Raw genomic sequence first — 63436 nt, forward strand, 5'->3', positions numbered from 1 at the left:
GTGAAAAGTAGATCCAGAAGTTAAGCTTCATTTCTGGTTCATCTGATGTATAAAGCTTCATTTCTGGCTCATCTGGGTGGGAAAGTCCCAATTCAGTGGATATGAGGAACTTGACGAGTTCGTGAAAGAACTCGACGAGTTGGATCGCGATTTCAAGGTTTTATGATTTATGGAACTCGGCGAGTTGATGGGCCAACTCGGCGAGTTGAGTCAGAATGTTGACTTTGACTTTGACTTTGACTTTGATCACAGTTGACCCGTAAGGGGTTATGAATATGAAAGGGTACTTAAAGGAAATATTTTATGTTTAGGAGCTTGAGTTGGGTGAGATCCGGAGCCGAGGATTTTTCAGCTACTTTCCAGTGTTCGAGGTGAGGTACCTTCTAGTAGAAGTGGGTCGAAGGCACCAATACCGACTCACTAGTAGTTGATTACAGTAGAGATGATTGTCTTTGTGATAATTGTCTGGTATGCCACTATTTGATATGATTTATGTGCCAGTATGCTATGATATTATGTGATGGTGGTAGGAGGGGTGAAATAGTCCCCATAATCGGTTGAAATAAACTGAAGGGTAGGTCGGGCACCCAAATATGTCTGACAGTATGTTTATGCTATGTATTATGTGGTAGTGGTAGGAGTGAAATAGTCCCTGTAACCGGTTGAGATAAACCGGATGGTAGATCGGGCACCCAGATATGCCTGACATGGTAGGTCGAGCACCCAGATATGCTTGACAGGGTAGGTCGAGCACCCATATATGCTTGACAGGGTAGGTCGGGCACCCATATATGCCTGACAGGGTAGGCCGGGCACCCAGATATGTCTGGCAGTATGTTATTATGCGGTTTGATGTGGAAACTCACTAAGCTTCGTGCTTACAGTTTTCAGTTTTGGTTTCAGGTACTTCCTTTTTGAAGGAAAAGAAACCGGCATGATCGCAACGCATCATACTACATTTTCCGCACATGAGATCTCTAGGAGTTTTACTCTGATATTGTTTTATCATGACATGTTTTGATTATGGATGCATTGGTTTTGATATGAGTTGATTCTATGATGTTTTCAGACAATGGTTTTATAATTATTAAATTAAAAATAAAATTTTTGGCCTTTAATTTTGGGATGTTACAAATTTAATAAATCTCTTTAGTATTATTATAATAATGTACACATGGAAGAAATTAAAAAAAAAGTTTAAAAAATAGCAAAAGTTTGAGACAACGAACTATTTTATCTACATTAAGAAAGCAAAATAAGAAAATATATATTTTACGACTGATAAAGGTGAAAAAAATTAAATACAAACTGATTTGTTCTATTTTTTATATTTTTTTTTGTAGTTTAGATATATAAATAATAAAGTATGTTTATTTTATATTATATAAACTAACGAGATATATATATATTTATATATATATATATATATATATATATATATATATATATATATATATATATATAATTAAAAAAACAATAGAATGTAATTTGAAATTATTTTAATAAATGATATGTGTATACAATTAAAAAAAAGGCTAAAAATCATATAATTTAAAACTATTTATATAAAATAAAACATGGATATATTTTGGAATATTTATATAAATTAAAGGGCTAAAAGACGATATTAAAATAAAACATGGATATAACTTGGAACATCTATACTACTTAGGGGGCTAATAAGAGATATTAAAATAAAACGTGGAAATATAACTTGGATATGAATCCGATCTCAACAACAAAATATATTATAAATCACATCAAATATGTAATCATTACAATTTTGGGTGCGAATAAAACCCCCCTTGAGTGACTAAATAGTCAATTCTTTCTCCATTCTTAATGGTTTTGCCCCATGGGAACAAGTTTCTGACTTCAAATCTTTGGGGATTCAGAATGGTTTTGCCCCATATGAACAAGTTTCTGACTTCAAATCTTTGGGGATGCAATCGTATCTCATTTCTAGGAAGTGTTTGTTTAAAAAACCACATGAACGAAATACTCGTAGTGGAATCTTTTTTGAATGCTTGGTCCATTTTGGTCAATTGAGACAAAAAAGGACGAAAAAGGAATCAAATGATTTTGTTGCGATTTGATGATTTATGTCTTCGGTGATGAATAATTGATGATGTATGCATAAGAGTTGGATTGAAGCCTTGAAAGGATCATGTGCTTGTTTCCAGCATACGAGTCATCATTCAGGAGCATTGCCACAAAAAAGCTCAAAGCAGTCAACAGGATGTTCAAGCACTGCATCACGAGTCATCATTTTGAAGAGGCCTGTCTGGCGGACAATTTTTTTGGTCATTTGCCAAAATACCCGCCGACTTATTCGAGCTCACATCCAACACCCGTAATTTGTAAAGAAATCCCACCTCCATCGGCAAACACCCCGATATATTTGTGTTAGTAAGCAACAGTTCTTCCATGGTGTTTGTGAAGTTTGCTATGTTTGGCGTGATAAATCCTCCTAAGTTGTTGTTCGCGAAAACCACCATAGAAGTTGTGCTGGACCCCAAATTCGAAGGAATCACAAACGTTAAACGGTTGTTGTTAATGAAAATCGCGTCTAGGTTTTTTTGTTAAAGAGTTCAGGCAGCAATGGCCCTTCGATTCATTGAAACGAAGTGATAAATTTGAGTAGGGGTGAGCACAAACCGAACCGACTAAAGAAAAACCGACAAAACCGCAATAAACCGCAACCGAAAAACCGAAACCGATGCAAAAACCAATGGTGCGGATTTAATTTTGCAAAAACCGAAGGTCCAAATAACCGGTCCACCAAAACCGAACCGCACCGCAAGCGTGTATAGTAATAAATCAATCAATGTATATTATATACATGTTATTTAAAATACTTATAAACGATAATATATTTATTATATGTTTATTTTGTGTTTTTGTAAGACTATATGGGATGCAAAAGAAATGTTCTATTGTTAGCTAAACGTACTAATCGATTACATGTAATAAGCTTGTAACAAATTATGTCAAAATCAACCAACATTCAGTTATTAATTAGTTTCTGAGTAGTCACAAGTTATATTTTAAGCGACTTACAATTTTTGTTTATGTATTTTTGTTTTGAGTTGAAAATGAATGATTTAAAAAAAAAAAAAAACAGCACAATAAAAACTTACATGCACATGGTTTTCAGTTCTTACAATTTTAAAAAACCACACCAAAAAACATAAAAAATTGCACCAAATTTTAAACACGGTTTAAAACCGAAACCGCACCGATACAAACCGAAACCACATTTAAAAACCGAAAAACCGAACCATTGCAAAACCGTACCCAACGGTTTTAAGAATACAAAAACCGCACCATGCGGTTTGCGGTTCGGTTTGGCCTTAAAACCGCACCAAACCGCACCATGCTCACCCCTAAATTTGAGGCTATAGGAGGGACATGATGATGGAAGGGAAGGGACCCACGAACCGATTGTTACTTAGGTCAAGCTCGACCAATAATTAACCTACATGGCAATACAACCTATGGTAACATGTAAAATTGGATTAACTTAACAGGTAAAATTGGACTTTAGGCAGCTAAACTATTAGAAAAAAATAAGGGCCCTTAAAAGTCAAGATTTTTTAGGGCTAGAGTGTCATTTTCCGTCAAACTCTATAGAAATTATTATAGAGGTTTATTTTCTGATATTTACTTCTTTTATAGATTTGATTGAACCCAAAGAGAAAGAGAACTTCTGGTTTTCATCAAGAGACATCCTATGAAGCTTATGTTTGAAAGTTAGATTGACAACACAAAAAACAAATAACTTTATCTGTTTGAAGAAGTTGAAAACAGAGTCCATGTAACTTTTGACTTACATTGTATGATGTATAAATTTATTAACTCATCTTGCTTTTGCCAGCAAACAAAATGCACACTGAATTGTGATTTTTAATTTCGACTAGCCTTCAATTGTTGGTCTTTCACCACTCTATGTCTATTGTAGGCATGACCAGATTGCTATTTAATTGGGAGTGAAGTCCTTTCAGACTTCCTCCTGTAATCCCTTTTAGGTGTATAAAAGACTAAATAAATTAATACTAAAAGACACCGAATGAAAGTTTTTTTAAATCATAAAAAACGCATAAAATTTGACAGCTGTGGGATTTGAACCCACGCCCTTTCGGACCAGAGCCTAAATCTGGCGCCTTAGACCACTCGGCCAAACTGTCTAATTGTTAATTATCTTCTAAAAAGGACCCAATTTTAGTATAATAAAATATAATAAACTTTGAAGCCACATCACGCAACTTGATTGGATAGACTTTAAAAACAAAATAGATCATATAAACATAAAGCAAAAATACAAGCTTATATCAAACATTTGTTTTAACTTAGTCTGGTTGGATTCATCATCAATCAATTTTGCTCTCAGTTCTCCTAAATACCTTATGCGAATATAAGTATACGGAGACATATAGATATAAAGCAAACTTAAAGATTTCAAATATTTACAAAATCTTGTATTGCCTAGATACAGTTCCAAACACCAAACGTCTTGGCTTCGCAACATCAAGTTTCGTGAAAAAAATCATCTGAAACTCATGTCGAATAGTTTAGAATCAATGAGAGACGTGTTGGATTTGAGAGATGCAAAGAGAAGCTGTTTAATTTTCTCAGGATTGAACGTCTCAACATATGATTTGAGGATCTCAAATTGTGGTTTGAGTTAGAAATCTCATTTGAAAGATCCTTCTCAGAGAGCTTTAATTCTTCGAGGGCTTTCTCAAAAGAGTTGAGATTTGTGCTCATCAGCAAGATTGGATAGGATAGAAGCTTTAATTTTCGCAGATTCACCTGTAATGGTTTTGTCAAGATCAGTGAGATCAACTTCCCATCTGTGTGAAAGAGTGTGCGGAATCTTCAAATTGATAAAGTTGCGAATTTTAAGCTGAACTTTACAAATGTCAGCCTTTGTCGCAAGAGAGTTAATGGGATTATCATCCTCTTCATTCTCTGAGGGGTGACTATCTTCAAATTCCTCGGTAGTGGATGATTAAGGAAGTGGAATATCAATGGGACCAAGGAGAGATGTTGATGAGGTGGTTAAGAGGGTACTGATATCAAATGTACCAAAAAATGGCTTAGTGGATGAAGAAGCGATATTCGTAGTTGGAATCAGAGTTGGGTCTCGAACAAGTGATGTGGAACTGGTTTTTTCATGATGAGTTTGCGAAGAATCTTCGGGAGAGTTTCGAACGCCAGATGGCTGAGAAGAAAATTTAACGTTTTTCTTTGGCTTCTTCGTCTTTGTTGTGGTGGTGGAGGTGCAGGTATATTGGGACAGGACCCATGCCATTGAACATTTTGATGACTTCATTATCACCAGGAAGTTGAGGATTTCTAGAGGGGTTGGGACTTGGGAGATGAATAATTTCACGAAAAATCTCTTTTGATAACTCGAATTCTTCTCCAGATTTATGAGTGAACAGAATTAGGTCTGACCCAGTTGAAATCGTGGCAAAAAAAATATGCAGATTGCATAAGATCTAATGGAATTGTTGGGGCAACTGTAAGCGCATGGTAGATGAGAAGACACTTGATGACTTCAGCCATAATTTGAACGTCTGTAAGAAACTTGGAGAAGACTTCTGGATCGAATGATACTTGAAAGTTGCTATCATGGATGATCAAGACAACGAATTCTTCACGAGAGGACGGAGAAGTAGAAACATTTTCAAAGGTGGCAGCCATTTGAGATACTCGAAGTCTGATTTTGAATGAAGCTATGATTTAGGGTTTTTGGTTCACAGCGAAAGTATGAACAAGGAAGATGACGAAGGCGTAAATAATTTATTGAGTAAATTACACGAATGATCCTATGGTTTAGGGTAATTTGCACGTTTGGTCCCTAACTTATTTTTTAACTCGGAAGGTCCCTACTGTTTGTTTTTGTTACACGCTTGGTCCCTGTCTTGCCTAAAAAGACTATTTTGCCATTGATTTTTTAATTTATTTAAATAAACACACCCCCAACCCCATCTCCTCACCGTACCTTACCTACCCCACCATTTTTTCTCTATTTAAATAATAGTTTTTTAGGTAAGATAGGGACCAAGCGCGTAACAAAAACAAGCAGTAGGGACCAAACGCGTAACAAAAACAAACAATATGGATCTTCCAAGCTAAAAAATAAGTTAGGGACCAAACGTGCAAATTACTCTAAACCATAGGGACCATTCGTGTAATTTACTCTAATTTATAAGAAAATGACGGAGAAGTTAGTCACGGGTAAGGATGTGGGGAGTGGTCAGTGGTCACACCCATTCCATCCAAAAAGTGTTTATTTCTGGGTCACAGTCACTTTACTACCAACACACTAAACATTGGAAATGGTTACCACTCTATAAAAATTGGAAATGATTACCACTCTATAACTTTTTTTATTTTTTTATTTTTTTAACATTATATTAAATAAAAAACATAATTTATAACATAAATTAATTTTTTGAAAACATAAAAAAAATAAAAACACATTTCATTAATTAAAAATATATAAATTTAAAAATTAAATTACTAAAATTAAATATTACATTGTCTAAATAAAATAAAAATTAAAAAACATAAAAAAAACATAGAAAAATTCTAATCGTCGTCGTTGTTGTCACTGGCATCATCCGTCTCGTCGTCACCGTCCTCATCCTCCTCGTCGTCACCATCGTCATCCACCTCGTCTTCATCGTCATTTTGCCCTTGGAATTGTCTTTCCCATATGTATTCTGTCAAATCATGTCGTAGATTGTGATGTGTTTCACGGTTTTGTATTTCCAAAACCTTTGAGAAGTATGTCGGGCTGCCAACTTGTATTACTGCAGGTGGATTAAGTATATCGTTTGTGGTATATGAACAAATAGTCCTACCCTCTTCTTCTATTATCATGTTATATAAAAGAACACAAGCAGTCAACACCGTCGTCAAATTTTCCCTGTCCCATGTTCGTGTCAGATGTTTAATTATGTGTCACTTTTGTTTGAGGACTCCAAACGCCCGTTCTACATCATTCCTTGCAGATTCTTGTGCTAACTTGAACATTTTTCGTTTATCGTCGGCCGGAAATGTGTATGACTTGACAAATGTAGCGTATTCTGGATATATCCCGTCACCTAGGTAATACCCATACTTATATTCATTTCCATTGACAACGTATGGCATGTCCAGTGTTTTACCCTGTAAAATATCGTTAAATATCGGAGACGCTTGGAGCACATTCAGGTCATTGTGTGACCCCGCCATACCACAGGATGCATGCCAAAACCATAGGTCATTTGAAACAACCGACTCCAATATAACAGTCGGCACCCCATGATCACCTCGCGTGAACTGACCACGCCACGCGTTGGGACAGTTTGCCCACTCCCAATGTGTACAATCAATGCCACCAAGCATCCCTGGAAAACCATGTTTAGCTTGATGCACGACATACAACTGCTTGACGTCGCTTTTAGTCGGATGTCGCAAGTATATGTCACGGTAAAGCTCTATAACATACTCACAAAATAGATATGTACACTCTCGACTCGTCCTTTCAGACATTTTCAGATACTCATCTGATGCGTCTGCGGCGATGCCGTATGCCAATTGTCTAAGAGCAGCCGTACATTTCTGTATTGTAGTAAAATCGCGTTTACCTCTAGCATCCCATCATAATTGGAAAAATTCATAATTACGTGCCAAATCTCTAGCTATACGTAAAAATAAATTTCTACTAATACGAAAACGTTCTTTGAATTTCGATAGATCATATAAACTACCAACGGCAAAATAATCACGTACCAAAAGTTCATGTGCCGCTTCTCGATCCCGGTTGATCCATTTTCTATGTTTCTTCTCGACGTTTGAACTTTCGCCTCTCTCACGTACCATGTCTCGTGCCGCAGGAAACAGCGTATACAAAATCAAATCCTCACCAGAATAGTTATCATCGGATGACGAAGAAATCGGAGGTGGAAAATTATCAATTTTTTGGTTGAATGTGTGTGTTTGTTTTGAAGTAATATGGGTGTGTTTTAGTGGAAATTATGTGTAAAATGAATGTATATATAGAGAAAATTTGAAAATATAATAAAAAGATTTTTTTTAATTGACAAACAGCCGAAACAATCAAAGCAACGGTCCAAAATTGAATTGACCAATCAAAGGCTCCGTCTTCATCCGTCTTCCGCTTCACGTGACATGCACCCTACCGGAGTTTGGGGCGGTGTTCACACGTCTTGGGCCGTGCCATGTCAGCCTTCACGCATCTTCTTCTTCCCCATACCGGATAGCCTAAGCGTGACCATTTTCGTGCTTTGTACGATCCAATGAAAAAATAGAGATATTGGATACATGGGTAAGCGTAATAGTTGTAACTTGGAAAGCTGGGGATTGGTCACATCAAGTCATCGGAAAAAAGGCTGTCAAATCAGCGACACGTCAGTTCCACCACCAACTCACTAGACATTGAAATTGATTATCACTCCACAATATATATATATATATATATATATATATATATATATATATATATATACTTTTATTTTTTTATGATTAAATTAAATAAAAAACATAATATAAAACATAATAAAATATTTTACATTACTTAAAAGCTCATTACATAACTTAAATTCAAAATCTAAATTAATAAAAAAACATAAAAATTTAATCCTAAATTACTAAAAAAACATAAAAAACATAAATAATAATAATAATAATAATAATAATAATAATAAAGTCTAGGGTGGAATTTGCAAATTTTAAAAACATTTTTGAGAAGAAAATTAGGAACGTGGTTTATTTTGCTTTTGACCTAAACTTAAGGGACCATATTTTGATAATTGTTTAAAGATGTGTTGTCTCCTTCGATTAAACAACGCCTTTCATCTTCTTCGCTTGAAGACCTGCATATTTTAAATCTTCAATGATGGTTTTTTTTTTTTTTTTTTTTTTTTTTTTTAATTGCTTCCAAGGGCTGTAAACCGTAAAAAAAGAAGCAAGCCAATAGCAAGCTTCGTCTTCTTCCGTCTTTGTAGAGACGTCTAGGGTTGTTCATTATTTAGATAAACCAAATTATCCAATTGGACAATTTGGATTACATTATTTGGTTCGGATATTCGGATTTTTGGATTGAATTTCACCAAAACCGAATTATTATTTTGGATTTTGGAATGATTTTGGTTTATAAAATAAGAATCGAATAACAATTTATTATTTATTTATTTTTAATATATCTATAATTATTTAATAATTTTATAAATTTATTTTTTTTTTCAAAAAAGTCGAAAATGTTTCACCTAATTAAAAAAATTAATATGTATTTTCTCTCAAAAGTGTTTTATCTATTAAATATTAAATTATAATATATCATCTTATTAGTTGTTTATAAATTATAAATTATAAATAAATAAATTGTTTTTGCTTCTTCTATAAAAATTAGTTAATATTATAATTATATATCGTCTTAAAATGTTATGCCTTTTGAAAACCGAATAATAAAAACCGATCCAATCAAATTGTAATTGGATTGAATTTAAACTTAGTTTGGACAATTCGGATCCATCTAATCGAACACACCCAGAGACGCCCAGCCAGAGCACCGGCCCTTGATGCGGTGTTCACGCTAGGGATGAACATAAACGAGTACCCGACCAATCTTACTAGAACCGGAACCGGAACTTACGGTTTGTAGGATATTAAAACCGAAACCGGAACCGATATTCGAGTACCCGGGTAATTTTACTAGAACCGGAAATGGAACTTGCGGTTACTAAGATATTAAAACCGAAACAGGTAATATCGTTTCTTGCAATTTTGGAACCGCTCCCGAAACCGCCAGGACCGATTCCGGTTCTGAATACCCGCTTGCTAAAAATATTCAAACTAATTTTAACCCAAATTCACAAAAATCTTAGCAAATTTCTACTTCGGGACCTTATAGTTTATATTTAGTTCACTACAATATATATGCTCACCAAACAATTTGGGATTTGATGCAAACATAGCTACAGCACGCTAATCATTTATATATCTTACTTCGTCCACATTCATTTATGCAATTGTCGATGTGGGATGGTGTTTGTGGTGCAAAAATGCATCTTATTAGTTGTGTATTACAAAAATGTTTTACATAGTATAATTTAAAACAAGAATTCCTGCTAAAGTGTTCATTATAATTCTTTTTAAAGTGAAACTCGCTGGAAGTTAAGAAAAGAAAGATAACGGAAATATACAATTCAATATTTTAATAAATGTTCTCAATCCCACATACAGATCAAACATTTTGTAGGTTACATTTGCTTAAAGATATTGCTTATTATTTTTCATAGATACCTATTCATTCCATGAAGTTTGTGATGTAAACAGAATATACAATTATCATTTTGCTATACAATTCTAATGATTTTTTAATAGATACTTAATTCGATGGAGTTTATAGATGTAACTGTACTCATGAATTTACTCTTCACCTTTTATATATATATATATATATATATATATATATATATATATATATATATATATATATATATATATATATATATATGAGGATAAAGAATATACGTTACAACTCCACCTAAGCTTAGATACTAAACCTATAAAATATGTTGTTTTAACTTAGTAAATATACCCGATTTGGTTTCACTTGGTAAATATATCATCCCCGATAACATTTCTTTCCTCAATTATTGTTTTACCATCTCTATTTTCTTTCCTCCATTATCGTTTATTACTTCACCCCGGTAAACATTACTTTTTTCCACTGTCACAAAGATCTAAGATAATCAATATTTTGGCTTCCTTATCAAAACTATTGCGTTGATCTTGAATCTTCATCTCCAATTGTTAATCGTGAATTCCTAACCGCAATCTTTATATAGTAAAACAACATATTTAATGAGGTTTAGTACCTAAGTTTAGGTGAGACTGTAATGTATATTCATGGGAAAAGTGAATATATATAACAGCCTCATACAAGTTTAGGTGTGGAATTTGTTAAGCGCCATCGTTTTTGCTTGAAAATAAATGTCACGCTTAAAAACTAATACTCATTTGAAAGGTAATACCGTAATACACCCATTCTCCGATCTCGAAATTCTTTCTTTCTTCCTAAAGTTTCTGATTTTTCACAAGAAATAAAATAATGTGGTTCACAATTTGGTTTGTACATTATACGAGACGTAAGACATTTTCGATTTTGGTTATTTGCACTTTCATCCAAGATCGCTATGGGCATATTTTAAAACCCAATTACGAATTTGATTTTCCTATTTGATCTTACAACATAGACAATTGGATTTTGTAAAATCCGATTACGAATTTCCATTTATTTGAAAAAGAAATTTTCACATTTGCAGGTGATCCACAAATTCATTTTAGCCATGTGGTAGAGAAATGTGCTTTGATTGAGTTAAGTACTATTGTCTATTTACTTCTCATGAAATTTAATGCTTCCAATTTCTATAATTATTGGTTTACATCAAATGGCTTATATTTGTCATTGGTAAGTTACATTCACTGTGCTACTTGATGAATTGGTGTTAAATGGCATGCATATGAGGTGTTTGACAAAATGCCTTGGTGAAAATTTTATTTGAAATCTTGAACAAATTAACATTTAGTTCACTTTTTTATGAAAAACTAGTTCATGAATTATCTTACATCATCATTTCAAACCCATAAATTTATACAAACAAATCCTTTTATAGTGGTAAAAAAACACCATAGAAACTGGTAGTTTGTCCCATATACCAAAAGGTAAACAATTTTACTATCTTCTAATTGCTTTTAATTTACTATTTATTAATCTTGCATTATAATTTACAGATTATAAAATATAATAGTGCAGATTTTTTTTTATATTTTCATTTGCAGTGATAAATACTATGTTGCCTAGTTGTTTTCTTAACTTCAAACCATGGATAAGCACCATTCTTTTTATGAAATGTACTTGCATAAAGTAGCTTGAAGAAGGGTTTAGCCCAATGTATTCGTTGGTTATACATTTCACTTATCCAACAGTTATGTTCCAGGTTATACTTACTACGGATAACTTCAAACTTTTTTTCAAATTCTTCAATGGTGTCACTGTTTACCCAATCTCTATAAGATTCCTGAAAATCACTATAACGGGCAACAAATGGGCGAAGGTGTTCCGATTCATTCTTTTTAATATGCCATTCGCAAAAGCGGTGTCGAGTGTTTGGAAACACTTTTTTGATCGCATTATCCATAGCTTTGTCTTGATCAGTAATAATTGTCTTTGGATACTTGTTAAACATACACATTAGGAAATTCTCGAATAACCATACAAATGTTTCTTCTTTTCCGTTTTCTAGCAATGCTCCACCAAAAAGTATAGATTGCCCATGATGATTTACCCCTACAAAGGGAGCAAATGGCATCTTGTATTTGTTTGTCATATAAGTGACATCAAACACAACAACATCTCCAAACTTAGTATAAGCGTCTCTTGATCTTCCATCAGCCCAAAATATATTCCGAGGAGACCCATCATCACATAAGTCCACAACAAAATACTGTTCATTATCCACTAATGCTTTATCTTGGAAATGCTTTATAAGTTCATAAAACTCCTTTCCCCTATATTGTTTTCGTTGCTCGGATAAGACATCAACACATTGCTTTGAAGTAACATTGGCTTCATCTGAAGTTTTCATTGCATTAATAGCCTTTTTAATTTGACAAGGCTTCAAACCTGCTTGACCAAATTGCACCATAAGAGATTTGCATTCCATAGTACGGTGGAACTTCCCATGAGATCTATGCTTCATGACCTTTGTTGGTGTCATGCTCAAGTCATGATTGTGTGTGTCATTAAACTTGTCCACAATCCATTTCTCATCCTTCTGTTTTGAAATTCGAATCATTGCTTTGCATCCGGTTCTTACTTCTCTACGACGTTTTATCACTTTTCCACTTGAATTATTAACTTTCAAGCGTTTGAAACCTTCTTTGTTACAAACATATATCTTTCTATAATGCTCATTTGTTGTCTTATTCTTAAATTTCCAATGAATACGTATACCAAATCCATGTAAGAATGCGTAATCATTATAAAATGTATATGCATCATTGGGTATATCGAAAACCTTTCCAATAATACTTTGACCATTACCTTCATCATCGTCACATCCAAGATTGACACCATCTTCATTTATTTTCTTCGATTCAGATGTTGATCCTGAACAACCATTATTTGCATCAATATCTTCATTTATCTGCATTTCAAAGGACTGGTCTGCTACTTGTATTTCTAAATCCATAACCTGAAATGTGTCCTCCTGTACCAAGAAAACCACACATCAATCTCATTCTACAGTTAAAAAAAACGAACAATTTTGGATAAAATCGATTTGAGATATATGTTTTTTTTTTTTTTTGGAAAGAGCGATTTGAGATATATGTTATGTATATTCAACCGTAGAAGTATGTTAATTTATTTGTTTATGAAAATAAAATATAAAACTGCACATGTGCCATCAACTACACAATTAATATTAATTTATTCATAAGGATTCTATAAAGCATAAATATGTAGGCAATCAAAGAAACCATGATTACGTGATTTCTTCCACTGAAAAATAAAAACCAAAAACCCAATATATGTTTATTAAAAATTATGATTACAAGTGATTGACCCCACTTTCAGGGGCTGTTTGGCAGGATCTGAATTTTTAAGATCTGGATTTTTAAGAGATCTGAATTTCTAAGAGGGTCTGAAATTTTAAGAGCTGAATGTTTAACATGCTGTTTGGTTGGTATATCTGAATTGTTGTGTTGAATTATAAAAATGACCATTTTACCCTTCTGTTTTATTTTTTATTGAATTCAAGTGTTTGTTTATAAAATAACCTAATCAATTTCTAGCATAAATCAAGTGATCATACAATATAACCAAATTAAACATAAATTCTTTCAAATTCACTCCTTTCAATCCATTGTAACATAAAAATCATACAATATAACCAAATTAAACATAAATTCTTCCAAATTCAATTCACTTCTTTCAATCCATGGAAACATAAACATCATACAATAGCCACATAAAAATACTTCTTTCAATCCATGTTGCAACTAGTGAACTAAAGACTTTCTATCTCCTGCACACTTAAGAAACAACCATAAAATTTATCACTTTTTTATCCACAAAAAATTAATCAATAGAAATCATCCATTTAAGCAAGAAATTGCCAATTAGCAACAGGTATACAAGTTAATAATCAAAGTTCTTAACAAAAATTTCAGAATCCAAGTTTATAATTGTTTCAAGTATCAAAATTTCAGCATCAGATTTTCAAACAGATCAAATTTTCAAGAATCACCCACATTAACCATTTTAAGAGACTGAAATCGAAGCTCCTAATAACAGCTTTATCAAAATTTATACATACATCAACACTTAAAACCTAATACAAATCTGTTAGAAGCAAAACATTCAAGAAAAAACAAATTCAGCTCTCTTATCATCAGCAACATCAACTGTTAATATCAGATTTCAAACCTTTATAATTAGATTGCTGATTTCACCATTTCAATAGTTTGAAACCAAACTCATAAAAAAAAACAAAAGAAAATCACGAATTTAACATCAGATTACAAACCACACATGAGTTCAGAAAAAAAAAACAAGTTTTCTATAAAAACAGAAAAAAAATTGAGCTCCGGGGGAAAGAAGGAAGAAACTCACCTGGAACGTCGGAGACGGAGGCGGCAGCATCGTTCGAGGAGGCGGCGGTGACGTTGGGGTGTGACGGCGTCGTTGCAGGCGACGTCGTCGGAGAGCCTGGTGAAGGGAAGAACCTCGCACACAGACTGAAGAGGAAGAGGGGGCGCTGGTTTGGTGAAGGTGACGTCGCTGCAACCATCACCGGCGTAGCTTGTGGAGGCGGGGATGGCGCAGCTGGTGGAGGTGGCGACATTGTTGCAGATCGGAGAGAGGCAGATGGATTGTTTTAAGATCGGAGAGGGAGGAGAAATGGGCTACTGTCTCGATGAGTAGAAAAAAAAAGAAGCGCCTCCTTGTTTGGTATGTAGGGCATAAATGTCTTTCATTTAATTCAGATATGCCTTCAAATCTGAATTTTTAAGAGCCTACTTAAAAATTAAGAGCCTTTTTTTTCATATGCTACCAAACACCCAATATCTTAAAAATTAAGAGCCCTCCTCTTAAATTTTCAATTAAGAGGTAAACAAACAGGGCCTAAATCGGTTAGATATGTTATTATATAGTCTTTGCCAGCTTGATTTGGAATTTTAATAAGTGAATCGACGAAATTAGTTTAGCAATTCTAAAAACAAGTAAAACGTACATGTGTTTATCCATAATCCGTCGTGTAAAAGACGATTGGTTGTGATGTATATAAACTACATATAATGAAATTAGGCATGTAAACTGATTGCTAATTGGTTGAATATGCACATACGTATTACGTACCTATAGGACGACGGAAAAATGATGTTTTCTTCGATTAACGTACGTAGGTTTAAGAGGCGAGAAGAAGATGATGTTTTTTTTAATTAACCTACGTGATCATGTAAGATACTAGATATCCTTCGGCCATAAAAACGACGTGGTTTAATGGGTTCCACACCTAAGCTTGTATGGGGCTGTTATATATATTCATTTTTCCATATATATATATATATATATATATATATATATATATATATATATATATATATATATATATATATATATCTTTACTATCTTATAAAAGAAATCTCACTATTTCTATAAATAGATCCAATATAATAATAATATTTTTTTAAGACGTTTAAATCTCTAAGCTTAAAGTACAACTAACCATCAATAAAATAATAATATATTCTTAAATATCCGACTGTTTAAACTAAAAGTACAATTATCCTATGCATGTACCTCTTTACCCGGTCTTTGCATACTTTGAGCTCCGTTATATATCCGATGCATAAGGTAACTGTGAGATTCAAATTTGAAATCCCAAACTTTTAGGCCCCTGTATCGGTTTCCATCCCGTATATCTCCCTTCCTCCTCTCTGCTTCATCTATTTTGTGGTAAACCCTACTACTCCCCATACCAGAGGAATAATAGACGTAAAACACAGGGATCGCTAGAATCAAGAGTCCTCAACCCTACTACTTTGTGGTAAGCCCTACTCTCTGCTTCATCTATTTTGTGGTAAACCCTATTACTCCCCATACCAGAGGAATAATAGACGTAAAACACAGGGATCGCTAGAATCAAGAGTCCTCAACCACACTGTTAACCTCTTTCACACATAAATCTCCAATCTTGCATCTTTTCTATAATTTTCCAGGCAACAACCTCAAATATCTCTCCTCTCTTCTACTATTTCCCCCCAATTCAAATATTTTGATTTTTACTCAAAATATAACTTGATTCTATTTTAAAGGAAGGTTTCGTTTTGGTTTTTGTTTCTTGAATCTATGACAACAATCTCTATGAAGGTAGAAAGAGGCACGAGGTAAAGTTTTCTTAGGTGGAGATATTACAGTAATAGGTAAATCTATCCCCTCTACTTTATCTGTTTTCCACCAGGTTCATAGATTCTCTAAATCCCCTAATCCTTCAAAACCCTCTTGTAATTATCTACTCACTGAAGGTTCTCTAAATCCCTCATCACGACCGAAAGAAACCACCCTGCTCCTCCTTCCTTCGTTCATCACCACAAACAACCACACTATACCACCAAACGACGACCACTACACCCCTGGTTTTTTCCTATGCTCACTAACCTCCACCCCCGTTTTTTTCTACTGCAATCGAATGAGCGAAAGATGTATTCCATTTTATCCTAGCCATATAAAATCTCAGTTTGTTCATCATTTTGTTTGAAAAATGTTTGTTCTCTTTTGTTGATTTTTATATTCTCTTTGTAGAAGATGATACAAATCTGGTCATCTGGAATAAATTTAGTTCAAAATTCAGAAGATGAAGCACATCGGGTTCTTTTCCCTTATCTATCTATTTTTTGGTTTTGATATGTTTCGTTTTGATGTAGATATAATCTGAGTTCATGTGTGTTTTTTGAAGTTGCTTGTATAGGCTCATGAACTCATAGATAAGCACACGAAAGTTTCATCTCTTTATCTGTTTTGTGAAGAATATTAGAGAAGTTAGAAGAGATTTTGAAAGAAGTTCAACATTTAAGTGTGAATTGAGGAATTCTTCATACGACACCAAAAAACCAGACTCTGAAATCATCTTTTCACTCTGTTAGGTTCGTAAACCTAATTTTGAACCTAACCCTAATCTTAATTGTTTTAGTTTCTCAAATTATCAATTTTAACCAAACCTCAAGTGTTAGATTCAATTTCGTTGTATTTTGAGATTAATTAGATATTTATGGGTTTTTAATGTTTTATTCGGGTGTTTTTGTGGAAATGATCATCAAGAAGTAACTTTTCTTCCTTCTTCTTTCTTTAGGTTATGACCTCTAATTTTAATAACAAAATGATTGTTGGTAAGACTTTGATTATGGTGTATACAGTTCAATTATGCAAATATATCTATATATACATATGTCAGAATGAAGAAATGATGTGCTCTGCTCATGATGTTTCTTCCCATATTACCATATAACAATATGTTGACAGGTGGAGTAAGGCTTAGATGTTGCATTTGATTTCTTTTTTACAATTCTACAGAGAAACAAAATGGCCTAGATCCAAGCAGCACTCCAATGGCCTATCATGGTAAGTTAATAAGATGTAGTTGTATTTATGGGTTTCCTGGCTTAGTTGTTGATTCATGAAGTTTTATATTTCTAAAAATCATTTGATTCTTTTCTTGTACACAATAGGTTTTAGTTGATGTTTTGTGCATATAAAACCCAATGACCAGATGTAATTCAAATGACACGATGTAAATTCCATCAACGTGGTGTGGTATGTATCCAATTAATAAGACAAATACCAGTAATAATGTCTTTTTTGTTTTATGGGGCTAAAATTCAATTTTCATAATCACTCTTTTTATGATTTACCAATTATATTCTTTACCCTACAGTTGTGTGATTTTTTGTTATCTTAATGCACTAATCAAACACATATTTGTGGGGTTTTGTCATAACACATGTGATCAAAAGGTTGATGTCCAGTCTTGTTGCTGCCCCAAGAAGAAGAAAGAGGATGGTTTGGCTGATAAGGTGGAAATTAAGTTAATCGAGATGAGGACCTGAGAGATTCAGGTCAAATCTTTTTCTTGGACAATTCCAAATGAAGCATCAAGCAATTATGTAGTTTTTACTTATCCAAAATCAGCTACTCTTACCCCAAGCAGGCTAAAACTAGCACGATGGATAGAGGTATTTGTGTCTTTCGTTCTTCTCATAAATATAAAATATCACAATTATGTATTTATTTAGGTATTGTAAACATGTTATACCATTTTTAAATTTTTTTTAAATATAGATTCCTTCAGCTCAGTAATGGATGGAAGTTATATATTTTTTTTTAAACTTTGGATTTGGTATTGTATTTTGGAGCTGATTTTGTTTCATGATTGAATGAGTTTTGAACAGATGGAATATCTGGAATTTCTTTTCTTGCAACATAAACAAGTTTCTAATTAAAGTAGCAGCAGGTCGATTTTGGTTTTCATTTGTGTAAAGGGACTTGTGATTTTGATTTTTTGAGAATTAGATCGAGACTTTGGGCTTATGTGTAGCCCCTATCCAAACTTATCTCAAACCCCTCGATTATAAATTAGTTTTCATTATGTAGATTAAGTTTTTTTTTTTTTTTTCGGTTAATCATTTTAGGAGTAAGTGGTGTTTTTGAATTATATAAGAAACTTACATAACACTTGCGGCAATCGAAAGACAAATTAAGTAAATCTAGGCGACAAAAATTGACTAATTTCAAGACACTTGCCATATTGTACAAGATGTTATCATTTTGTACGGTAATTATAAAAAGAGTAAATTACACGAATGGTCCTTATGGTTTGGGGTAATTTGCATGCTTGGTCCCTAATTTTGTTTTTTTTAACTCAGAAGGTCCCTACTATTTGTTTTTGTTATGCATTTGGTCCCTACTATTTGTTTTTGTTACGCGTTTGGTCCCTGTCTTATATAAAAAGACTATTTTTTAAATAGGGAAAAATGGTAGGGTAGGTAAGGTAAGGTGAGAGGGTGGGGTTGAGGGTGTATTTATTTAAATAAATTAAAAAATCAAGGGCAAAATAGTCTTTTTAGGTAAGACAGGGACCAAACGCGTAACGAAAACAAACAGTAGAGAACTTTCGAGTTAAAAAAATAAATTAAGGACCAAACACGCAAGTTACCCTAAACCATAGTGACCATTCGTGTAATTTACTCTTATAAAAAATTTATAAAATTTTACTTGTCACATTTAAACTTCAGCCATAAATACATGCATTAGCCCAATAAAAAAACAAGTACATAGATAAATAAATTCTAAGTTTGAAATCTAACTACTTGAAGTTCTTAATCGGAAGTTTCATTTAACATTAATATCTTTCAAAAATATCTTTCAAAATAACAATTTAACATTAATATCTTTCAAAAAGTTTCATTTTTAAGATTCTAAAATTATAAATAGATAATAAATTATAAAAGGCAATTATAAAACTTACTACTTTGGTAATTATAGAAGTTCTTAATCGGAAGTTTCAAGTGTTTGAAAAGTAAATCCGTTTCAACTCTTTACGTGTATCATTTAGTTGATGTTGTGGTATTATGTATTGACGCTAAGGATGAGCGTTTGGACGGTAAATACATTTCATATTTTGTTTGAACGACTAAAATATTTCATATTTGTGTCGTTTTGAACCGTTTCTTTTTTACTGATTATCTGATGTATCATGTTGCAAATAACACCAAAGTTGGATTCTATTGACTTAGATATGTATTATCTTTGGAACATGATATTTTTGTAAAAAAAACATATAGTCTAAATAGATTATTCATTGTCGCCGCTTTGCGCGGGTCCACCACTAGTATATATATATATATATATATATATATATATATATATATATATATATATATATATATATATATATATATATATATATATATATATATATATATATATATATACTATTAAATATTTAAAATCTTAAAAACAAGTTGTCGTTATAAAATGTCGGTCACGTTAATAAACTCAACTTAAGATTCTGTATATCTACTCAATAATCTTATATGTGTCATGCATTTTCATGGATTATTTGAACTTAAGAAAAATTAACAAATAATAGTTAAAATGGTTTTAACACGAGGTTGTAACTTAAGAAAATAGTTATTCAATATTATAAATTTAAGTTTATTCAAAAAAATAAAAAGGGGACGTCACATCGTTTTTTATCAAAACAAAAAGGGTATAAGTAAAACAAATGGCCCCACCACTAGTACTCATCAAAATTTTGACCAATGAAGAATCATGGGGCAGTTCAGAAATTTCCGTCTCCGCCATGGAATCGCTGCTGAGCATTGGCTTTGACTCCTCACAGTAAACATAAATTGGTGGAAGAGGAGACCAGATGATGGAGGATTCTGGTCGGCAATGTTTATCTCTGTCGAAATGTAACAACAATTGATGGCTGGCGGAGTTGGTAACGTTGGAGAAACGGTGGATGTAGTAAGAGAAGAAGGCAATGAAGAAAACTCGAAGATTTTTAAATAGTTGATTCTTGTCCACTGAGGAGTGGGGTTCAGCTGTTCATCATTTTTCTTTGATACAAAGAATTATGGGTCCATGGGATTTTTACATCGTCAAGTTTCAGTTTGCAATGTTTGGTAAACAATTTTCAATCTATCATCTTTTCGTTGAAACTTCTCAAGCAACTTGCAACTTTAGGGGCCACGGGCATTAATTTAATCCACATCTTTTTACTGTAAACAATAATTGAAATTCCAATTCATCAACATCTCTTAATAATTGAAATCATTCTCTCGTTGCATCCTTTCATCCACATCTCTACTATATTCTCTGCTCTTACCATAAACAATGGCCGAAAGCATTCTTTCTGCCTTCTTGACAGTGGTCTTTGAAAAGCTGGCCTCTGAACCCTTGAAGAAGATCGCTCGTTCCAAGGGAATTGATTCTGAGCTCAAGAAATTGAAAAAGACATTAGACCAGATCCAAGATCTTCTTAATGATGCTTCTCAGAAGGAAATAAATAATGAAGCTATTAAAAGATGGCTGAATGGTCTCCAACATTTGGCGTACGACATTGACGACCTACTTGATGATTTGGCAACCGAAGCTATTCATCGTGAGTTGATCCGGGAATCTGGAGCCTCCACCAGCATGGTAAGAAAGCTAATCCCAAGTTGTTGCACAATTCTCTCACTAAATAGTAGGATGCATGCCAAGTTAGATGATATTGCCACCAAGTTACAAGAACTAGTGGAGGCAAAAAATAATCTTGGTTTGAGTGTGATTACAAATGAAAAGCAAAAAATTGAAAGATATGAGACGTCTTTGGTGGGTGCAAGTCGTATTGTTGGACGTGAAAGTAATAAGAATAAATTGCTTCAGAAGCTGTTGGGGGGTAAAGATGAATCCCGGAGTCAAAACTTCAGCATCGTGCCCATCGTTGGTATGGGTGGAGTTGGTAAAACAACTCTAGCTAGAATGTTGTATGACGAAAAGGAAGTGAATGATCACTTTGAAATCAAGGCTTGGGTTTGTGTTTCTGATGAGTTCAGTATCCCCAACATAAGCAGAGTTATCTATCAATCTGTAACCGGGGAAAACAAGGAATTTGCAGATTTAAATCTGCTTCAAGAAGCTCTTAAAGAGAAACTTCAGAACAAACTATTTCTAATAGTTTTAGATGATGTATGGTCTGAAAGCTATAATGATTGGGAGAAATTAGTGGGCCCATTTCTTGTAGGGTCTCCTGGAAGTAGAATTATCATGACAACTCGGAAGGAGCAATTGCTCAGAAAGCTGGGTTTCTCTCATCATGATTGTTTGCAGGGTCTGTCACATGACGATGCATTGTCATTATTTGCTCAACATGCATTGGGTGTAGATAACTTTGATTCACATCCAACACTTGGACCATATGGTGAAGGGTTTGTGAAAAAATGTGATGGCTTGCCTTTGGCTTTACAAACACTTGGGAGGTTATTGAGGACAAAAACAGATGAGGAAGAATGGAAGGAGCTGTTGGGTAGTGAAATATGGAGGTTGGAAAATGGAGATGATATTCTTCCGGCTCTTAGACTAAGCTATCTTGATCTTTCTGCCTCTTTGAAGCTGTTGTTTGCATATTGCTCCTTGTTCCCCAAGGACTATGTGTTCGACAAGGAGGAGTTGATTCTGTTGTGGATGGCAGAAGGGTTTTTGCAACACTCTACTACAAGCAAGTCCATGGAACGCTTGGGACTCGAATATTTTGAAGAGTTGTTGTCGAGGTCCTTCTTTCAACAATCTTCTAATGATGAATCTTTGTTTGTGATGCATGACCTTATGAATGACTTGGCCATGTCTGTTGCTGGAGATTTTTTTTCAAGGTTAGACATTGGGATGAAGAAGGAATCTAGGAAGGAATCTTTGGAAATTCACCGCCATATGTCATTTGTTTGTGAGAATTACATGAGTAACAAAAGGTTCGAGCCATTCAAGGGAGCTAAAAGTTTAAGAACATTCTTAGCGTTATCTGTTGGGGTGGTAGAAAGTTGGGATGTATTTTACTTATCAAATAAGGTCCTGAATGACTTACTTCATGAGTTACCATTGTTAAGGGTCCTAAGTTTGAGTAATCTTAACATATGGTGGGTACCTGAGTTCATTGGTAGTTTGAAGCACTTGCGGTATCTTAATTTATCTCGAACTTGGATCACACATTTACCGGAAAATGTCTGCAATCTTTATAATTTACAGACACTGAATGTTTCTTGCTGTCATAAATTAATTAAGTTACCAAAAAGCTTCTCAAAGCTTCAAAATCTACAGCATTTTGACTGTAGGGATACTCCACTTTTGAAGAAGATGCCCTTAGGGATTGGTGAGTTGAAAAGCCTACAAACTCTCACCAAGATCATTGTTGGAGTGGAAAACCGTTTTGCATTAACAGACCTTAGAAAATTGAAAAATCTCCATGGGAAAGTTTCCATTCTGGAGCTTGGCAAAGTGCAAAATGCAATGAACGCACGTGAGGCGAACTTATTGCAAAATCGATTCAGTGAGTTAGAGTTGGATTGGGGTAATGTGTTTAATTCATTTAGAACGGAAACAAATGAAAAGGAGGTGCTAAGTGAGTTGAAGCCTCATACTGACACTTTGAAAAAGCTTGATATCAGGTTTTATAGGGGTATAGAGTTTCCAAATTGGGTTGGGGATCCCTTGTTTCTTCGGTTGACTCATGTGTCAATACGTAACTGTGTAGCATGCACATCACTACCATCACTCGGGCAACTACCATCACTTAAGGAGTTGGTTATTGAAGGCATGGATGAGGTGAAAGTTGTGGGTTTGGAGTATCTTGGGACTTCTGATCTTGCATTCCCTTCACTTGAAATTCTACGTTTTGTTGATATGAAGGGGTGGGAGGTATGGTCAGCAGAAAGTGGTGGGGTTGGACATGCAACGTTTCCCTGCCTTCAAGAGCTTACTATACAAAGTTGTCCTAATCTACTTCAAGTATCACTTGGAGTACTATCTTCACTGAGAGTTCTATACCTAACAAAATGTGGTCATGGTGTGTTGACAAGTCTGGTTCATGTAGCTTCATCTATCACAAAGTTGGAAATATCTGGCATTTCAGGGCTTACTGATGAACTTTGGAGAGGTGTTACAGAGTATCTTGGGGCAGTTGAAGAAGTAAGCATCAGAGGGTGTGATGAAATAAGATACTTGTGGGAATCTGAATCAGAGGCAAGTAAGGTTCTTGTGAATTTAAGGACATTGCATGTATCGTCTTGTTCAAATTTGGTGAGTTTAGGAGAGAAAGAGGAGGATAATTGTGGGAGCTACCTAGCATCTCTTAGGACATTACTTGTATACTATTGTAACAGCTTAGAGCATTGCAATTTTCCAGATAGTGTGGAGGATTTGCATATTCGGTATTGTGATTCAATTACATTTGTCTCCTTCCTAACAGGAAGGGGGCAGAAGCTCAAGACACTTTCCATTGCTGGTTGTAAGGAACTACCGGAAAATGAGTTGGGAGGAGGAGAGAAGACTAAGGTGCTTGAATTGAGTTGCTTCATTAACCTCACCAGATTGACAATAGAAGAATGTCCAAATATGGAGTCATTTCCTGACCTTGAGTTACCGAATCTCACCTCGTTAACAGATCTGACAATTCAAAAGTGTACAAGTATGGATGCATCCTTTCCTCGTGGGCTTTGGCCTCCGAAATTGTGTCGGCTTGAAATAGGAGGGTTGAAGAAACCCATCTCAGAGTGGGGCCCACAGAATTTCCCAACCTCACTTGTTGACCTAAGATTATATGGTGGACCATTTGATGATGTGAAAAACTTTGATCAATTGTCCCACCTTCTTCCTTCGTCTCTTACTTCTCTTCGAATACAAAATTTTAGGAAACTGGAATTGGTTTCAACAGGACTCCAACACCTCACCTCCCTCCAATGTCTCTTCATCTTTACCTGCCCAAAGACGAAAGATCTACCAGAAAAGTTGTTGCCTTCACTTCTGATATTGTGGATATTTGGATGCCCAAATCTGAAAGAAAGGATTAGTAGAGGAGGATCTTATTGGCCCTACATCTCCCTTATCCCCTGCTTCAACATACACTAGTAATTACAACTTTATTGTGAAGGTACACCCGCTCTCATGACTTCTTTTAGTTTCACTTTGTATATATTAAGTAAGTTAATTTGCTCATTCCAACAAACTTTATATAAATACAATAGAAATAGAAACATGTATTTCCTCAAAAGTTATGTTTGTGTCTAAAATATCTAGTTGTCTGAATGCTTACTCTTTTCTTTTTATAGTTTCTTTTTGTGGATGAGTAATACTAGGAGGGTTATCACGATGAATTGCAAAATGAATCAAAATGGTTAATCAGCCAAATAATTTGAAATAGGATTGGTTGTAGAATTTTAATTATTTTTTAAAGTTGTAGTACAACATAATTATGAAATAATAATAATAATAATAATAATAATAATAATAATAATAATAAAGTGTAGACAAACCGATTCAAATATGTTCAAATCATGAATATATTTGATGTATCATCTAAGTGTCACCCGGGTTGTACCCATGTTACAATGGCAATCTATATGTTGTTTAACAAGTGATGCATTTTATCCATGATTAATGAATAATGATAATGGATTTTCATTAAATAGGTCCATTTACAGACCTTTAATTCTTCAAATATGATTCCATATATTTATGAAACAGTCATGAACAGAATTCTTCTTTATCTTTAGGTGTACATTTGTCAAATTTCATTTCTACAGTATTTGATTTAAATTCATGGCTAATTAATCGAGTTCAAATGTATTATTCTCACACTTCCACACTTACAGCCAAGCAATAAAAGATGAAAGGTCAGTGGACGCAATGAATTCTGAAATGAAAGCATCGAAGGAAATAAAAGATCAGAAATTGATGGTTTTCAAAGGAAGACTTTTATATGGTGCTACTTCTGTCTACAAGGTTTGCTTCTATCAGACTCACAAACCCCTATAAAATTTTAATTCAGTTTTTCTTGTTCTAAATTTGTTTAAAATAGAATCTTGATATATAGGTATACATATATCTCATTGTCAAATTGATTACTAAATTTCTAAAGGCAAACTAAATAGGAATTATTATATGATTTATTTTCTGATATTTACTTGTTTTCTAGACTTGATTAAACCCAAAGAGGAAGAGAAGTTCTTGTTTTCATCAAGAGACATTGAAAACATAGCAAAAACAGAGAACTTCATCTGCTGTTCCACGAAGTTAAAAATAGAGTCCATGTAACTTTTGACTTTCATTGAATGATGTATAAATTTAGTAACTCATCTTGCTTTCTGAAAATATTATTTGTCAACAGACAAAATGCATTTCTGCTTTTTATTTACAACAAGATTTGACTTTTTATTTTATTTTATTTTATTTTATTATTATTACTGTTTTGCCTTTTTTCACTCTCCATTCTTGTATACATTCTTTGGATGCATTAGTATTTGATTGACACCTAATGATACTACTATTCTAAATCTATTGTAGACACCATATTGCTGTTTAATTGGGAGTGATATCCTTTCGAGACTTCCTCCTGTATAATGACAATCCTTTTGAAGGTGTATAAAAGACTAGATTATATTAACAGCAATGCAGCATGTACATTAAGTAAGTATATATTTTATTTAAGGTGATAATATTAACACCACATTTCTTTGTCTAGAAAGACTATGCATGATGCTTAATAATTAGTTATATCATTATGTTTTGATGTTTGATAAATTCATAACTTAACAACAAACTTTTGTTCAGCTTTAAATGTTTAATCAAATTAGAGAGTTAGAAGGAGCTACATGAGCATATACTTAGCTTTAGATGCTAAATTAGAAGGAATCATCAAGCCTTTAGGCTCACTTTATATTTTGTGAAGTAAAATAAGCTTGTGTTTGGGACTCAGTCTATGGTGTTAAACCGCTCTTTTACATAAATTCCTGGAACCACTCAAACTTTGTACTACACATGCATCTTGTATTGGAATTTTGTTACTCTGTTTTGCTTTTGTACAAGTTTTTCCATCATATTGTCATCAATTTTAATTATGAAATAAAAAACAAGTTTTATAATCGATTTAACACTTAAAAAACAAACTAACAGCTGTTAGCAAGCTGTATATGACACATTGGCAATCCAAGCTTCGACAGTTACAACCATCATTTTCACTACATACAACCATCATATATAGCTGATGACGATCCAAGCACCGGTTAGCACCCATCAGATAAGGCCATCAATATCATGCACCCACTGATAAACAACTAAACTTGAGAAACAAAAATCTAGCCTAGAAAAAGTGGTATGTGACATCCATTAGTTATAATCTTTTAACTAAAATAGTACCACTACAAGAAAAATCCTAAATAGCTACGAAAACTTGCTACGGAATTGAGATCCGTAGTTATTCTATTACGGAATGTGCTACAAAATGGCTTTTCGTAGCTATTTTGCTACAGAAATGGCTACGGAGTTACATTCCGTAGCTAAACTAGGAATAACTACAAAAAGTTACTACGTAATCAAAATTTGTAGATATTATACTACGAAACATGTTACAAAATGGCTGGCCTAGCTAATTTTCTACGAAAATAGCTAGGGAGTTGCATTTCTGTAGCTAAATCTTGAATTGTTGCTACAAAATCAAAATTTGTAGCTATTTTACTATGAAATATACTACATGGTTGTTGGTTGTAGCTAGTTTGCTACAAAACTTGTTACATAATCCGTTTTCGTAGTTAGTTTGCTACAAAATCGGTTACGGAATAAAAATACTTAGCTAGTTTGCTATATAATAGAAATTCGTAGCTACTTTGTGACGAAAATTTGTTACACAATAAACTAATCTACCACGAAACTTGTAACAGAAATGTTAACCGTTGTTATTTGTGTATCTAAGTTCTTTATGAATTTGCAAAATAGCTACAGAATCTAAATCTATAGCTATGTGGCTACGGAATATTTCGTAGTGAATTAGTTACAGAATATACTTTGGTAGTAAAATACAAAAGAATATTTAACCAAAAAAAATAAATTAATGTTGTTAATTGTGTTATGATTTTTAATTATAATTTAATTATGGTTAATAAAATTCTTTACATATTATTACTAGTTTTTTATTTATTCTTATTATCATTATTTTGTTATATATATATATATATATATATATATATATATATATATATATATATATATATATATATATATATATATATATATATATATATATATATATATATATATATATATATATCATGGGCGGCTCAATCATTTTGGGGCTCTAAGCGAGCCAAAAAATTGGGGCCCTTTAGCCTTTACTATACTCGGAAATCGAAAACAGATGATTGGGGCCAAAAAATTAGGGCCCTTTCGCAGAAATCAGAATCAGTAGAAGAATGCAAAGTCGTTTCAGTTTCATAAGTGCAACGATCGTTGAATTATACTTTTGCTTCGTTTATTTTGTGATTACCGGATTGAATTTTTTAATCGACTAAACCTTTGGACTTTTGAGAATATGGGGCCCCTTAGAATTGAGGGCCCTAAGCCCTACCTTAAAAACCCTCTACATAGAGCCGACCCCGATATATATATATATATATATATATATATATATATATATATATATATATATATATATATATATATTAAAAGTGGAACAACATTTCATGAGTAACTTTTCCCCTTTAGATTTTGGCCACAATAATTTTGGTTTGTTGTCCCTTTTAGTTTCTATGTTTCTATTTGTGTGTTTACAATTTTACCCCATGCAAAGTATGAGTTCTCTATTAGTTAATATATACATATAAAATCACATTGATTTAAGAAACAGAATACCTGTTTATGAGTTTGGCCACATATGTTTTCAAATTTTCAAATGTGGCACTTTAAACTTTTGGGACTTTAGAGTTTGGTCGCACAATTTCTAAAAGTTTGCCCAGTACTTTGTTGAGATTCCTACTGACTTTTTCCCTCAATAAGATTACTATAAACTGCTTCTAAGTTGCTTGACTTCCAATGTTTTCAGATTCCTCCATCCTCTCACTCTCTCTTTCACCTGAACACGAAATCTCTGATACTAACATCTGGCTGCCTCCGAATGCTCTATCAATTATCATCCCTGTCGTCAGCGTTAGGGCACGGCCACCGACTGAAAGTCGGCCATAGGCCAGGTAAAACGAGGATAACCAGTGATGCCCAACAAAAGCCCACCAGAAGAGAGCTTCAGTTTAATTATTCGACTGATTTTCATTTTCTGGCCCTACCGTCACCACCAGCGTGCCACCGTCTGTGCCGTCTCCACTGACTACTCAAATATGGCGGCGATGAACTCAGTTCGTATCGATGCTGCCAAGATGACATCGATTAACGATCTTGCCGCCAGGTATCCCGTTTTCTCTATTTTCTATGAATAAATCGAAGTCAAGTCTCTGTTTTTCTTTCAAAACTTATCAATTTCTTTTATGATCTATTGGTTATAAAAGTATACAGTTCTTGCAACTTCCAAAACACTTCAATTGAACATGATGATAAGGTTTTTATTCATTAGGTTTTGTTCATCTAAAACCCACCCCATTATTGCTTACAACCAATTGCAATGATCAATTCCAGATCAAAAAGTCTCAATTTCTATTCGTTTTTTTATTATAACCTTATGATTCATAGGATTTTGGTAAAAGCTGTTACAATTTCAAGACCTAACCATCATATTCGGAAACTACCACTCTACATTCAAGGTAAGCAATGATTTCATGCCCTAAACCTCATTCTTGATCTATATTTTAAGCCCTAAACCTCAGTCTTCCATTTCAGTAATTACAAGAACTTATTGTTTTGATTAGTAATTTGATATTATTTTATTTTGTTTTGATCATATGGATGGTGGCAATAATGCATGTAAAAGTTGATATGAGGAAGATGAGAAGCTGAACACCAGTAACATATGGATTTTGGTATGGTTTACCTTTTTTTAGTGATTTTGGTTATCAAATTCTAGGGTTTTGTTGTTAATTGTTTGGGTTTGGTTATTAATTTCTTGCTCATAAAGCTTTCCATGTGTAAATCTGATATGGAATTAAAGTGAATGATCATTATTTAATTAAAATGGTTTAATGACATTGTTTTGCTTAATTGAAGCCAAATTCTCATCTATAAAATATTTATCTAAACCAAGGTAAATGATATGAGTAACACTCCAAGATATATATAATACATGATTATAGCATCTGGATTTTTTATTTTCTTTTCCATACTAGCATTCCAAAATAAAATTTCACAATACTCCTCAAATTAAAACGTAACAGCCCCTTGCATGCATTGAAATGAGCTTCCATTAACTTTATAATCTCTCTTCTTATCTTTTGCTTTATTTGCAACTCTTGTGATATGAATTCAGGATTATAGATCATATAAAAGGGGACAATGGATACTTAACCAAAGAATGAGGAACTATAGAAGTCGTACAGAATGTATGGGGGATATACAAAGGCTAAATGCATCTTTTCTTGCAAATTATGTGTCACTGATTCCACCGGAAGAAGAGAAGGAAATACAGAAGCAACTCATGGCATTATTGGATAAACTTGTTACAAAAGAATGGCCTGAAGCTCGATTGTTTCCTTATGGATCATGTGCCCATTAATTGGATTTCGTAAAAGTGGCATTGATGTTTGTCTTGCAATTGGAAATGCAAATATTGACAAAGCAGAGATTTTGTTGAAGCTTCCTGATATTTTGAAATCTGATAATCTTGGGAATGTTCACGTAATCCTCTTGAAGGGTAAATTGGTCTGTTTAGGTGCTGTTTTCAAAACAAGTTCAATCAATCTCATTATCTTAAACATGAATTCTAAAATTAATCAAAACATAATCAATTCTCAGTTCTCAAAATCTCAAATGACCATTTTGCCCTTATTTCTGTAGGCATTGACTCAAGCCAGGTTCCCATAGTGAGGCTTATGGATCTTACTACTGGAATCCGTTGTGATATTTGTGTAAACAACTTGCTTGCTGCTATAAATACAAAGCTTCTACGTGACTACTCAAAGATAGATGTAATATTTAGACAATTGCTGAAACATCCCAAAAACACAGTCTAAAAATTTCGTTTTTAATTCATTGTGAAAACCATAATATCCAATCTCATAATAAAAACCGTAAGTAGTATGTCTCAAAATATCATAACAAATGTCACATATCAAATCTAGTGTCAAAATATCATATCCAATTATCAGAGTCTAATTCCCAGGCTGAAGACTGTGGTGTGTGCCATGCGATCATCCCGAGCCCTTCCCAGTGCTAGTGGAAGTACCTGAAACCAAAACTGAAACCATAATCACGAAGCTTAGTGAGTCTCCCCAATCCACCACATACCAACTACACATAGCATGCAACTAGGAGATACGAGCCTCACCCACACTCGTGGAGATACGGGCCTCGCCCACACTCCGCTAACTGGGAGATACGGGCCCCGCCCACACTCCACTATCTAGGAGATACGAGCCCCACCCACGCTCCACTGACTGGGAGATACGAGCCTCGCCCACACTCCACTATCTCTGAGGTACGAGCCTCGCCCACGCTCAGCTACTTCGAGATACGGGCCTCGCCCACACTCGGCTATGATGAGATACGCGCCTCACCCGCACTCAACTACTAAACCCAACATACAAGTATCACACAGACAACATGTAAAACTAATCTATTGTTCATACATCATAATCAACTACTACTATGAGATACGGGCCTCGCCCACACTCTGCTAGGATAAGATACGGGCCCGCCCACACTCAGCTACTATCATATCATACTACGGGCCGACCTTGGTGCCGTAGACCTGTTCCTACTGAAGGAGAACTCACATCGTATAACTGGCTGTTGATATCCCGAGTGAGAAATCCCTATCTGCTTCTCCGGCGACTCCCCGACTACAATCACATAACACTCTGAATCAACTGATGATTCCTCATGGAGTAAATGACCAATTTACCCCCTGGTCAAAGTGAAAGTCCTGGTCAGAGTCAAACTTCCATGTTGACTATACTCGCCGAGTCCTACTATGAACTCGTCGAGTTCCCTAACTCACAATTCTTTTACTCGCGACTCGACTCGCCGAGTCAGGGCGTAGACTCGTCGAGTCCCTCCTCTTCCAGATCCTTGTCCTAATTCACCGAGTCCTCTTCCACTCGCTGATTCAACTCATAACTCTCAAATCGGGGAAATCAGGGGTTTGTGATCCGACTCGCCGAGTGCGATGAACGACTCGTCGAGTCCTATGCATGTCTTCACTATACAGTTGATTCTAATCGATTCCAGTGCATCCAATTCATAGATCTGAGCTTCTAGGGCTAATATAACACGTAAAGCTGCCAAGTTTACGTGCACGCATAAAGGTATGAAGCTAAAACACCCAAAATAAGCTAGAAATAGGAACCTAGGGTTTGGAACAAGGCCTTGATTGCATGAAGGTAGCTACTTTGAGCTCCTGGAGCTCAATGATGTCCAGATCTATAGTTCACTACCCTAAGGGAGCTCCAATCTCGGGTTTGGACCTTGAAATGTCCCAAAAGTGGCAAAACAAGCATATATGAAGATCTACTAGGAAAATGAACAAGGTAGAGGCTTTATTACCAGATGAAGTAGTAAATGGAAGCTAGCTTCTAGATCTCCTTCTTCTCCTTTGAACCTTCTCTCTTTCCTTCTCTTCTACACTTCCAAGAATACACCAAATCACTCAAAATCAAGAAGGAATCACTCAAACTCACCAATGGAGGGCTAGGGTTTTGAGGGGGAACGTTCTAGAGGTGCTGGAGGCTGGGATGGGGCTATAATGACATTTAAATAGGGTCCAAACCCTAAAAAATAGGGTTTCATCCAGACTGGCAGACTCACTGAGTCGGGAATATGGACTCGTCGAGTCGCCCCACTAAGTCCACGTGCAATCCCGCTTCTACTCGATGAGTCGGGGCTACTGACTCGTCGAGTAACCCTTAAGAGAAGGAAAAGTCAATATTTAAATTACATACTAGGAACGGGGCGTTACAATTCTCCCCCACTTATCTTAGACTTCGTCCTCGAAGTCTGTTGCCTCTGAAAACAACTCTGGATAGTGCTCTCTCATCTCCTCCTCGGGCTCCCATGTCCACTCCGAGCCTTTGCGGTGCTGCCACTGCACCTTAACTAACTCTACCCTCTTGTTCCTCAGCTCCTTTAACTTGCGATCCAAAATCGCCACTGGTCTCTCAATATAGTTTAGGCTATCGTCAACATGAATATCCTCAAGGGGTACCACTGCTGTCTCATCCACTAAGCACTTCCGCAACTGAGAAACATGGAAAGTGTTGTGGATCTGGCTGAGCTCTGCTGGAAGATCTAGTCGATAAGCAACCCGACCCACCCAGGCCAAAACCTTAAATGGACCAATGAACCTGGGGCCCAGCTTGCCCCGCTTCCGAAATCTGATAACACCCTTCCAGGGTGACACCTTCAGGAGGACCATATCGCCCACCTGAAACTCCAAGTCCGAACGCCGCTTGTCGGCGTAACTCTTCTGCCGACTCTGAGCAGTCTGGAGCGTGCTCCGGACTTGCTGAATCCGCTCTGTAGTCTTGAGTACCACCTCTGTACTCCCCATGACTCGCTGACCGACCTCACCCCAACAGATTGGGGTCCTACACTTCCTCACGTAGAGCATCTCGAAGGGAGGCCGGTCTATACTGGAGTGATAACTGTTGTTATACGAAAATTCCGCTAACGGAAGATACATATCCCAACTGCCACCGAAATCCAGCACACAGGCCCGAAGCATGTCCTCGAGAGTCTAAATCGTCCTCTCGCTCTGTCCGTCTGTCTGAGGGTGGAAAGGGGTGCTGAAATGGATAAGAGTACGCATATCGTCGTGAAACCGCTTCCAAAACCTGGAAGTAAACCGGACATCTCGGTCTGACACCACCGAGACAGACACTCCATGACGTGTCACTACCTCTCGCACATAAATCTCGGCCAACTTCTTGGCCGAGATGCTCTCCTGGATCGGTATAAAATGGGCGCTCTTGGTCAATCGATCGACGATGACCCATATCGCGTCCACTCCTCGTGCGGTCCTGGGAAGCTTAGTAATGAAGTCCATAGTGATATCCTCCCATTTCCACACGGGAATGTCTAGCGGCTGCATCTTGCCGTGGGGCCTCTGGTGCTCTGCCTTGACCTTCCTGCAGGTCAAGCATCTCTCCACGTACTAAGATACATCCCGCTTCATGCAGGGCCACCAGTAATCGGGTCGAAGATCTCTGTACATCTTCGTCGCCCCTGGATGGATGGAGAACCGAGACTTGTGGGCCTCATCCATCAACACCTGTCGTACTCCGCCCCAATATGGTACCCAGACCCTCCCATGCAGGGTTAATAACCCCCGACTGTCGTAATCAAACGAAGCCACTCGACCCACTATCCTTTCGCACTTCTGGCGCTCCTCCTTCAGGCCCTCAACCTGCGCCTCCCTAATCTTCTCCAGCAGTAGAGTCATCACTGTCATCCTCAGACAGATATCTTGGATCGGAGCCGCTACCGCCTTGCGGCTCAGGGTGTAACGCCCCGTTCTAAAAGTATTTATTTATGGATTTCCGAGACCAAGAGTAAGGGCGTTTCTGTCTTTTGTGGGTAATGGGTTTCATTCGAGAAGGTTTCGGACCGGGTTGTGTTGCTAGAAGCGTAGGGCGTCTCGCCACCTTTGCCTGGATATAAAGTTCGTCGGGAACGGACTTAGAATAAATGAGTTATGACACTTTGAAGACATTGACATTTATAGCCCTTAATGGAAAAAGTTGACGAGGAAGGCCATGCATGCAATTTGGGACACGCGTGGGTACGCCCAACGTAGGCTGGGTTACGCCCAACGTAACAGAGTAAATGGTCGCGGGTGCAAGGACGCGTACGCCCATCATACTATAGGTACGCCCAGCGTACGCTCAGAGTCATTAAACCCTAATTTTAGGGCCAGCCACTATAAAAAGAACATAAGGGATCAACCCTAGCCTCCTTATCTGTTCCCTTATCCTCATAAAACCCTAGATAGCCGTTCCATTTCCATTGTTGGGTGTGTTTAGCCTTGTGGAGCTTAGTTTGGCAAAGAAAGCTTAGAAGAAGAAAGAAGAGGTTGGCAAAGAAGGAACCTTGGTGGCTGGAGCTTGTAGATCTGAGATAGCAGCACCTTTTGCAACTATTTTAAGGTATAAAGCTTCTTGCTTGACATCTATTTTGTGTAGATCTAAGTGTTGTGAAGTTTTGACACCATTCTTGTCCCAAAACCCCTAATATGATGCATGATGTGTTTTGGTTAAGATAAGCTATCCTTTCAGACCATAGGAGAGGTCTTGAGTGAGAAAAATGAGGTCCTAATGGCTTTAGTTGTCCCATGTGTGAAGTAGGAAGGTCTTAATGGGTTAAGACCTTGAGTTAAGAGCTTTATGGACGTCAATCAGGATAAAGTTTGAGACTTTATGAGTCCTAGGCCCTTTTTGTCACTAGATATGGCATATGGGCTTAAGTGCTTAAGCCATTAAGCACATGGAAGGATTTTTGGTACAGACGTGCGTACGCCCCGCATACCAGAGGAGTACGCCCAGCATACGCCCTCTGTTGGGTTTTCGAATTTGGGCCGTGAATTATTGGGCTGTTTATGGGCTAGCTGGGCTTGGGCCGTGACTGAACATTATAGATGGAGTAATTTGGGCCCAATAATTATTATGGACCATGGATCTAGGCCCGATTAGAAAGATGGTCCCAATTTAGTAAATTGGGCCAATATTGGGCTTTGCATAAGGACTTGGTTTTGGACTTGGCTCAATAAAAGGAAAATGGATTTAAGGAGTGGTGTGGGCACTTGACCTAGAAGTCATGTTGGACTCTAACTTGGTGATTATCATGTGATAGTTGGGAGTTCGGGTGAGTCAGCGGTCAGAGATTTGCAGGATTTCGGCAGTTGCAAGGTGAGTTATCCTCACTATATCAACAGGGTCTAAGGCACCAAGGCCGACCCTTTATCGGATGGGAATCCGGGTATTTGTTTGATATGTTTTTGAGTTGCTAGATCTACATCCTGGTTTTAGGATGACGTTATGTTAGTGACCTGGTTAGGGTCGGTATCCTGGTATGTGGGGTAATGTTATGTTAGTGACCGGTTAGGTCGGTATCTTGGTTAGGATGTTGTTATGCTGCATGATCTGATAGATTCGTTTGTTTGGCTGAGGATTGTTATGTGATTAACTATTTTATGTGCACATGGTTGTTTGACTGGGGTTGGGTTGAGGCGGGTCCTACTTTGTGCTGTAGGCCAACATACCCAGGGTGGACCGGATAGACCGAAGGCCCAGTGAGCGGTCCGGATAGGCTGAAGGCCCCAAGAGGGCGGTCCAGACGTGCTGAGGCTCGGAGAGTGGACCAGGCCGGCTGAAGGCCCGGTGCGGGCGGACCAGTCATACTGTAGACTCAGAGAGTGGACCAGGTGGATTGAAGGCCCAGTGCGGGCGGACCAATCACACTGTAGACTCGATATACATGGTTAGACTCGGAGAGTGGACCAGGTAGACTGAAGGCCCGGTGCGGGCGGACCAGTCACACTGTAGACTCGATATGCATGGCTATTCTGTATTGTGATATGATATGAGTACGGTTATATGTGGTTGGTATTTTGGGGGTAACTCACTAAGCTTTCGGGCTTACAGTTTCAGTGTATTGTTTCAGGTACTTCAGGAGACCGTGGCAAGGCGAAGGCGTGATCGTACCGCTCCTCATGTTTTATGATTTATGTGATATGGTTCTGGGGGATACTCTGATGTCTAAACTATTTTGAAAACAAGATGTATGAACTTAATGGTTTTTGAATGAAATAAAATGTTTTAAATTGGTGAAAATTTTATGGTCGTTACAAGTTGGTATCAGAGCCTTGGTTTGAGTGAATTGGAGGAACATTCGTGTGAATCCAGTCTCAAATCAAGGAGGGATTTTCAAAATGGTTTTCAAAAGGTTTTTGAAATAAATAAAGGAGGATGCAGAGGGTACTATCAGCCAGAGCCAGTAAGTAGACCCCAAAATACCATACAAGTTATTTGATTATGTGATATGTTAGAACAACATGCTAGTACTAGACTAGGGAATTTCAGGAATTGCATGATAGAACTGCCTGATTATGTGATGCCTACCTACTAGCCTAGGGTTTTCCTTATATGAGATATTCAACTTTCCTATAGGAGTGAGGATTGAGCGCTCTCCATGTGTGTGTATATGGTTAGAGTGTTGTGGTGATACTTGAGACAAATATGGGTAGGTGTGGAAGGTAGTATGGGCCCGTACTACTGAAAGAACATGACCCATACGTGTATCAAGGAAGTCACAACTCTCTAGGGTATCGGTTATGAGATAGTTCCCCGGGCGCGTATGTGATGTGTCTAAGGGTCTTGTTGGTGTATTGCAGTATGGCGATTGCGAGACGTTTCGGGGCAGGATCCGGTTCGGGATCGGGATCAGGAGAGAGTGGTCAGGATGGACCAGTACCACCCGAGGTCATTGGTCAGATGAGTACGGATGAGTTGGATGCCAGGATTCACGAGATCCTGCATGATGAGGTTGCTGCCATGTTCAGGGCTGAGTTGCCAGAGATGTTTGGGTCGATCAAGACCGCCATGGTTGAGTACTTTGATGAGCGCTATGCAGCTCTTGCGGAGACGGCTCCCGCGGCAGCTACAACAGCTGTAGCAGCGGCAGGGGGAGGAACCGGTCGAGGTTTTCAGTATCGGGACTTCGATAATACGAAGCCCCCTACCTTTGATTGAGTTCAGGATCCTATCATTGCTATGAGATGGTTGTCAGACGTGGAGTGTTGTTTCTTCATGTGTTCATGCCCTGCGGATCAGAGGGTGAGGTGTGCTCTGAACCTTTTGAGGCTCGGGGCGAAGGATTGGTGGATGTTGACTACATGATCTTATTCTGATGCGCAGCGAGCTGCGGTTACTTGGGATCAGTTCCGGGAGATGTTCAGTACTCGTTATGTTCTGTAAGTTGAGAGAGAGAGGTTGGCTCAGGAGTTCTTGGAGCTGAAACAGGATTCGGAGTCGGTGACAGAGATCACCAGGATGTTCAATGAGAGGGCGATGTTTTGCCCGGAGTTCGCGTCGGAGCAGGCTCAGATGTCCCGGTATCTGAGTATGCTCAAGAGGGATATTAGACAGTTTGTGTCCACGCAGAGATATGATACCTTGTTAGAGTTGCAGGAGGCCGCCAGGCGGCGTGAGTTGGAGATTGAGTTGCAGTTGCGAGAGCAGAGGCAGGCCCCGGTGTAGTCGCAGCCGGCGCCAAAACGGTTCAAAACCGTTGACTCCAGGATTGGGGGTCAGAGCAGCCACACTTGTGAGAAGTGTGGGAAGGGTCATACCGGAGTTTGTAGGTCCGGTGGTGCGTGCCGCAAGTGCGGGAGAGAGGGGCATTATGCGAGGGATTGCCGTCAGTTAGCCCCGGTACATGATATGAGGATTTGTTATCACTGTCATCAGGTTGGACACTTGAGGGCCAACTGTCCACAGTTTGCTGCAGGATCGGTGCAGGCTCCAGCACCGACCACTTTGAGGATTACTGGTGGGGGTAAGGGTGGAGCGGAGCCTCCGAGGGCTCAGGGACGCGCATTCCAGCTTACAGCAGAGGAGATCAGGGCAGAGCCAGATGCAGCTGCGGGTATGTTTCCATCTTGTTATCTTATTATTTGTGTGGTATTGCAAACCTGTCTGCCTTTTCCGCATGATTCGTAGTATGTTTAAGGATCTTAGTAGTTAAGAGTTGTAGTTGGTTAGCATCCAAGAGGATAGATGATCGGAAGGTAGGATATATGATATCTTTGCTGGGTATGGCACCTGCGATGTGAGAAATGTTCAGCTGAGATTCAACTTCTTTGGGGTTCGGGTGTGCGATGGCGGAAGGGTTATTCGGTGGAGGTTACTAACTCCTGAGGGAGTTAGTTCATGGATAAGAGGGAATATATGGAGTAAGGGCGATTGAGCTATGCCGGTTTTGGGCATCGGTGGTTAGTAGTTGGTGCACTAAGTGGGGGAGAATTGGAAAATTCTCCGGTGGAACAACATGCATCCAAGGATGGTTAGCTGTTTGGATTTCAGTAGTGTTTTGCTGAGGGTGTGGATCGGTGAGAGCAAGTGGTAGACAAGTGGGGCGGAGAACAGACCATGGTTTTCGGAAAAGGTGACTGATTGTTGTAAGGCCCAGGGTTAGGTCGGGAATTGAGTGTATGGAATGGAGCTGAAGTTCGGAACCCCAAGAGGGCTAGAACAGTATGCATGAGAGAGATTCCCAGGAAGAATGTTTAGGATGGTGTACCACAGTTTTGAGCGGTCCGGATAGACTGAAGGCCGGTGGGCGTACCAGTCAGGCTGAAGGCTCGAAGAACGGTCCAGACAGGCTGAAGGCCCAGGAGGGCGGTCCAGACATGCTGAAGGTTCTGAGAGTGGTCCAGATAGGCTGAAGGCCTGGTAAGGCGGTCCGGTCATGCTGAAGACTCTATATGTGTTAGTAGACCTGTATGCGAAGATTGATGGGGTACGTTGCTATGCAATAGCAAGCGATAGGGTCTGGCCCCAAGTATTGATCATGATGATGGAGTTAGCTAAAGGCCGTGTATGGGCTTCGTTAGCTGTATGATCGGATTTGGAGTATATGGGAGTTAGGGAGTAGCAGTTTCTCTGCATGGGTGATGTAAAGTGGAGTTTTAGCACCATGGCGATTGTTGATAGAGTAAAGGTCGTTGAGTAGTCCTTTTTATAGCAATGGGAAGAGGTCAGGTGATAGTTAATTTGGGAGGCCTGTCAGGGAGACAGATCCAATCTAACTTTCCAAGTAAAGGGCATCCCGGAGAGGTAGGTATTTGATACTGCATGAGAATGAGTATGTATCTCTTCGAGTTGGAGTTCCAGTAGGGTCAGCCTCCCTTGGTGGTCGTCACGCTTTGGGGGCGTGAATGTGCCTTTCGGGATTTTGTGTAGCCAGAATTGACAATTGGCGATTTCGAGGGCGAAATCAGATTTAAGTGGGGGAGAATTGTAACGCCCCGTTCTAAAAGTATTTATTTATGGATTTCCGAGACCAAGAGTAAGGACGTTTCGGTCTTTTGTGGGTAATGGGTTTCATTCGAGAAGGTTTCGGACCGGGGTGTGTTGCTAGAAGCGTAGGGCTTCTCGCCAGCTTTGCGTGGATATAAAGTTCGTCGGGAACGGACTTAGAATAAAGGAGTTATGACACTTTGAAGACATTGACATTTATAGCCCTTAATGGAAAAAGTTGACGAGGAAGGCCATGCATGCAATTTGGGTAAAGTTTGAGACTTTATGAGTCCTAGGCCCTTTTTGTCACTAAATCCGGCATATGGGCTTAAGTGCTTAAGCCATTAAGCACATGGAAGGATTTTTGGTACAGACGTGCGTACGCCCCGCGTACCAGAGGAGTACGCCCAACGTACGCCCTCTGTTGGGTTTTCGAATTTGGGCCGTGAAGTATTGGGCTGTTTATGGGCTAGCTGGGCTTGGGCCGTGACTGAACAATATAGATGGAGTAATTTGGGCCCTATAATTATTATAGACCTTGGATCTAGGCCCGATTAGAAAGATGGGCCCAATTTAGTAAATTGGGCCAATATTGGGCTTTGCATAAGGACTTGGTTTTGGACTTGGCTCAATAAAAGGAAAATGGATTTAAGGAGTGGTGTGGGCACTTGACCTAGAAGTCATGTTGGACTCTAACTTGGTGATTATCATGTGATAGTTGGGAGTTCGGGTGAGTCAGCGGTCAGAGATTTGCAGGATTTCGGCAGTTGCAAGGTGAGTTATCCTCACTATATCAACAGGGTCTAAGGCACCAAGGCCGACCCTTTATCGGATGGGAATCCAGGTATTTGTTTGATATGTTTTTGAGTTGCTAGATCTACATCCTGGTTTTAGGATGGTGTTATGTTAGTGACCTGGTTAGGGTCGGTATCCTGGTATGTGGGGTAATGTTATGTTAGTGACCGGTTAGGTCGGTATCCTGGTTAGGATGTTGTTATGCTGCATGATTTGATAGATTCGTTTGTTTGGCTGAGGATTGTTATGTGATTAACTGTTTTATGTGCACATGGTTGTTTGACTGGGGTTGGGTTGAGGCGGGTCCTGCTTTGTGCTGTAGGCCAACATACCCAGGGCGGACCGGATAGAACGAAGGCCCAGTGAGCGGTCCGGATAGGCTGAAGGCCCCAAGAGGGCGGTCTAGACGTGCCGAGGCTCGGAGAGTGGACCAGGCCGGCTGAAGGCCCGGTGCGGGCGGAACAGTCATACTGTAGACTCAGAGAGTGGACCAGGTGGATTGAAGGCCCGGTGCGGGCGGACCAATCACACTGTAGACTCGATATACATGGTTAGACTCGGAGAGTGGACCAGGTAGACTGAAGGCCCAGTGCGGGCGGACCAGTCACACTTTAGACTCGATATGCATGGCTGTTCTGTATTGTGATATGATATGAGTATGGTTATATGTGGTTGGTATTTTGGGGGTAACTCACTAAGCTTTCGGGCTTACAGTTTCAGTGTATTGTTTCAGGTACTTCAGGAGACCGTGGCAAGGCGAAGGCGTGATCGAACCGCTCCTCATGTTTTATGATTAATGTGATATGGTTCTGGGGGATACTTTGATGTCTAAACTATTTTGAAAACAAGATGTATGAACTTAATGGTTTTTGAATGAAATAAAATGTTTTAAATTGGTGAAAATTTTATGGTCGTTACAAAGGGCGTCGGGCACTACGTTGGCCTTGCCCGGGTGATAAAGGATCTCACAGTCATAATCCTTTACCACGTCTAACCACTGACGCTGCCTCATGTTCAGATTCGGCTGATCCATGAGGTACCTCAGACTCTTGTGATCCGTGTAAATGGTACATCGGACCCCATAGAGGTAATGCCACCAAATATTGAGGGCGAACACAACAACCCCCAACTCTAAATCATGCGTCAGATAGTTAGCCTCGTGAGGCTTCAACTGTCTAGAGGCATAGGCTATCACATGGCCTCGCTGCATTAATACTACTCCCATGCCTATGATCGAAGCGTCATAATAGACCACAAAATCATCTACTCCCTCTGGCAGGGTGAGAATCGGCGCCTCACACAATCGCTGCCTGAGCGTCTCGAAGGCTGCTTGCTACTCAGGGCCCCAACGATACACAACCAACTTCTTGGTCAGTCGAGTGAGCGGTACTGCTATCTTGGAGAAATCCTGGATGAATCTCCTGTAGTACCCTGCCAAGCCCAGGAAGCTCCGAATCTCGGATGGAGACCTCGAGACCTCCCACTGCATCACAGCCTCAATCTTGGCCGGATCTACTAATATACCTTTCTGGTTGACAAGGTGCCCCAGGAACTGCACCTCGCACAACCAGAACTCACACTTGGAGAACTTTGCGAAAAGTCTCTCCCTCCTCAAGGCCTCAAGCACCTCCCTCAGGTGTTCCTCATGCTGCTCCTTAGTCTTGGAATAAACCAATATATCATCAATGAAGACTATCTCAGACCGATCCAGCATCGGTCTGCACACACGGTTCATGAGGTCCATGAACGCGGCTGGAGCATTGGTGAGACCAAACGGCATCACCACGAACTCATAATGACCATAGTGAGTCCTAAAAGCGGTCTTCTGCACATCATCCTCTCTGACCCGCATCTGGTGATACCCGAACCGTAGATCAATCTTGGAAAACCAAGACGCTCCCTGAAGCTGATCGAACAAATCATCTATCCTCGGGAGTGGGTAACGGTTCTTCACCATTACCTTATTCAGCTCCCGATAATTAATGCACATACGGTGCGACCCATCCTTCTTCTTCACAAATAGGATCAGGGCTCCCCATGGTGAACTGCTCGGCCTAATAAAAGCCTTGTCTAGCAGCGCTTGCAGCTGCATAGACAACTCCTGCATCACGGGTGTAACGCCCCTTTTATTTAAATAAATTAATAAATGTAAGTCCCGGACTAATTGTGAAGAATTTAGAAGTTGGAGGTTTAAAAGTGTAAGTTGGTAACAGAGCCTTGGTTTGAGGGATTCGGGCACACTCTCGGGTGTGTTTGGACTCAAATTGAGGAATTGGTATGGAAATTTTTAAAAGGAAAATCATTTTTAGAAAGAGAGCTATGAGAAAAGAAAAGAATTTCTAGAAAAAGAAAAGAGTTTTGGATTTGAAAAAGAGAAAATGGTGTGGTGCATGCAATCAGCCGAGCTCAAGTAAGTACTCCCAAATTACCCATACAAGTTTATGTTATGATATGAGTATCAGCTTTATGAGAACTGCATGCTAGATTAGGACTAAGGATCTAGGAAGGATGCCTTATGTGCCTATTGTATGTGTATTAGCTTTATCAGAACATCATGCTAGATCAGGACTAAGGATTTAGGAAGGATGCCTTATATGCCTGTTATATGTGTTCAGCCTTATGAGAACTGCATGCTAGTACAGATTAGTCAGTATGATAGCCATAGTAGTAGATGTTTGATTATGTGTACTCGATGCTCGAATGCTGCTTGCTTTGTGCTTTTAGTAGTCTTAGTTATCTTTCACTAAGTAGTAAACGAATATGTTACGTTGCATATTGCAAGGACTAAATAATTTCAAAAGGTTAAGTGATAGGCTATAATTCTGTGGTTTGGGCCAGGCATCCTAATGTATAGGTCTTGATAGGGGTGGTAGAGTATGTTATGGAGATTGTAATGTGTTTGTGGGTGTGTGCTGCCGTACATGTGTGTGCGGCCGCACATGCTGTGTGCGGCCGTACACGTGTGTGCGGCTACACACTTGTGTGCTGCTTCAGGTGGTATAAATAGTCTGAGTCTGTGTCAGTTGAATAGTGACGTATGTGTGTGTGTTTCCCAAGGTGTACCTGACATTTATACGTAATAGATGTGTGCATGCTTGGATTGATTCTTCTTCTACTCCTTCTACACTCTGTTTGATTGTTTGGATTTCATTGATCACTGATTTGGATCTATAGATTGGGACTTACAATTGGTATCAGAGCCAATTCAGTGTCAATTTGAAGAATCATAAGAGTGTGCAGTTGAAGATAGTTGTGTTTTTTTGAGGTGCATTTATAATTGAGAAACTGCTTCTAATCATTGTTTTTACTAAGTTTGGAACCAAAATTCATTCAAGAATCTAGTATTTTTGGGTGTGCGGTTGAAACTTTGAAGGAGTACGATTGAACGAGTGTTGCCAAGTGTACGGTTGGCGTGTGCGGTTGAGTGTACTGTTGAGTGTGCGGTTGGAGTGTGCTGTTGAGTGTGCGGTTGGAGTGTACTGTTGAGTGTGCGGTTGGAAGTGTACTGTTGAGTGTGTTGTTAGAGTGTGCGGTTGAGTATACTGTAAGGGTGTACGGTCGGAGTGTGCGGCCACACTTATATTAATTAAAGAAACTTTTGTTGTTCAAAAATGGAATCTCAAAGCATGTCTGCTCATCATGAATTGGATGCTATTATGGGTACCACTTCTCGCATTCCCCGGTTGCTGTCGGCAGAAGGATTTCCTGAATGGAAATATCGGATTGAGAAGTATATCAAAATGAAAGATTTCAAGATATGGCGCAGTATTCTAAGAGGTCCTATCCGCATCACAGTTACACTGGAAGATGGAACCATAACTGACAAGCGGATTGAAAATTACATGGACGATGATTTTGAGAGAGTCGAGGAGCAGGAAAAGGCTCTTGCTACACTTACCATGGCATTATCTCCGGAAATTGCTCAAGGTTTCCGTGAGTATACATCAACAAAGGCTTTATGGGAAGCACTGATTGAAGTCCATGAAGGCAATGAAGACATGAAACAGAGTCGCCAAGACATGTTGCGACAGAAGTTCAATATGTTTAACCATGTCTTGGGAGAAACAATTGAAAATCAGTTGCAAAGGTTTATCACACTTACTACAGAAATGAGCTCTGCTGGTGTTATGGTTACAAGATCTAAGTTCAACAAGAAATTGCTGAATTCTTTACCAAAGTCCTGGGATATGAACGTCTCAGTGATCAAAAAGACCAAAGATCTGAACCGTTTAAGTTTGGCTGAAACAATGGCAATCATTAAGGCTTGTGATCTCGATGATAAGCAAAGGGAAATTAATCATGTTAATTCATACTCCACAACAAATCTTGGGATCCAAACCACCAACAACACTGCTTTTTCAAGATTTACTACCTCTTAAGTTACTCCAGTTTCTCATGTTCCACAAGTTCAACCATATGTGACTCATCAACCTACCTCCTACGTGATCCCTCAAATGCAGCATATTCAAGTTTCTCAACCTCAAACTTTATCTCAACAAGTTGGTTTATCCACAGCTGCACCTAGTCAATCTCAAGGGTTCAGTTCTCAAGTTTCATCATTGAAAGAAAAAGAAGAAAATCTGGCTCTCGCCATTGGTCTGGTGAATTGTTACAACGCTTTTGTGGCTGGAGAGCTTTCCCCACAATTATCTTTCGCTGACTTAGACCAGATCCATCCCGAGGATGTGGAGGAGATGGACATCACTTGGAAAATGGCCATGGCTGTCTTTAGAGCAAAACGGTTCTCCAAGAAGACAGGGAAAAACAACTGGAGTGTAAACTCTGACAAGAAAGTGGGGTTCAACAAAGGGAAGCTGAGATGCTACAAATTGCCATGAGCCTGGTCATTTTGCAAGGGAGTGTCCAAAGCCAGACCGAAGAGAGAACTCTGAAAGAACCATGGTACCGGTGATCTATGTCAACAAGGGATCTTCTTCAAGCAATCAGACTGCCAACATGGCGATGGTAGCCCAATCCTTTGATTGGGAAGATCAAATTCAGGCTCTGAATATTTAAGGACTTGAAAATGCGCATCTTGATCAGATCAAGGATAGTGTGGAGGAAGAAGCAGAAAGAGACGCAGAAGAGGAAATGATGAATCTTCAGTTTGCGTTCATGGTGCAAACTTCTTCTGAGCCAGTTAAACCCGAGGTCAGTGAATTCGGCTGCTCTCAATATTGTATAAAAACTGTTAAATTCTTACATGAGCAAATTGAATTAATCAAGAGAGAGAACGAGGACCTTAAGTATGAGGGTTACACACTTAGGAAAAATCAAAAGCTTTTAAAAACACAATTAGAGAATAAAATAAAGGACTTTAAGAAACTACAAGAAGATTACAGCAACAAATGCGAAAACTATGATCATATCAAAAGAAAATTTGCTGCTGTGACCGCTGAACTTGACACATTGAAAAATAGTCTTGAAAATACTGAATTTATTTTTAACAAGTTCGATGGGTCAAGTGAAGTAGTTGCAAAAATGATTAAGAAACAAATGCAGTGGAAGGACATTACCTGTGGAAACCAAAAGAAAGTAGGATTAGGTCTTGAGAGTGTCCCTCCTCCATTCAATCATACTTACAATGTTATTCCTCTATCTCAAGAAGAAATTAATAGAGAACCTTTCATGATTTATGGAAAGCCTGCTGCTGAACAAGCAACATGCTCTACTAATAAAATTTTGGATACTAACATTTCTACCTTAAGTGCTGATGTGTCAATAGTTCAGGGGAAGCATGAAGCTGAAAAGTCTGAGTCAAATAACTCTGTGTCTAAATTTGGTGTTGAGTCTGTCTTAAATTCTAAAACTGATGTGCTTGTTTCTGGTGGCGTGTTATTTCAGAATGATACGATTGAAAATAATGATGTTGTTTTTGATTATGTTGCTAAATCTGATTCGAGTGCTTCTACTTCTTCCACGTTTGCAACACAACCTAGTTCTTGTTCTTGCAAATGTGAAAATGCTAGAAAAGATAAGAAAAACCAGAAATCTGACAAGAGCAGTACCACTTCAAATGATAATAAACAAATCTGTTTCAACTGTGGTACTGCTGGTCATATTGCTAGAAATTGCTCAAACCGGATGTTTGTACATTACATGTCAAAAAGGGGAGAGAATGAGTCTAGAGGACGATCGTTAATTAGAAAATCCTCCAGAACTCGCTCTCGAGATGATGACTGGAAAACAAATCAAAACAAGAAAATGGCAGTTTTTCAAAAGAACAAACAGGTTTTCAAGAAATTCACAAACCGTTTGCCTAAATCGACCCAAGCTAAGCCAAAGTCGATTTCGTCAAAGAGTAGGTCTGGATCTTCAAACTCTTCGAGTAGAAACTCCACCGGCTCGAAGCAAACTCAAATGAAAATTTTTTCAAAACCTAATTTTCAATGGATGCCAAATTTAAAATCTGATCAGTCATCATCATCCTCTGTATCTATTGGAAAAGAGAAATTAAGGGATGAATCTGTGAAAGTTAAGGGTCAACCCAGGACTGTAATGACTTGGGTCCCCAAATCTAAATGATTCCGCTCATTGTGTGCAGGGACAGTTGCGGAGGAATGTCGTCAGACCCTGGTATGTTGACAGCGGCTGCTCCCGGCACATGACTGGAGATATCTCCCAATTGCACGACATTCAGGCATTTAATGGGGGATATGTCTCCTTCGCGGGAGGAGAAGGTGGAAAGATAATGTAAAAAGGAACGGTGACGAACGGAGTGCTTAGTTTTGAGAATGTCAACTATGCTCCTGAGCTGAAGCACAGTCTGCTGAGCGTTTCTCAAATCTGTGACAAGGGTTTCTCAACATACTTCACCGATAAAGAATGTCTAATCTTAAAGCCAGACATTGTCATTCTGGAGGAGTGGATTCTCGTCAAATCTAAGCGGGATGGGAATGCCTACATTATCGACATGAACATCAATGTACCCGATGAAGTCACTTGTCTCTTTTCCAAGGTCTCCGAACAAAATGCAATGTTGTGGCATCGTCGACTTGGCCATGCAAATGCAAAGAACCTAAACCGGCTTGCTAAGAACGAAATGGTCCGCGGTCTGCCTGTCAGAGATTTTATTACTTTTGAAAAATGTGTTTCCTGTGCTCAAGGCAAACACCATCGGAAACCACATCTACCAAAGCAGGTCAACTCCATAAATCAGGTGCTCCAGTTGTTGCACATGGACTTGTTTGGTCTGGTCAACGTTCTCAGCATCAACCGAAATTCGTATTGTATCGTTGTGATAGACGATTTCTCTCGTTTCACGTGGGTCTTCTTTCTGTCCAACAAAGCTGGGATCGCTGACCTCATCAAGAAGTTCATTGTAATGATCGAGAACCAAACCAACCACCAAGTGAAAGCACTACGCACCGATAACAGAACAGAGTTCAAGAACGTTGTTCTTGATCACTTTTGCGCTGAGAAGGGTATTGTGCGTCAGTATAGTTCTGTTCGGACACCACAACAAAATGATGTTGCTGAGCGGAGGAATCGGACGCTACAAGACGCAGCAAGGACGATGCTCTGTGATTCTAAACTTCCAGTTTTCTTTTGGGCGGAGGCGATCAACACTGCATGCTACGTTCAAAATCGTGTCCTGATCAACAAAGCCCAGATGAAAACACCATATGAAATTCTCTATGGACACAAGCCATTTGTTATCCATTTCCGAGTATTTGGCCGCCCTTGCACCCTTCTCTACTTGGAATCAAACCCAAAATTCAATGCAAAAGCCGATGATTGTTACTTTGTTGGTTACGCTGCTCGTACTGCTTACCGGGTATACAACAAGAAGACGAAACAAATCGTGGAGTCTTTTGATGTTCGTTGGCTTGAAGAGAATGAGACGGACGCTAGGGTGGGTCCGGATTGGCTATTTGACTAAACATCGCTATTCAAATCCTTTTGTGTGTCGTCCAATAACCAAGCTGGGTCTACCTCTTGCTCGAAGACCATTATTGAAGACGAAGATGAAGAGGTTGTCTACAGACCACCATTGGTTTCTGCTACTGATACTCCGGTGGAGCCTACTATTCCAATTGCTTCTCCTGAGTCCTCATCACAACAATCTGCTCCAGATGCTGATGCTACTCCTCTAACTCCGGTCGAAAGAGAGTTCATGAACCAAGATGCTTCCGCTGTCACTCAGAATCTGATGGACCTTCTCTTTCCCGATCAAATCACCGATGAGTTTGTAGCAAATCCACAAAACGAAGCTGATACATCTACCGTGGATTCTTCAGCACATGAAGGAGTGGTTAATATTCATACTCTTCCTGTTTCACTCAATGATATCAGTCACGAAATCCCCTCTCGCATACAGCGCGATCACCCGATAGAGAACGTTATTGGCCAGCTGGGCGATGGAGTTCAAACGAGAAGCCAGAGTGGAGACGTCAACACATGTCTTTATTCTTGCTTCATTTCTCAAATAGAGCCCAAAAACGTCGAAATGGCTTTGAATGAGCCCAGCTGGGTGGATGCCATGCATGACGAGCTCAATCAATTCGAGAAGCTCGGGGTTTGGAAGTTGGTGGAGCTGCCTAGAGGCAAGAAATCTCTTGACACCAGGTGGGTGTTTCGTAACAAGCAAGACGATTCGGGTGTCATTGTCCGTAATAAGGCGAGATTGGTAGTCCGTGGGTTTAGGCAAATTGAAGGTCTTGACTATACAGAAGTCTATGCTTCGGTGGCGCGCTTGGAGGCTATCCGTATCTTCCTCGTCTATGCTTCCTACATGAACTTCACCGTATACCAAATGGACGTCAAAACGGCTTTCTTGTACGGCAAGGTGAAGGAGGAGATTTATGTTGACCAACCTCCTGGGTTTGTTAACTCAAAAATTCCCAACCATGTCTACAAGTTAGACAAGGCTTTGTATGGGCTGCATCAAGCTCCTAGGGCCTGGTATGCTACCCTAGCACAACACTTGCTCAATCATGGCTACTCACGCGATACTATTGATCAGACCCCATTCATCAAGCATGTCGGTCCAGATCAAATTCTTGTTCAAATCTATGTGGACGACATCATTTTCGGGTCGACGAGTCATCAGCTATGCACGGAGTTCGAAGATGTTATGAAAAAGCGGTTCGAGATGAGTTCATTGGGGGAGATGACCATGTTTTTGGGGCTTCAGGTCAAACAATCTTCAGCCGGAATCCTGATTCATCAAGCCAAATATGTGGATGATAGGATCGAGAAGTTCGGGTTCAGAGACGCCAAACCTGCTTTGACGCCCATGGCTGAGAGACCACTGTTGACTCCTGATCTTGAAGGCGAATCCGTAGATCAAACATACTACCGATCGATGATCGAATCGCTGATGTATCTGACTGCAAGTCGCCTAGACGTTATGTTTGAGGTCTGTCAATGCGCGCGCTACCAGGCTAATCCTAAACTGTCTCGTCTTATTGCTGTTAAAAGGATTTTTTGGTACCTCAAAGGCAGCCCAAAACTGGGTCTTTGGTATCCGAAAAATTCCGAATTTGATCTTTATGCTTTTGCAGACAACAATTACGGAGGTTGCGAACATGACAGAAAATCGACTTCAGGCGGATGTCAATTTCTCGGAGATAGGCTGGTCTCCTGGCAATGCAAGAAGCAGCATACTGTCTCGACCTCAACAGCAGAAGCAAAATACATTGCTGCGTCTGCCTGTTGTTCTCAAGTCATATGAATCCAACATCAGATGTTGGACTACGGTTTGAATTTTCAAGAAACCCCTATTTTTTGTGACAATGAGGCTGCGATCCAAATTGCTAAACATCCGGTCCAGCACTCAAAAACCAAGCACATCGACATCAAAGTTCATTTTATCAGAGATTTTTATGAGCGCTCGCTCATTCGGCTAGAACAGGTTCCCACTACTAATAATGTGGCGAATTTGTTCACAAAGCCGTTTAACAAAGCTCGATTCGATGTGCTGGTAAATTTTTTGAAAATGATTCGCTTTTTGGATTAATTTTTGTTTAGGTTAGTTTAAATTTGCGCATTTCAATTTCATTCTCACCCATGCACAAATTTAGGGGGAGAAATAGGCCAAAACCAAAGAAAAATTAGAAAATCAGCAAATCCAAAAACATTAGAAAAACAAAAAAATCAAAAAAATATTATTGTGAAGTGATGTGCTGGGAAGTGATATCAGATTATGATAACAGACAATCTGAGTCTGTGTAAAGTACCAAAGCTGAATTGTCTAGGCTCTGTGCTCGATGTGCTGATAGGCACGAAAAATTTAATGGACTTGACTAGGTGCAGATGAACTTAAGGAATCTAGAGACCTGATAAACTCTGACCTAGATAGTTCCATTTATCCTGAAAATACGACGCTTGGATAGGTTGAGCAGGGAGATATACATGAGAATCCACTAGTTACATTAAAGAACCTGTATCTAGAACTGTGGTTTAACTTTTCCTTGATGTACATATTTTGTCCTTAATTCCAATATTGACAGGGCGACTGGGAATTCCGATAAAGTAGGTCTGTAGGAAATTATTGTCTTTCTTTCCTACTGTTAATCATATGTTGCCTCCTCTGTGTGATCGAAAGATCCGACCTGGAGTGCAGCATATGCAACTCTATTTCTCTGCATCTTCTATCTATGCAATTATTCCTATCTATTAGCCATATGTTGTCTCCTTTGCGTGATTAACAATCCGAACTGGTACACAACATATGCAACCTTCTACTTCTCAATCCCTCTGACATTCTAGTCAGTCATATGTTTCACTCTCTAAGTGATTGAAAGATCCGACCTGAGTGTACAACATATGCATTCTAAATCTATCCTTTCTATGAATAATAGTCTGCTCACCTAAAGTAAGGAGTATCTCGGAAGTTCTTGATTATTGGGGTATTTCAGGAAGCGGGAAACATGTTCTAGTACACTTAAAATTGAACAATTCTAGATTGTCTGTAGATCTCGCTGCTCAATTTAGGTGGACAACAATATCCTTGGTTGTCGTCAGATGAATGGGCCTTAGGTATTTTTATCTAGTAACTTAGGATCAATCTGTCCTGTCACTGATAGAATTCCTAAATCTTGTCACAAATTTTTTGTGCTTAAGTGGACCACAATACTGGCGATCGACCAGATCTATTTATGAAAGGAGAGGGACTGATAAACGGATAATAATTGTCTAACAACTTTGATCCCATATCACATCAGGTTAATCAATTTCAATATAGCGGATTAAGTTTAGGTTGAATAAAGCTTTATTTTATTTTTATTTTTAATTGTTATCTTTATTTTAATTTTTAGGATTGGTAAAATCTTAGAATCTATTTTATTTTTATTTTTATTTTTTTATTTTTATTTCATTTTTATTTTTAATCCTTAAAATGTCTCTTTTTTAATATTTTGGGTTTTGGGTCTTTATTGTCAAAAGATAAAAAGATGAAGGGGGGGGGGGGGGGGTGGGGGCGCAGCCTTGATGGGAATTATATAAAGGGGAATGTGCGGTCAAAATCCACTTCTTCACTTTTACCTCGACCGCACACTCCTCTGTTTTTCTCTCTCTCTAAAACACTCAAAAACCCTCATTTTTCGAGAAATCAAAGCCTCTTAATCGTAAGAACTGTGAAATCGACTCTCATAATGTAGTTTTTGAGCAAAATCGATCTTGAATCGACGGTCATTTAAAGGAATCAGTATCAACTGTGCGTATGCGGCCGCACACACCGTGTGCGGCTGGCTGTGTGAGGCTGGCCCCATGTGTGGTTGACCCGTGTGCGGTTGACTCATGTGTGGCTGACTTGAGTACGGTGGGACCTGTGTATGGCCACACCATCCGTGTGCGGTTGGACCCGTGTATGGTTGGAGTCATTGTGTAACAATACACCGTGTGCGGCTGCACACCTTGTGCGTGTGACTGAATTTAGGTGTATGGTTGCGTACCTAAAATTGACTTTAATTTGATTAATGGAAAATCTCTAAATTTTTACTTTCTTTTTCCGGAAAAATCATGGGAGACTCTGAGTTTGCAAAAGTGCACAACCTGGCCATTTTTCTAGAAGATCCTCCAGTAGCCCACAATGATCTCTAATTCATTGTCGATGGTCTGAGAAAATGCTGCTTGGTCTCTACTTTCACCTTCAGTCCAACAATTTATCAAAATCTGATTAAAGAATTTTGGAGAAGTGCTTCTGTGAAAAGGAACAATGACGATGAGAAATATCTTGAGGCATGTGTACAAGGAAAGAAAGTATTGGTCTCTGAAGACATCATTCGAGAAGTCCTACAAATTGGTGAAAAGCATGAATATCCAAGGGAAATTGATGTTAACCAGATTCAAAATGTCCTTGGACAAATGGGCTATGAAGGAACCTTTCCACCTACCCACAAGAAGTTATTACCACCTTGTTGGAAATATCTAGCTCATGTCTTTGTGAGTTGTATTTCAGGACGCAGATCTGGTGCTAACGAGATATCCCTGACAAATACTGGTGCCATCACTGCTTTGGCCTCTGGAGTAAACTTTAATTTTTCAAAATTCATCTTGCATGAGATGATTTTGAATATTAAGGGAAACAAAAGGGACAAATTTTTGATGTATCCAAGGTTTATCCAACTGATCCTTAACATCAAGCATCCTGAGATTGAAAGGAAAGGAGAGACCCTGGATATCAAGTCAGTCGGCCCAAGTGCTTTCGGTTTAATGAAGCAAAAGAGATCAGGAAAGCTCAACTTTGAAGGAAAACATCCTTTAATCAGATTTGGTATCTTTGCCGAGGAAAGTGATCAGTCAAAACCCAACGAATCTTCTTGTCCTACGGAGACTGACGATGTGGTCATCTCCACTTCTGAACACGAAACTGAAGAAGGCTTAAACTCTCCTGTGGCCAGAGTTACATCAGAACATGAAATGATACAGAATGTGGAGGATGAGAGTGATTTGATGTAGATAGAGATAGAGGGGAACGTGAAGGAAATGACGAATTTCTACATGAAATGGACTTCTCAGGGCTTGATAATGTTGCCATTCCCCTCAACTTCGATTTTGAACATGAAGTTGAACTTGATACAGGTCTGGATCTCTCCGACAGGTTCTTCGAAAATGTCGATGAAGTTGCTCAAACCGCAACTGAGACTAGGGCTGCAGAGAAGACTCTTAAAACTATGCCTCCTTCGTCCACTCAAATGGAAGAAAATTTAAGTCAACAGGGTACAGATTCAAGGATTCCTCCCCTAGATTCTGCTACTCCTACATCAATTCTTTTTTTCAAGTATCTCGACACAGAAGCAGACTTCTCTGCCTCCCGTATAAGGAAGACATCAAAATTTGAGGCATGGAGTGTTCACTCAAAGCCAGTCACCATCTGTTTTAGCCACTGTTTATCACCACTACTATTGCAACACCACCCCTCCAATCCCATGAAGGTCCAAGTACCTTGCTTGAGACAGGAGGACCATCTAATGTTCCGGCATATTCCCCAACAAGACCGTCACTAGATGAGGCTTCTATCAGACTCGCTATGCACTTGTCTCAATGCCCAAAATCTTCCTCCCGTGGAAAGGGAATATCTTTCGAGGAAGGTCGCTCAGGGGATGAAAATGCTGTTGTGTCCAAACTTCAAGAAGAAATTGGCATTCTGAAGCAGCAAAACATTGAAAAGGACATGTTGCTGGAACAACATGGCAACCTTATCGCTGAGCTTCAGGCAGAGAATACCTCAAAGTCAAAACAGATTACTGACCTGCAAACCAATCTTGGGTCAGTAACTGCCTTTTACTTTTACTTGAAGAACAAGCTTTTTGACGCTTTTGGGGATAAGCTTAAATCTCTATTTCAACAGCCTCATGGTATTGAAGATCCTCCCACTGCTTCCTCTCAACCTTCAGAAAGCGACTTTCCTGTTAATCCACCTCCTCCAAGAACTACAACCGTCGTTGATCGATTTGAAAAAGAACCTAAAGGTGCCAGACCTCGGATCACGATCAAACATGGGAAGAGGACCGTCACGGCCAATATAAATGAAGGATTACTTTTTATGAAGAACTCGAACGAAAATCGCAAAGTAAAAGATCCTGTATTGACAGTGACGGATCTTAAAAAGCGAAAGTTTGGTGACGAGTATGGTGATCGCTCCGGGATCAGAATGTGGGGTTATGATCCTGAGTCTAAATTATGGGTGGTTAAAAGAAATTCTGATCTCTCAGAATACTACAAAAACATCCATGATTTTAACTCATGGACGAAGGTCGATCTTTCTGAACTCTCTAGAGCCCCATTCCACAATCCCTCTAAAGATCCTAGCGCTTCAACTTTCAAGCAGTTCCTGGACAGACAGGTCAGGGATAACTTCTCAAAGATGAAAACTGCAAAAGCCCTGTACAAAAAAGATGCGGATGTTATTGATCCTGAATCTAGTGAGCCAATGAAGATCATAATTTGGCCAGCAACAAATCAACTAAAAGAAATTCCTATCCCTCAACACTTCCATGAAGGATATCTTGACGACATGGAATTTTGGGCATATGATGTTAAAACTGCTGTTGCTGCCATCAAGCTCAAGAGAAGCGAAAACGTGATAAGGCTTATCAGTGCAAAAGATCTTCTCAGATTTAGAGAAAGAGACATTCGTACCTTAGATCGTCACCAAATCATTTGCAGAAAAGAAGTCATGGAGGTTGCTGCTAAGGAATTCACTGGAATGGTCGCCACCATCATAAGTGGAAAGCTATGGATGGATTCAATGGGAAAATCTGATATGAAGCTATTTGAGAAACCTGGAGAATGAAGACCAAATCTATGCTAGCCACAAACCAAGGGGGAGATTGATAGGCTATAATTCTGTGGTTTGGGCTAGGCATCCTAATATATAGGTCTTGATAGGGGTGGTAGAGTATGTTGTGGAGATTGTAATGTGTTTGTGGGTGTGTGCGGCCGCACACGCTGTGTGCGGCCGTACACGTGTGTGCGGTTGCACACTTGTGTGCTGCTTCAGGTGGTATAAATAGTCTGAGTCTATGTCAGTTGAATAGTGACGTATGTGTGTGTGTTTCCCAAGGTGTACCTGACATTTATACGTAATAGATGTGTGCATGCTTGGATTAATTCTTATTCTACTCCTTGTACACTCTGTTTGATTGTTTGGATTTCATTGATCACTGATTTGGATCTATATATCGGGACTTACATTAAGTCTAGCTCTATTTCACAGCTCTTGTCTGAGTCCAACCATTGTAGAGTAGGATCTCTCATTCGAAGAATTATCTAGTCTGAGTAATATGTAATAGTATTCGTGAGCTAGTTAGGGGAAGAAAGCAGGGACTTCTTATGCAACTGATGGCGGAGAGTGGGTTGGTGATTACCCTGGGGCAAGCCTAGGATGAGTTTAGTATTAGATCAGCAGTAGTAGTAGAAGGGAATTGGTGGAGTCAAGGTAGTTCTTGAGGAAAGTACAGATATATGTGGAAGGTAGTATGGGCCCGTACTACTGAAATCAGAGGATCCGTACTCGAATCAAGGAAGGCTGAGATGAATCCAGGAAACTTGTAGTGTGTGAGATCCCTCGAGTTTTGATGAGCATTATGATGTTAGTGGTGGTATATTACCGAGTATAGTGACGCTACGTGGTAGACCAGATGGTAGTTCTGGCGTCGACAAGGGATCAGGCTCGGACTCTGTAGCCGGGCAGATTGATGATCAGATGAGGGAGTTCATTCCATCTGAGAATTATGCGCATTATCATTGACCAGAATCCTGTGATCCTCAGTGTTAGCAAGGAGGAAATTATAGAGATTTGTGATGAGAGGCCGAGTGCATTATGCACTGAGATAGCAGTCATGATAGAGACCAGTACATTGATGTTTCGGGAATTTAGAGTTTGTGAGGCTTCAGATTGTCGTGGGGGTTAGGAGCCCCATTGTTAGCAGCAGATGGTTAGCAGATGTCGCCAACACTTTTGTCCCAGACATTGTCTCGAAAGGAGACAAGATCTGACTTACTTCTTGTCTCCTGAGGGATAGAGCACGAGATTGATAGGAAGAGGTTGGTAGTGAGTTGAGTGATGATGCGGTTAATGCTATGCCATTGGATAACTTTTAGACCAGATTCTGGGCAAAGTGTGCCCAGGCGATTGAGGCGCAGCAGTTGGCGCAAGAGTTGTTAGATCTCCACCAGACGACTGAGATTGTGGCAAAGATCACTGCCAACTCTCGAAAAAGAGCTTATATGGTACCCCAGTATGCAGCAGATGTGGAAATGAAGAAGGTAAGTTATCAGAACATACTGTAGAATGATAGCAGAGAGATCGTGAGTATCTCGGGGTGCAAGACCCTGAATGAAATGACTTCTTGAGCCTGAGAACGAGATATGGACTTGGAGCACATTGGTAAGAGGGAACCAGATCAGTTGCTTATAATGAGGGGTCTCGGGAGGGGACCGTAGATTTCAGATCATCTTCTGAGAGGCCAGCGGGGTCAGATTCGGTGCAACACTTGCGGGAAACTGCACAAGGGAGCCTTTTGTTGCAAGGGTTGAGTAAGTGTAACCCTGAGTTATCCTTGGTTTGTGTCTGAATTATACTTTCGAGAGATGTCATATGACAATTGCATGCCGAGAAGCATTAGCAAATTATGATATAGCAATTCCCCAGATTACGGAATTGGGAAAGTACAGCGTCATCTTGGTTTATTCCAAGATTGAGGAGCAGCACGAGAAGCACCTGAGGGAGGTGCTAGAGACTTTAAGGAGGGAGATAATTTTCGCAAGGTTCTTCAATTGTGAGTTTTGGTTGCGCGGGGTGCAATTCCTTGGGCACCCTGTCAACCAGAAGGGTGTACTAGTCGATCCGGCCAAGATAGAGGCCGTGATGCAGTGGGAGATTCTGAGGTCTCCAATTTAGATTCAGAGCTTCCTGGGTTTAGCGGGTTATTACCGGAGATTTATTCGGATTTTTTTAGAAGTTGTGTGATCTTTTGGATTAGCTGGTGTTGAAACCCTAGCAATGGTAAGCGTGGTTTCTAGCAGATTGGTCATGGGGGATAAGAAGGATTGAAAATACTTCCAGTATTGTGTGTTGTGGAACGTTAGTTGAATCAAAGTGGGGAGAATCATCCAAGGATTCAGAAGTAAGAGCAGTTTTGAGACTAGGATAGGTTTTGCATCCTTGTCTGAAAGGAAGATAGGCCATGTGGCTGTATGGTTCGAGGAGAGTGTGATATGGAAGTTCGGAAAAACTTGCCAATGATGAGATCGCGTTCTCGGAATGTTTGCTAGCAAGCCTTAGGGAATCAGTCCAAGGATTCCAGTCAGGACATGGGTTCAGTTTTGGATGAGGTCGTGTGTATGCTCAACGTCGGATGCGTTCGAATTAATAAACATCGAATGAGATAGTGTGCGAGAGTGTTGTAAGTCTGCGGGTGTAGCCGTAGCATTCACTAGCAGCCAGATAGTGTTAGAGTGTTGTAAGTATGCGGTGTAGCCGTAGGATTCACTAGCAGCCAGATAGTGTTAGAGTGTTGTAAGTCTGCGGGTGTAGCAATAGGATTCACTAGCAGCCAGATAGTGTTAGAGTGTTGTAAGTCTGCAGGTGTAGCCGTAGCATTCACTAGCAGCCAGATAGTGTTAGAGTGTTGTAAGTCTGCGGGTGTAGCTGTAGCATTCACTAGGTTGGTAGATAGCGTGAGTGCGTTGTTAGGACGCATGAAGGACAATAGTACCCACCAGTTCGGGTGTAGCAGTGAGGATATGGAAATCCACAGATTGGATTTTGGAGTTTTCCAGACGGATTAGACCTTGTTAAGCCAGTGATAAGATTGTAGAAGCGCCACTACAGAGAAGAGAGCAAGGAAGCAGTGGACTGCTTAAGGTCATTTATGACATAAGGCTACCAATGGTCATGTAGCAATCACTGTTAGCTTTGGGTTTGGTGACGTCAGGATTCGATGCATGGAACCAATCAGTTAGATCAGAAGGCCGTTAGGGCCACAGTGACAAGATAACTAGTAGCAACTAGATCCATAGAAGGATTTCGTTCAGAAGTCGTGCGAGGCGGCTGGAACCCGATATTTCAGTTGATTGGTGGAAAATTGAGACCAGGTAGGTCTCGGTAGATGTCGGGAAGCAGCCATGTGGCAACATAGAGTTTCAGGCAGTTCAGTGTTCAGATAGTTCAGTGTTCAGACAGTTCAGTGTTTCGGGCAGTTCAGTGTTCAGACAGTTTAGTGTTTCGGGCAGTTCAGTGTTCAGGTAGTTCAGTGTGCAGACAGTTTAGTGTTTCAGGCAATTCAGTGATTCAGGCAGTTCAGTGTTCAGACAGTTCAGTGTTTCGGGCAGTTCAGTGTTCAGGTAGTTCAGTGTTCAGACAGTTCAGTGTTTCGGGCAGTTCAGTGTTCACACAGCTCAGTGTTTCGGGCAGTTCAGTGTTCAGGTAGTTCAGTGTTCAGACAGTTCAGTGTTTCAGGCAATTCAGTGATTCAGGCAGTTTAGTGTTCAGGCAGTTCAGTGTTTCAGGCAATCAGTGTTTCAGACAGTTCAATGTTTTCAGGCAGATTAGTGTTACAGACAGTTTTGGGTCTCCAACAGTAATGGTATTTGAGGATCTCATGTACGATAAGCGTAACAGTTTGCTGAGTAATTCTTAGTCACCCACCGCGGGCTTCATCTATAATGATTCAGTATGAGTGGTATGTTAGGGATTCAGATCATCTAGAGACAACAGATATCAGATAGAGTAGATGTGGACTATTGCGAGGAATCCGTTCACCAGTGGAATTCAAGGCTTTGCAAGGATTGGTCACGGTTACCCTGAGAAGGCTAGGGTGTCCCAAGATTATGGCCATGTTACTTGAATAGTTAGCGTGTAAGGAATGATAAGGAATGATTTTGAGGACGAAATCTAATTTAAGAGGGGGATATTTGTAACGCCCCGTTTATTTAAATAAATTAATAAATGTAAGTCCTGGACTAATTGTGAAGAATTTAGAAGCTGGAGGTTTAAAAGTGTAAGTTCTGGATTTAGTTTGTAAATATTTTTAAAGCCAGGGGCTGTTTGGTAGGTTTTGGACTTAAAATGAAATGAATTTATGGAAGCGGAGGCTAAGGAGTAAATTCTGGACTTCTTTTGAAGAGATTTTAAATGGTTGGGGATTAAAGGGTAACTTATGGATTTATTTTGTAAGAAAAGAGGGAGCGAGGGGCCGATTAGGGTATTATGGAAACTTGTTTAATGTATCGGGTATTTAAGGGTTTAGTAACCCTAACCCTAAGAGAAAAACCCACCAGCCGTCACCCCTTATACCTCCCGTGTTCAGCCGCCAACCCACCCTATCTCTTCCGGTTGCAGCCACACCTCACGAATCCTCCATCACCGGTCATTGTTCCTTGTCTGTGAAGTCGGAGGGCCGCCGAGATATCGCTGCTGCCACCGGTAAAGCCGGGAACGCCAACTGGAGGGTCGTGGAACCCCTTCAGCCGCCGCCAAGGACCACCGAACCCTCTCCGTCATTCTCTCTCTCTTCCACTCACCGACAGTCGCACATTGCTGGGAAGGAACCATCGTGTTAGGCGATTGGGCACCGGATGGGGGAAACTATCGTCGAGTTGGGATCGTAGCACCACCATGAGTGCCGCCGTTGCATCCATTCCGTGACCATTGAAGTGCCGCCACCGCTTCCGGATACTGGAGGCGCTAAGCGTAGTCGGAAATCCGTCGAGATCGAGAAGCAAGCCTTGTTAGTTGTGGTGCGAATCGGGAAGCGGTGTTGCAACGGTGCTGCCGCCTCCTCGGAGGTTCCATCGTCGCCAACCGCCACTAGGAGGGTGGCTGGATCCGTTGGCAAGAAATAAAATGTATAGATGTTTGTTTCTGTTGTAGGGTGTGTTGTGTGGGTAGCTTATTTGGCCGAAAAAAGTCACCGCTGCCACCCTCTACCACCGCCAGCCACCATTAGGGTGGTTGTGTGTGTGTATTAGTTAGTTAGTGTGTGTTTATCCTTGAGTAAATCATTGTAATTGTAATTTCCAAAAGATTAATGAAAAGAAACTCAAACCACCACCGTAAGGTGGTGGCCGCCGCCGTGAGCCGCCATGGACCATCACTACCCGAGGTGGTAGTGGGTGGTGCCCCTCAAGCAAAACCCTAATGGACCTAGCCAAAACCTTAATTGGCTTAAAGATTAATTTTGGGTCTATTGGGCCATGTTTGAGTGGAAACCTTAATTAGGGTTTAGAAAACCCTAATTGTGAGTAATTGGGCCTTAGACTTATTGGACCCATCTTTGGGCCATTGGGATTGGATTGTGTAGTAAGCCCAAATCACTCCATATCACTTATCTAGTAGAGTAAAGGACTTAATGGATTAAGTCCTTAATAGGTTAAATAAGAAACACTTAACCCTAGTTATCATTTTATGTGAAACCCTAGTTTCACTTGGGCCTTTCGATTGGGTTTTGGTAATTGGTTTATTAATGGGCCATCCAAGAATAATTAAATGGACTAGAGTAATTAGTTGGGCTTTAGGGTAAGGCCCATATGAAGGATTGGGCCGAATTTGGTAAATTGGGCCATAGTTGGGGCCTAGATGGTTGTATGATATTGGGCCCCTAGAGTGAGACATGTTGGACGGGACTGAACAATTGGGACTTAAGGGAAGTCCATGTAGAGGTTTGGGCCCAATTTGGAAAATTGGGCCATATGTTGGGCTTTGATCCCTAGTTGACTTTGGGCCTATGATTGGGCCTTGGGCTTGGGTAAGCCAAGCTAGGGGTAATGTAGTAATTATCCAAAGTATGTATTTATAGTTATGTGTTAGAACCCAATTATTAATTGGGTGTTATTTTGGTGTTGACAGTTCGGGAATCTGTCGTCCAGCAGTTAGGGTTGAGTCTGCGGGACTTCAGTAGTATGAGATTGTGTCTACGGGACTTCAGCAGTGTGAGGTGAGTTTTCTTCCAGTAGGAACGGGTATACGGCCACAATGCCGACCCGTTTAGTTAGCAGTAGTTCCGGACTTCGGTCCGATGCAGTAGTTCAGTGTGCTTGATGTCTTTATGATTCAAGCATGTCTTTGTGTTATGTGTTCTGGACTTCGGTCTGATGCACTATGCAGTATTTGTGTTTATGCTAGTAGTTATGATTATGGTATGCTATGTTCAGTCAGTTCCGGACTTTGGTCCGATGCAGAGGACTAGTTCTGGACTTCGGTCCGATGCAGTGGGTAAGGCCCTAGTCAGTTCCGGACTTCGGTCCGATGCAGTGGGCAAGGTCCAGTATGTGCTTTATATGTTATTGTATGGTATATGGTAGTTTGGGGGAGCTCACTAAGCTTCGTGCTTACAGTTTCAGTTTTGGTTTCAGGTACTCAGTTTTCAAAAGTGGAGCTCGGAAAGATTGCAGTGCACATACCATTTGTTCAGCTTGGGATGTTTATACTCTGATATACATGACAGTGGTTATATTATTTTGAGATACATTGTTGTGATTTTTCTATGACGTATGATGACTATGGTTTTATTACTGATTTAAAACGAAATTTTCAGACTGTATTTTTGGGATGTTACATCGGGAGGAGCCAACCGATACAGTGCCTTGGCTATCGGAGCCGCACCAGGAACCAGATCAATCCGAAACTCAACCCTGTCTCTCCGGAGGTATCCCAGGCAAATCCTCTGGGAATACGTCCAGGTACTCTCGCACTACTGTTACATCATCAACTCTCACCTTACCCTTTTCCCGGGTATCCATAACATAGGCGACGTATCCTGCATATCCCTGCTGGAAATAGTGCCTTGCTCTCGCTGCCGAACAAAGAATCGGTCCGTGCTGTGGCCTCTTGCCCTGAATCACTAAATCTCCCCCACTAGGAGTGCGAACCATCACTAACTGCAGCTCACAATCAATCACTGTGGCATTGGGGCTCATCCAATCCATACCCACTATAACCTTATTCCCTCACAGGGGAATAGGAACCAAGTCTACTGAGAACTGCTCATCAAATAACTGTAGTGTACATACTCTATGAACTCTCGCAACCCTGACGGTCCTGTCATCGGCTATCTCAACCTCAAGTGGGCAATCCAGCTCCCCTGGAGCTCTGCTAAACCGCTTGCTGAGCGCAAGTGAGACAAATGACCAGGTAGCCCCCGAATCAAACAATATTGTAGCTGGAATGCTGTTCACTAAGAACGACCCTATACACAAACACATAACCATGAGGAAAAATCAATACTAAATATAGAGATAAGAGGAAAGTACATACCCGTCACCACATCAGGAGTCGCTCGCGCCTCCTCTGCTGTCATCTGGAACGCTCTACTCTTCGCCACTAGCGCATCAGCCCGACCCTGACGGCCGTCTGTAATCCTCAAGGAAGCAGGGGCAGGTGTCACAACCTTCCCTACTACTGCTAAGCTCGGACACTGGGACCTCTTATGGCCTCTCTGATTGCACTGAAAGCAAATCAGATCAGAAAGTGATGTGGTAGTAACGGTAGAAGTAGCAGTACAATCCCTGCTCACATGTCCTGTTCGGCCGCATTTGAAGCAGCCTGAACTCCCTGCCCTGCACGCCCCATCGTGCGACCTACCACACTTTCCGCAGCGGCCTCGGCCCTGCTGTCCCTTCCCTCGGGAATCTGTCTTGGGCCTTTTGCCCGAACTATACGAACCAGACACCACCTCTGGTTTCCTCTTCCTCTCCATCTCAAGATCAATCTCCCTCTCACGAGCCCTCGCAATCATGTCATCCAGCGTTTTACAGCTGGATCGACTCACAAACTGTCTGATATTACTCCTTAACATCTCATGGTACCGGGCCTTCTTCATCTCCTCGTCCGCTGCGTACTGAGGAATGAGAAGAGCCCTCTCCCTGAACTTGGCGGTAATCTCCGCCACTGTCTCCGACGTCTGTTGGAGAT

At 39.4% G+C, this 63436-nt stretch overlaps 1 protein-coding gene, 1 long non-coding RNA gene and 1 other non-coding gene across 6 annotated transcripts; 2 read left to right on the forward strand and 1 right to left on the reverse strand.

The window, feature by feature from the left end:
* Positions 1-4107: 4107 nt before the first annotated feature.
* On the reverse strand, positions 4108-4187 carry TRNAL-UAG (transfer RNA leucine (anticodon UAG)). The gene has a single exon. It is a non-coding gene; the product is annotated as a tRNA-Leu (tRNA).
* Positions 4188-20415: 16228 nt separating this feature from the next.
* LOC145167548 (putative disease resistance RPP13-like protein 1) lies at positions 20416-26369 on the forward strand. 2 transcript variants are annotated; one of them, XM_079086771.1, is made up of 3 exons: positions 20416-24770; positions 25492-25621; positions 26183-26369. In XM_079086771.1, the coding sequence occupies exon 1, from the start codon at positions 20984-20986 to the stop codon at positions 24746-24748; it is 3765 nt and encodes a 1254-aa protein (XP_078942897.1). In that variant the 5' UTR covers positions 20416-20983; the 3' UTR covers positions 24749-24770; positions 25492-25621; positions 26183-26369. The 2 variants fall into 2 exon arrangements, with proteins under 2 accessions (XP_078942897.1, XP_078942896.1); XM_079086770.1 differs by lacking the exon at positions 26183-26369 and adding an exon at positions 25815-26063.
* A 2282-nt stretch (positions 26370-28651) lies between these two features.
* LOC145167549 (uncharacterized) lies at positions 28652-30802 on the forward strand. 3 transcript variants are annotated; one of them, XR_013741222.1, is made up of 4 exons: positions 28652-29069; positions 29351-29421; positions 29589-29637; positions 30081-30539. It is a non-coding gene; the product is annotated as an uncharacterized LOC145167549 (long non-coding RNA). The 3 variants fall into 3 exon arrangements; XR_013741220.1 differs by lacking the exons at positions 28652-29069; positions 29351-29421 and adding an exon at positions 30608-30802 and having other exon boundaries at positions 29441-29637; positions 30081-30482; XR_013741221.1 differs by lacking the exons at positions 28652-29069; positions 29351-29421 and adding an exon at positions 30608-30802 and having other exon boundaries at positions 29441-29637; positions 30081-30464.
* Positions 30803-63436: the final 32634 nt, after the last annotated feature.

Source organism: Lactuca virosa, chromosome 3 (genome assembly GCF_052849685.1).
Source record: "Lactuca virosa cultivar CGN04683 chromosome 3, Lactuca_virosa_CGN04683_v6, whole genome shotgun sequence".
NCBI classification, from domain to species: Eukaryota; Viridiplantae; Streptophyta; class Magnoliopsida; order Asterales; family Asteraceae; genus Lactuca; species Lactuca virosa.

Excerpts from the sequence above, each read along its gene's own strand:
- LOC145167548 (XM_079086771.1), top strand. The coding sequence starts at position 20,984 with ATGGCCGAAAGCATTCTTTCTGCCTTCTTGACAGTGGTCTTTGAAAAG.